The sequence below is a fragment of the Solanum stenotomum genome, chromosome 5, assembly GCF_019186545.1.
Source record: "Solanum stenotomum isolate F172 chromosome 5, ASM1918654v1, whole genome shotgun sequence".
Classification (NCBI taxonomy): domain Eukaryota; kingdom Viridiplantae; phylum Streptophyta; class Magnoliopsida; order Solanales; family Solanaceae; genus Solanum; species Solanum stenotomum.
In genome coordinates, this window is record NC_064286.1 from 23,723,886 (window position 1) to 23,795,974 (window position 72,089).

Here is a 72,089-nt window from a genome sequence, read left to right on the forward strand (position 1 = left end):
TAGGTAATGGAGACCCACTAACCTTCTCTTGGTCAAGCCTAGGGGTGTTGGAAGAATCTTGACCGAAATATTTTTATTTAGACTTAGGTTTACCTTGCCTATCGGAATTAGCATTAGGAAAGTTCCCATCATCGGTTCTAGCCCTTTTCACCTCCCTATTCATTTTCTTGAGTTTTTGCTCCTCAATTTGTTCGGCATGGACCATAAGACTTGAGATATTCATACTTGGGATAAGCATTGCCGAACGACATTCTTTGATTACCAAGTCGGACACTCCCATCACAAATTTATTCATCCTAGCCCTCGAGTCCACCACTATAGTTGGAGAATACTTGGATAGGTGAGTGAACTTAAGAGCATACTCCTTCACACTCATACCTCCTTGACGAAGGTTAATGAATTCTTGCATCTTTCGTTCCCTCAACTCCAAGGGAAAGAACCTATCAAGAAATGCTTCTTTGAACCCTTCCCACTCTATTGGGCCCGCTTCTACCGGCCTATTGTCTTTCCATTGTTCATACGTTAGACACGTAATTTTTGACCGAACTAAAATTTTACACCAGTTTTAGAGCTTAAATATTTTTAAAATGTAAATTAAATATTTTTGACTTTTATCTTATTTTAGTAAGTTTATTTTAAAAGATTTAAAAATAACAAAAAATATATGTTTTCTTTTAATCTAAGTTTTAATAAATAAGCTAGTATTTCTTAATTATATTTTTAGACTAGCTATTTGACTTTTCTTATATCTTATTTATTCAAAATAATCAATTAATATTTTTATTATTATGATTATATATATATATATATTTCTTAACACACCCATTACACGAGAAAGAGTTGCTCGGATGGTTATCACCACTCACTTCCAACCCAAAGGTTACGAGATCAAGTCACCAATGGAGCAAAACGGGGTGGGAGCTCCTAGGGAGGGTAAAAATAATAATAATAAAAAAAAAACACACCCATTTGCCCCACTATCCTCATCCCCATATACCCACTCACCCTCACGCCACTTCAATCCTCTCACCACCCCCATACCCCACACAATCAGACAACACACCCTTACCCCCACTTCCATACACACATACATCCAAATTTCAAAAACAACACATCACATACATCACACGACAGAACAAAAAAGGGAAAAGGAGAAAATCAGCAAAAAAACAAGAGAAAAAAAATACACAGCACAAACACAAAGAAAAATCAGCATTCACACATACATGCACACATCAATCTGGAAGGAAAAAAACAAAAACATTCACTTTTACCATACAACACTCCTATTCTATATTTACAACCAACACATACAACATTCACCAAAAATACAATACATCAAAAAATATCTCACGGACAAGGAAAAGAAATATCACCCCCATTTTATATTTTTCACTCACAAATAGAGGTTGAGTTCGAGGTTTTCTTTTGCGGTTTCAAGTTTGTGGTTCCTAAACCCTTTCTTCTCATGAAATAATTTTTACAAGAGGTAACACTTAGTTTTATTTTATTTAGTATTAGCTTTATGCAATGATTGTGCAAGAATTAATTCCAATATATTGAAGTTGTTCAAATTTCGTATATGTTTAACCCGTTAATATTATTTATGTTGTATACTGAAATATATCTTCACATGCTATATGACATGTGGGTTACATGCTTAAGATTTCATTCCTCGCTCTTTTCCCTTAATTAAATTTTTTATGTTCGTGTTACTAGATTGAATGAATTCTCTGTTTGATCATGTTTAGAAAAGTGTTAAGTTATTTTTATGCTATAATATGTGTGTTGCCTTGATCTTTTAGGTGCTAATAAATATAATAATAAGAAAATTTCAACCGGTTTACTAACTGTTGTATGTATGTCTGCAAAACAAATATTATTATCATTATTATTTTAAATAACATTAGATTGATATATTTTGATTTAAAAATTGTAGTTCGACACAACCAAGAGTCCCCAATGGTCAACAATGATAGGGTGTCTAATCCTAATTCCCAAGGAGGGAATGTAAGTGATTTTTATTTTGAGAGGCCTAGATGTGACAAGTGTGGAAAGAAACATTTGGGTAAGTACCTTGCCGGCACGGATAGGTGCTTTGGGTGTGGAAAGAAGGGTCATAAGATGAGAGATTGCCCAACAATTTCGGCAAAAGGGAGAGAGGCCAAACAAGTTTCTCTCGAGGGCCCGGATCCTAATGCTCAAAGGAAGAATCGTTTCTATGTTCTTCAAGCAAACAAGGAAAAAGGAACTAATCCGGTTGAAGGTACGGTAAGTTATAGATCCTTGTAGTTGTGATGAGGTCCTTATGTTATATTCGTGTAAGCCTTATTTGGGTTTTCTCCTATGTGGGGATGGTATTTTGAATAGTAAGGTTGTTGAGAGTGTTGATATCCTTATCTCTTTCCTTCTATTCTTAATCGAGTTTTAGACCAAGAGTTCCTTGTAGCTTGTTGCATGTTTTGGAGTCTTTTGTGAAAATGAGTTTCCATGGTCTCCTTATGTTATGCATGTTCTATTTCGAATTCTTGTTAGATGAGAAAATGAGTTTTCATAAATGTGTTCCTCATGTTGATATGCATCTACAATGAGTTGCTTAATTATTTCATAAGTTGACTCATTGAACATGCCTAAATGTGCTTTATTGAAAAGTTGCATAATGTGCATTTATGAGAAAATTTCATATTGTGCTTAATGATGTTGTGAGGAGCATGATGTGATTTGGAGAAGGAAGTTCCTCCAATGAAAGAATGTTAATGTTTTGTTGCATAATGAGTTTGTAGATATAGTTCCTACTTTCTTTTTGTGTATTGAGCTTGTCGATATGGAGTTGATATTTCCTCCTATGCTTATGCATTTATATTGATGTTGCATGCATGATTGATGGGATGCTCATGAGTCGTTTTTCACTTTAAATCTTTTAAGTGTCATTCGAGGACAAATGTTCCTAAGTGGGGGATAATGTAACGACTCGAAAAATGATAGGATGAACTAGAGCCTTGACGTTTAGGTTAGTATGAGTTTGAGTTGGTGTTTAGGCTGCTTTAGAACTTAAAATGGGGTGAGGAAGGAGCCTAGGGTGCAAGCTAGAACCTAGACTAGCAAGATAGGGTGGTGGAAACCTTGTTATTTAATGGAGCCTTTTGGCAATGGGATGCTTGATTGCCCAAAGGGTTGGGCGAGTCGCCCTTATGCCCTTTTGATCGCCTAAGGAACTGCCGTCTTAGCCTTAGTTCTGGAACAATGGGAGAGCTAAGTTGAAGCTCGCCAAGCTGGTTGGCGGATCGCCCATTGCTCCCCCTCCATCACCTAGTTTACTGCCCATTTGTCCAAGATGCTGGACCAAAGGGCGAGCTAAATGGTTGCTCGCCAACCTGGTTGGCGTGTACCTCTTTGGCACCTCTCCTTCGCCCAATAACCAGCCCTTTGAGTGAGCTCAGTGAAACAAAGGGCGAGCCAAGGGTGCACTTGGCGGGCCCAAGGTTCTAAAGGGCGAGCTTAGACGGGCAAGGGGCAGATTTTTAAGTTACAACTTGTAGGGTCAACTTCAAATGATGATATCTCTTAGCTCAAAACGAATTAGGTGGGCCATTACCTATCAAATTAAAAGTCTCTAAGTCCTCTTTCCAACACCACCAAGTTTGCCCAATTCCAATATCAGAGTAAAAAGTTAATCTCGAAATAGTGAAGAACTGGAAAAGTGGGTGAGCCAAGGGCCATTAGGCGAGTTGCCTAGTTCCCTTGGCGAGCCAAGGGGTGCAAAGGGCGAGCTTACACAGGTTTAGTACAAACTTTTAAGTTTAAACTTTCTAGGTCCTTAATTCTTTTCCTAAGTTGAGTCCCTATTATTCTATTTCTTTCCTAGCAACTATAAAACCCTTTTAGACTTAAATTCTTTCATTTAAGTCTCTCCAATTAAAATTAAAAAGAAACCCACCTCCTCTCAAATATTTCTCTCTCTACAATCCTCCATTGAAGAAGGTCAAGAACTTGGAGCTAGGATTTTGATTCAAGGTGGTTTCTTCATCAAATCTCTTGGGGAATCTTAGCAAAGGTATGGTGATCCTTCATCTAGGGATAGCTTCTATCCCTAGAGTTAATTCCAAATAGATTTCAAAGATTTCAAGTTCATAAAAAACTTAGGGTTTTACTCAATCTAATGGGTTCTTTCATCAAATATTTTCAAAAGGTTTCTAATGACAAACTATGATTATATTGATATTTAAGATGATTTTTACTCTATGAACCCATGATTTCTCTCAACTTCTAAATTGTGTCATTATGAGGTGGGTTTGTTGTTTATGGAAGCTTATTATTGGAATATATCTAAATTGCTTTGGGTTATTGGATGGTAATCTTGTTTATGCTTAAGTATGATAGATTGATGATGAATTGATGACTTGTGAGAATGGCCTTGAAGGGGCAAGTTATGATTTATTTCTTGAATGGTGAATTAGATGTTGATCCACTTGAATGGTCGTGGTGTTTGCTTACTATGTACATTGTGATCATGGCCTTGAAGGCATAATGTGAGGAATTGAAGTATTATCATGTTGTTGTATATATGAATGTGAAGTGAAGCATGTGTGTGATCTAAATGAGTGAATGATGATCATGATTAGAAGCTAATTTGTGTTAGGATTGAATGTTATCTCTCTATTAACACTTGTAAATGGTGGTGATTATGTGAAAGGCTATTCTCACATACACACACGAATGAACGAACGAACGAACGAACGAACGAATGAACGAACGAACGAACGAACGAACGAATGAGTTTAATGAAAATGTTATGAATGTGGAGGCTATTGAAAGGCTATTTCTCAATTGTATTCTAATGAATGAAAAGACTTGTTGTGAAAGGACTTTCTCAGAATAAGGGGATTCATAGGTGAAAGGCTATTCTCATCTTTATATCTATGAGCTTTCCAATGAATGAATGAATGTTGGGTTCGGGATGGATGCTCATCTGAGAGGCGGGGTATCTAGTAGCAATCCCTTATCCCATAACACACTAATGTAAAGAATGTAATGTACTCAATGGGGAATAATGCCGAGCACTAAGTGGATATGGATTGGGATGAGTGTTCATCTGAGTTGAGGCGGGGCACCTAGTAGCAATCTCTTGAGATGGATACTCATATGAGTAGAGGCGGGGAATCTAGTAGAAATCTTCCTATCCCTTAAACTATGTGCCCACATGGGTCTAGCTAGTGGATTCACTTAAGGCTAAACAAACAATGGTCCTACCTTAGGCAAGTAGGTATCCCTTTATCCAGGGAGTGTGACACCAGGATTCCATGTCAAGCTCACATGGTCTATGTCGGTTAAGGTTTACCCCCACAATAATGTTAATGAACTATGGTTTCTTAAGGATGTACTACTCAGTGTGGGTGGTGGAATGGGACACCATCTATACATTGCACAAGTAGGCATTTGTGAGAGGTCATGGTTTGTTCTTTATAATGTTAATAAATGAATGGGCTCTTGTAATGAAGCTAATGAAGAATGTTGTCTGTTATATGCTTTGATGTAGATGATGCATGCTATACTTGGATTGTATTATGAGTTACTTCCTTGTCTTGACTATTGTAAATGAATGTGCCTTATCTATGGTGACTTCAAAGGAGTACTTAATGTAAGTAGTAGTATGGGATGCTACTTGCACATTGTACAAATATGACGTAGAGTTATTTTAGATGTTGGTCTTAATGCGATAATGTGATGTTTATGGTTCTTATATGCTTTATTGTGAAAAGGTGGAGAAGACAAATGGTAAGTTCACTTTTGGTGATCTTAATGTGGCACCTTGGTGTGAGACGCTATCCATACATTGCACAAGGTGTAGCATGAAGGTTACTTGAGGTGGAGGCTAAAGGTAAAGGTAAAGGTATATATGTATATGTGATATTGTTCAAATGTGAAAGTGTGACTTGTATGTTGGTTGTGCCTTATATTATGCCTCTTATATCAATATTTATGAGGTTTTAACAAAATGGCATACTAGCATGACTTTCCAACAAAAATGTCCTTGTAAGCATGTTTTTGCATAGTCATCATACTTAGTACATTTTTGTGTGCCAACCCATATTCTCTTATTTTTACTTCAAGTGTAGGTTGCGGTAATTTAGTATCTCTTTAGTTGGAGCTCGGACTAGACTTCTTCCAAGACATCTTTTGGTATGTCCTCATAGATCGAGGACAAGGACTTTTAATATTTGTAGTTCCTTTATGTTTTAAGACTATTGTTAAGACTTTGTTTGTAAAAGGGCCGTGACCCTATCTTGTTATGTTTTGTCTTAAGATGGACATGTGAGACTTTAGTATTCCGCTGCTTTATAAATGATTTGTTGATTGTTGGTTTTATTAAGAAAAGTTTAAATTTCGCATTGTTTTGATTATCTAAGTGATGAATTAATGCTATGAGGCTTGTATAAGACCCCTTCGGGGTCGAGTACGCCATGTCACATCCAGGCCCTAGACTCGGGTCATGACAGTAACTTTCCGAAATTAATTAGTTATTAAGTGACGTTGTTTTACCCTAGTTTACACCAACTATATAAAGACTTTAGACCCTTAATTTATTCATTCCAAATAATTATTTCTAAACCCACCAAAACGAACCCAATTCCCTCTAAAAAATCCTCTCCCTAGACATAAGAAGAAGAGGGTCAAGCTAGGTCAAGACTCTATTGTTTCAATATTGCTAGGCTTTGTAATCAAGGTATGATGACTTATTAATTCATGGACTCCTTTCATCCACGAAGACCCCATATTTCCCCCAATTGTGAAGATGAACCCCAATTCTAGTTAGGGTTTCTTCCTATATTATGGGTATTGTTGTATGTTGGTTTAATTGAGTGGATAATGGTTGTTTATGATTGTTTATGATGTAATTACATGTTTTAGTATGATTATACATATATTCTTGATTAACCTAAGATTCTAAGGTGAAATTGATATAGTTTGGTTTTATGTCATGAAAAGGGAAATTGAGGGTTTAGATGTGATCTTCTAAGATTGATGAATTAATTTATAAATTGCTTGAGATTAGAGCATCTAGATATGAATTGCTTAAAAGTAAAGCTTGTTGACATGAATTGATTATATTAGGGCTTATATGATGAATCATGGTTAGTAGTGTTGAGATTGAATTTATATGATGATATATAATTAAAATTTCTTAAGAATGAAGCATGCAGTTAGATTGTCTTGAGAATCAGGCATATATGGTGACAATGGGAAGTATTGCTTGAGATTAAGGCTTGTAGTATGAATGTGATTTCTAGGGCCTTGAGAGTAAAAACTAATATGAATGAACTAGAAATGTTAAGGCCTGGAGAGTGAAGCTATTATGTATGTTGATTTGTATATGGTATCATTTTGGAAGGACTTTACCCATATGTCCTATATTATGAGTATATGAGATTATGCATGTAGTGATTTGATTGCTTGAATTGTGATTATATCCATGTCTAATGTAGTCATTCTAGATGTGTTGGTTTGATATGAGTTTTGACCCTTGAAAGGGAAATATATGATATTATGCATGTTTTATAAAGGTTATGTATATGCTTTAAGATCACTTTGAGGGTAAATTGATTATGACTATCATGTAATTGTGGTGTTAATTGAAAGGATATTCTCATGTACACACCTCTGTATGAATATGATATGATGTGAAAGGTTTTCTCACAATATGATGATTCTAAGATTGAAAGTCTATTCTCACCTATTGAATCTATATGAAGACATGGGCTGTGAAAGTTTATTCTCACGCATGATCTATGAGCTATCTTATGAATTATGTTGGATTGAGTGCCAATACATTCTTCCATGAATACTTAAGTCAAGACTTAATATGTATTCCGTGGGAATTAATGCTTAGCACCAAGTGGATATTGAAAATGAGATGGAAGCTCTTCCATTAGAAATGTTGCGTTTCTAGAATCAATCTCTTGAAATGGAAGCTCTTCCGTTAGAAAGGTTGGATTTCTAGTAGCAATATCTTTATCCCATAAACTACGTTCCCCCATAGGTTACTTAGCTATTGGATCCACCTAAGCTAAGAGTATGGTTCTACCTTAGGCAAGTAGGACAACACTTTTCGGTGTGGGTAACACCGGATTCCATGTAAGCTCACATGATTTATGTTGGTTAAGGCTAATTCCCACAAGGTCAAGTCTAGTATGAACTATTACTCAAGAAGCTTTACTTATCATGAGTGAGATTTATGGGGCCTTATTCATGCATTGCACAAGTATGCTTTGAGGGTGTCTATGGTATGTTCCTCTTTTGTTATGATGATCTATGTAATGAATATGGTTTGGACTATGTATTTGTATGATGTATGCTTAACTTGGATTATTGCCATAAGTTGCTTTCCTTGATATGATTGACTAAAGGTGAATGTTCCCTTGTTTGTGAAAAATAAGCTAAGGATGAGATCAAAAGATGATAAAGATGAATGAGGACCTAAAGTGACTTACTTAGCATGAGTGAGATTATGGGATCTTATCCATGTTTTGCACAAGCTTTCATTGAGGTGGGTTATGGAGTGTTTCTCTTATGTTATGTTGTTCTAAATGCATTGATTATGCCTATTTCTATGATGTTATCTCTTATGCTCACAAGTTATGATTTTTGTCTATCATGTTATAGCCTATGTCTTATAATGATGTCTCTTATACTTATGACTTGTGTTATTGTCACTTATGATTGTGGTATAGGTCTTGTGTTGACTAATGCCTCTTATATGCTTATATTGATGATTTATGCTAGCCATCATATTTAGTACATTATTGTACTAGCACATACTTTTGCCTACATTCTTATCAAATGTAGGGTTCAGCGATATTGACTTCCATCCTCGTGGCAAGGTTCATAGTAGATCAAGAAGATAAGTTTTGGCGAGTCCTCATAGAATCGATGATTTGATCACCCTTATATTTTATGTCTTTCTTTTATGATTAGACCTTTGAATGGGCTATGTCTCTAATTCTTTTCAAGTATTAGATGGTTTGAGACAAGTATAATAGACTTCCGCTTCGTTTTATGAGGCTTCCATTGTATTGAAAAAATGTTTTAAATTTCCGTCCTTTTCTATTATCTCATGTTATGATATGCTAAGTGGCTTACATTGAGTCGTTCGGCGTTCCATGTGCCATGTTACATCTAGGGGTACCCCTGGGTCGTGACAACGAGGCTCAGGACAAAATTTTGAAATGCATTTCCTTTGGGTTTGATTTCAACTAACCTTTACCACATCTATGTTTCTATGATTATGCCTTGGAAGAATTTGGTTAAAGCGAAAGGCAAGCAAGTTATCTCCTCTCATATGGAATCTAACAGTGAATCCTTTCCTCCTCCATCAAAAAGGCATAGGGGGATCTCTATTAATGAGTTGTCTGGGCTTTAAGACAACAAAAAACCAATCCACGCTCGGTGTGAGTGAGAAACCTGAAGGTTGTTGCTAGAAAAATAACACACATCCAGTCCAAGATGTTCCTACCCTCTCAAGCTCATGCACCCACATCTCGTGCTCTTATGATCATTTCTACAAAGGCACTCAACAAGCTCAACGCTGCTGGGGAATGCACAATCCTAGAGGAGAGACAACTCTATACTAATGGTCCCATGAGTGACTATCCAGCTATCTGGGACATGATTCAATTTCACAAGTTTGAGGGATTTATAAAGCCTCAAAATCCCTATGTTTCATCTTGGGTGTGAGAGTTTTATACGACCAATGAACAGACCTTGCCAAAGAAGAGGAAGGACAAAATTTGTAAGCTGCACCTTTGAATGAAGTTAAGGTGCATTGTAAGATGGTACAATTCCATGCAGTTGCAATCAACACTGCCCTAGGCATGATAGAAAATTAGGCTGACATGTTTACAATACAGATGCATTATGATCTCGAGAAGCTCAAAGATTGGTTGACACGACTTATCTCTGATACTTCTCCTCCCTGGAAGGCTGATGATGCAAGAATAAAGAAGAAGGATATACATATTGGGGCTTGATACTGGTTTACTTTTATAAGTAGTGGTATCATGCCTTCACAAAACAAGTCCATCCTTAGGCACCCAAATGTTATTTTAGTTGATACAATCATAGATAGAGAAAAGATTAATTTGGGGTCGATTATTGTTGATGAGGGACAAATATGAGTAAACCTCACTCCCATTTTTGGTCTTGATCACACTACTGTGTGGATATGCATGAGTTCCATTTTGGGGGAAAACTGATTTTAGGAGAACTATAGCCTTTTCCAATGAAATTTAGAGGATCGAGGCTGATTACTTATAGGATAATGGGACTCGGAAGAAGCTGCCACCGCTAGACACTATGCTCGTGGTTGATCTCGTCTCTCTTACGGCTGAGGCCACTCCATACGCTCCTTATGTGAAGCAGTCATGTATACTTAAGACTTCCTTAGTACCATCTACTTCTTCTTCTGTTGCGGCTGCACCTGCCCCAACTCTTATCTTCCACCCCTGTGACCAAGCCCATGATCTATCAAAATGGAAATCTTCCCCGATTTGCAGATATATGGGTTGCGAGGGTTGAGAAAGATGTACCCTTGATGATTGATTCAGAAATTGAGGTTGACTTTTCCCCATTGAGAGTTAGGTTGACTTAGTGTGAGGCTTCTATAGAGTCATATAATGTGAGCTTGGATAAACTTACTGCTAGGCAAGAGGCCGAAGAGATGGATGAGGGTAGTTTGGACATTCGATCTTTGACTATGGATGAGATATTTTTTTTGAGGGTTGATGTAGACCAGTTGAGGTCTATAAACATATCTATGCTTTGGGGTGAGGATCCCTTGCCTGTTGTGCCCGAGTCTGCACCTATTTCAATACCTAGTGGTGAGCTTCCACCGAGTGTGGTTGAGAACCCGAGTGGATATGATGTAGCTTTGAATGGTAGTGTCGAGAGAGATAAAGATATGGCTTATAATGATTTGGCTGAGGAGATAGATGAAGAGGAGCTGAGGAGAGAAGGTTGAGCAGCGAATTGCGTTGACATTGACGGGGTAGTGGGGTCTAGAGGAGACGGTGGTTCATGCTAATTTGGAGAGTTCCCTTGAGAAGACCTTCTAAGTTGGTACAAGTGGTGTCTTTTTATACTCCACCATTCCTCCTATTGATGTGCCCGACACTGATGCCCTGGTTGAGCCCACTTTGCTGCCTCTAGTGATCATTTTGCCAAGCACTGATGCCGACGATGATACCTCTCCTTCTGAGACTCCTGATACGATTACTCTACAAGCATAGCGTGACAGGGGTATTTTTACCTTTCCTCCCGTACTCATTTATTTTATTTCACATTAAGGACACTACTATTCTATTAGGTGGGGTGAGGGCACTTGTGCCAATATTCCCCTTTTGATTGTATTTTGTTACTTTCAGTTTTATTTTTGGGATACTTGTAGTATTTTGTATTGTTTGGTTTTATTATAGTCGTTTGACTGGTTTATTTCTTTTATCTCTCTATTTTCAAATGCCCTATTAGTTATGGAAATTGTTAAAATGTTTGAGTTTTCATTGATCATAATTCAAGGATCGATTGTTGTCACGACCCAGGGGTACCCCCTAGATGTAACATGGCGTATAGAACCCCAAAGGACTCCATATAAGCCACTTGGTTCTCATAACATAAGCAATAGAACAATAAGAGTAAAGACACAATTCAAGTCTAAAAATTTTCATAAAGGAAAGCAGAAGTCTAGACACTTAGTCTCAATATAGCCATCTATTACAATCTTTAAATGAAATAGGGCCTAGCCCACACAACATGTCCGAAAAGGGAAAGTACATGAAAGGAACTACAATGTATGAAAAAGCCGTCTTCAAACTATGAGGACTCACCAAGCTCGGAAGATACTCAAGTCCAATCTCTAGCCACAAGAATGATCACCTAGAGAACTGAACCCTACACATGGGGAAAATGTAGGAAAAGTAGGCGTTAGTACAAAAATGCACTAAGTATGACAGCCATGCATAAAAACATTAAGAACATGCAAAAAGGGACATTTCATTTGAAACCATGAAATTTATCAAGTTTAAACATCATCATAAAGAAAGTGGAAAAGCATAAGTCATAAACATAATCAACATATTCATAATCCTCTTTAAAACCTTGAAAACTCATATAAAAGCATCTTGACTAACCATAGTTCATAATTCATATTCTTGTTGTTGTGGGAATAAGCCTTAACCGACATGAGATCATGTGAGCTATACATGATCCCTCGGTGTTACCCACACCGAAAAGGGGTGTCCTACTTGCCTAAGGTAGAGAGAATCATAATTTTAGCTTAGGTGGATCCACTAGCTAAATAACCTATTGGAGCACATAGTTTATGGGATAAGGAGAATGCTAGTAGAAACCCAGACTCAACCTGTGTAAAAGGTCTACATCTCATGAGACATACTTTGGGAACCCTGACTCAACTAGTGTAAAAGGATCCCATTGTGAAGACGGACTCAACTAGTGTAAAAAGTTCCATCTCATAATCAATATCCACTCAGTGCTAAGCATTAATTCCCACGGAATATGAATTAAGTCTTGACTTAATTCATATTCATGCTTAATTCATAAGATAGCTCTTAGATCATGCATGAGAATAACCTTTCACCGTCTATGTCTACATATAGGTTCAATAGGTGAGAAAGCCTTTCAACCTTAGAACCTTCATATTGTGATAAAACCTTTCACATCATATCATATCATATCATATTCATGCATAAGTGTGTATATGAGAATATCCTTTCATCAACACAACAAATTACATCATAATCATAGACTCTTCACTCTCAAAGTGTTCTTAAAACATATACATAGATTCCTCAACATATATCATTCTCATACTTTACCCTTTCAAGGTTTAATGCTCATATCAAATCAACACATCTAGAATTCAATATATTTGATATGGATATCATCACAATTCAAGTAACCCAGTCACTACATGCATAATTTCATAATATTCTTCTTTCTTTAAAAAAGACCCACTTCACAAATTACAATTGAGTACTATGGGGATTTCATGGGTTCTTGGGGATTCATCATAATAACCATAGGAAGTCATCAATTTCTACTGAATATAACACAATTCAATCGTTAGAATCGATTTTGAAAGGAACCCATGACTTTGGAATCAAACCCTAAATTTTGGGGATTTCTATCTTTGAAATTGGGATTTTGAAGGGAAGCCATGAATAAAAAACTACCATACCTTGATCACAAAGCCCTATGAATTTGGTGTGAAAAAGTGTTGCTTCTTGAACCCTAGCTTCTCTCCTCCTCCTCCTCCTCCTCTTCCTCCTCCTCCTTCTTCTTCTTCTTCTTCTTCTTCTTCTTCTTCTTCTTCTTCTTTGTGTTTTCTAGAGAGAGAATTTTTGGGAGGTGAGCTATTGGGAATTGATTTGGGTTTTGGAAATAATGAGTTGAATAGGTTGGCTTTTGAGTAAAAAAGACATCTATAATGATCCTAAGTTAAGGCAAAATGACCTAACTTAAGATGGACTAAAATCGGAATTACCCAAAACACCGTTCACTTTAAGTGAGCTTCCAGTTCTCACGTAGGGCCCCATGAGACGTGGTCATGACCACGAGCCGTGGTCCCTTTCGTGGACTTGAGGCAGTGGTTAGGCAACAAGTGCCTTTAGCCCACAAGCCCATGGCATCTTCACGAAGGGCTCCACGAGCCATGGTGCTTGCCATGAGCCATGGTCCCTCTCGTAGGCCTTGAGGAAATGGCTTGCCACTTCCTTTCCACCATCTCACAACCAAATCCCCTCCACGAGCCTTCCCACGAGCGTGTCCTTCACCATGAGCCGTGAAGTGGCTCATGAAGAGGGGCAGAGTTTTGGCAGATTTGGAGAGGCTACTGCCTAGCCCACCACGAGCCCTCCCACGAACCATGGTCTTGACCACGATTTGTGGTGGTGGGCGTGGTAGGTGGGGAAGTGCCTACACCAATGTAGGCTGCCTTAGCCCGCTCCCTTGGCCCTTGCCCTTCTTCCTTGACTATAACCCTCACATTTAGCTCTAGTTTAGCCTACTAGTTTACGGGATGTTACAATATCTCCCCCTTGGGATCATACGTCCTCGAATGACAATCTAGACACCTTACGGAAGTAAAGACTCAAGACTAGCAGCCATCATAATAATGCACAATTCAAAGGAGGAAACATCAACTCCAACTTAAACACACTCATTGCATCACAAGGAAGTAGGAACTACAACTAACAACCCATTATGCATGGAACATATAAACATTTCTCATGGTTTAGTACCTTCTCTAAGCTAAAAGCATTCTCAACACAATCTCATGGAACCATTATGTCATTTACTCAAGAAAAGCATATACATATAAAACATGTTAATAAATTAATCTCATGAAGCATATAGACAATTCGTACTCAATGCACAACATCATGAGGAACATCAATCATATAAAACTCATTTTCTTACTAAACATAAATTTCTTAACAACATGCATAACATAGGGGAAATCATTGATAAACTCACATAATAGACATGACTCCCTAAACAAGGAAACTCAAGAGGAACTACTTACCTCAAGCTATAATAGGAGTAGAATGAAAAATATGAGGATATCGGGACTTCATATCGGCCTCAGGCTCCCAAGTAGCACCCTCAACTAAGTGATTTCTCCATAAAACCTTTATGTAATCTATTTCTTTGTTTCTCAATCTCTTGACTTACCTGTCTAGGATCTCTATCGGAACCTCTTCATAGGAAAGACTTTCGTCAACTCCCAACCCTTTTAGGGAAATTATGGATGCCGGATCTCCAATACACTTCTTAAGCATAGAAACATGAAATACCGATGAACCGAAGCTAACTCATTTGGAAAATATAACTCACATGCAACTTTACCAATACGTCTCAAAATTTGGTATGGGCCTCCCTACTGGGGACTAAGTTTCCCCTTCTTGCCAAACCTCGTCACACCCTTCATGGGTGAGATTTTTAGATAGACCCAATCATTAACCTTAAATTTTAGATCCCTTCTTCTCACATTGGCATAAGACTTTTGTCTACTTTGAGCCGTTCTCAACCTCTCTCTAATGAGTCGAACTTTATTAATGGCTTCATAAACTATCTCGGGACCTATCAAAGCAACTTCACCCACCTCAAACGAACCAATGGGAGACCTACATCTCCTACTATACAAGGGTTCAATGGCAGCCATACTGATACTTGAGTGATAGTTGTTATTGTAGGCAAACTTTATTAATGGCAAGTGGTCGTCCCAATTACCCTTGAAGTCTATTACACATGCCCTTAACATATCTTCCGATGATTGGATGGTACGCTCTTCTTTCCCATTGGTTTAGGAATGAAAAGCCGTGCTAAGCTTAACCTTAGTGCCAATACCTTTTTGGAATGACTTCCAAAAGTGAGAAGTAAATTGGGTACCCCGAACAGAAATAATGGATAAAGGAACCCTATGCGACTTCACCATTTCCCTTATGTATAGCTTAGCATAGTATTCCGCCGAAAAAGAAACCTTGACGGGAATAAAGTGAGCCGATTTTGTCATTCGATCTATAATGACCCAAATAGTATCATGTTGTCTCCAGATGAGAGGCAAACGAACAATAGAGTCCATGTTTACATTTTCCCACTTCTAAGTGGGAATATCTATATCTTGGGGTAAGCCTTCCGGCCTTTGATGCTCAATCTTAACTTGTTGACAATTAGGAAACTTGGCCACAAATCCCACAATATATTTCTTCATCCCATTCCACCAATAAACTTCTCGGATATCACGGTACATCTTGGTGGCTCTCGGGTGAATAGAATACCGAGAACTATGGGCTTACTCTAAAATTTGTTCCCTCAAATCCTCAACATTCGGAACACATAACCAACCTTGATACTTAAGCACCCCATATCCACCTTAGGAGGAAGCCTCAACGGACTTCTTAAGTACCGCCTCTTTCAACTCAACTAGTATGGATCAAGACCTTGCTTAGACTTCACATCCATCACAAAGGACGATTCGGAACCATTATGGACCATGACACCACCCTTGGTTGAATTCACTAGTTGAACACACCTAGTCGGGCCAACCTATGCACATCACGAACCAACTCTTTCTTTTCATCCTCTACATGAGCCACACTACCCATGGACAATCTACTAAGAGCATCCACTACCCCATTAAATTTACCGGGGTGATAAAGAACACTTATATCATAATCCTTCAAGAGTTCTATCAACCTTCTTTGGCGAAGATTCAAGTCCCTTTGACTAAACAGATATTGTAGACACTTATGATCGGGGAAAACATCCACATGGAATTTTTAAGGAAAACACAACCGTCGCTAACTCAAGGTCATGGGTAGGATAATTATTCTCATGGACTTTAAGTTGCCTTGAATTGCCTTGAAGCATAGGCAATCACATTAACATTTTGCATAAGCACACATCCCAACCCAACTCTAGAGGCGTCAAAATACACCACAAAACCATTTGTACCTTCTGGTAAGGTCAACACCGAAGCGGAAGTAAGTCTATCGTTCAACTCTTGGAAACTTTTCTCACAAGTTTCCGACCACATGAACTTAGCCTTATTTTCAGTCAAAGCTGTCAAAGGAGAAGCAATGGATGAAAATCCTTCAACAAACCTTCTATAGTAATCGGCCAAACCCAAAAAGCTTCTAACGTCAAAAGGAGTTAGAGGTCTAGGCCAACTCTTGACTGCATATGTCTTCTTAGGATCTACCTCAATCCCCTTGCTTGACACAATATGACCAAGGAAAGCTACGAACTTTAACAAAAATTCACACTTGCTAAACTTTGCAAAAAGTTGTTGGTCCTTAAGAACTTGCAACATAATTCTCAAAAGGTCCACATGTTCATTCTCACTCCTGGAATAGATCAAAATATCACTAATAAACACAATTACGAACATAACAAGGTATTGTCTAAACATCCTATTCATCAATCCATAAATGTCGTTGGAGCATTCGTCAACCCAAACGATATTACCAAAAACTCATAATGACCATATCGGGTTTGAAAAATAGTCTTTGGAATATCATCCCTTCTCACCGTCAATTGGTGATAACCCCAACGAAGATCAATCTTAGAGAAATAACTAGCCCCTTAAAGTTGGTCAAACAAGTCATCAATTCTTGGAAGAGGATACTTGTTCTTAATGGTCACTTTGTTCAATTGACAATAATCAATACATATTCTAAGATACCCATCTTTCTTTCTAACAAACAACACCGGATCACCCCATGGAGAGATACTCGGTCAGATGAAACCCTTATTTAACAAATCATTTAGTCGCTCATTCAACTCTTTTAACTCCGCCGGAACCATTCTATAAGGAGGAATAGAGATATGTTGCGTATCCAGAAGAAGGTCAATACCAAAATCTATTTCCTACTCGGGAGGAATACCGGGCAAAACATCGGGGAAAACTTCTGGGAACTCATTAACAACGGGAACCGACTCAAGTGAAGGGGTTTTAGAATGTACATCCCTCACCCTAACAACATGGTAAAAGCAACCTTTCGAGATCATCTTTCTAGCTTTAAGGTAGGACAAAAATTGACCTCTAGGCATAGAATTTCCCCCTTTCCAATCTAAGATAGGCTCATTCGGAAATTGGAATCTAACCACCCGAGTTCTACAATCAATAGAGGCATAACATGCATGCAACCAATCCATACCAAGAATCACATCAAAATTTAACATGTCAAGCTCTACCAAGTCAACAAGAGTAACTCTATGGGATAAGGAAATGGGACATCTTCTATAAACCCTCTTAGCCACCACTGAATGACCAACAGGAGTAGAGACAGATAAAGGTTCTAATAACAATTTTGGAGGAACATCAAACCTCATTTCCATATAGGGCGTCACAAAAGATAAAGTAGTATCGGGATCCAACAAGGCATTCACATAAATAAGAAAAACTTTTAAGATACCGGCCACTACATTCGGGGAACTTTCTTGTTCACCCTGTGTTTTGAGAGCATAGAAGCGGTTTTTCTTGGGAGCACTAGAGTTTGAACCGCTAGGAGGAGCTTGCTTGCCCTCTCTTCCTTGAACCTTATTCATTGCAGAATCTCTCATCTTGTTACCATTCTTTCCACAACCAAAACAACCATTCGTGCCATCTAGGAACTTACCATCATGCTTTCTTCCACACTTCCTCCTTAAGATTTAGGGTTGGACACCCCATCCTTATTGACCCTTGGAGGAGCGCTAAAGGAACCTTAGTTGGAAAACCTTTGTCTAAACCTTGGTTGACCTTGTCCATCGGACCTAGTATTGGAGAAGTTTCCATCACCGGTCCTAGCTCTTTTCACTGCTCTATTATTTTCCTTGAGTTTCTCTTCCTCTATTTGTTGGGCATGCACCATGAGACGTGAAATATCCATATCTTGAACAAGCATTGCCGTATGACATTCTTTGACTACTATGTTGGACATTCCCATCCCAAATTTAGTCATCTTAGCCCTTGAATCCACCACCATAATTGGAGCATACTTTGATAGTTGGGTGAACTTTAGAGCATATTTCCTCACACTCATACTTCCTTGACGAAGGTTAATGAACTCTTGCATCTTAGCTTCCTTCAACTCAAGGGGGAAAAATCTATCAAGAAACTCCGATTTAAACATCTCCCACTCTACAGTACCCGCTCCTACCAACCTCCCCTCCTTCCATTGGTTATACCACAGTTGATTAACACCTTTTAATTGGTAAAAGGCTAACTCTGCCTTCTCTTCCGGAGTCACCCCATAATAGCAAGTACCTTATAGACCTTGTCTATAAACTCTTGAGGATATTTCTCAATTTTAGAGCCATTAAATTCTGGGGGTTTTATTCTTACAAAATCCCTCACTCTTGAAGCCGTCGAATTCACATTAAGATTCACCAGAGCTACAACCTCTCTATTGGCTTGAGCTATCACGGCCTGAGACAATACTTGAAGAGTCGCCCTAAACATCGCATGAGTAACATTGTCGACCAAAGGATCAACTGGAGCTTGATGAGCTTGAGGAGGATCTCCTTGTTCCATATTATCACCCTCCATCCTTCTAGCATTAGCCCTTATAGTATTCATATCCTAAAGAACATAGGCAAGGATTATGAGAGATATCTTACAGAGTTAAACTCTATGGCACGACTTAGATTAATGAAGAAGTGAAGTTTCCTAATCATGTTGTAGCCTATCATTCATAAATGTGGCGCGCTTCACATGTATGAATAAAACTCTACTAGATGTGGCTTATGAGACATCATCCTAGGATCATTCTAAACCTTGTGCTCTGATTACTAACTTTGTCATGACCTAGGGGTACCCCCTAGATATAACACGACATATAGAACCCTTAGGGACTCCATACAAGCCACTTAGTTCTCATAAGATAAGAAATAGAACAATAAGAGTAAAGACACAATTCAAGTCTAAAAAGTTTCATAAAGGAAAGCAGAAGTCTAGACACTTAGTCTCAATATATCCATTTATTATAATCTTTGAATGAAATAGGGCCTAGCCCATACAACATGTTTGAAAAGGGAAAGTACATGAAAGGAACTACAACATATGAAAAACCCATCCTCAAACCACGAGGACTCACCAAGCTGGGAAGATACTCAAGTCCAAGCTCTAGCCTCAAGAATGATCACCTCAAGAACTGAATCCTACACATAGGGAAAATGTAGGAAAAGTAGGTGTTAGTACAAAAATGCACCAAGTATGATAGCCATGCATAAAAACATTGAAAACATGAAAAAATGGACATTTCATTTGAAAGAATGAAATTTATCAAGTTTAAACATCATCATAAAGAGAGTGGAAAAATATAAGTCATAAATATAGTCAACATAGTCATCATCATCTTTAAAACCTTGAAAATTCATTTAAAAGCTTCTTGATTAACCGTAGTTCATAGTTCATATTCTTGTTGTTGTTGTTGTTGTGGGAATAAGCCTTAACTGACATGCGACAATGTGAGCTATACATGGTCCCACACCGAAAAGAGGTACTTGCCTAAGGTAGAACCATACTTTAAGCTTAGGTTGATCCACTAGCTAAATAACCTATGGGGACACATAGTTTATGGGATAAGTAGATTGCTACTAGAAACCCGGACTCAACTTGCGTAACAGGACTCTATCTCATGAGACATACTTTGGGAAGCTGGACTCAACTAGTGTAAAAGGATCCCATTGGGAAGCTGGACTCAACTAGTGTAAAAGCTTCTATCTCATATTCAATATCTACTCGGTGCTACGTTTTAATTCCCACGGAGTACATATTAAGTCTTGACTTAATTCATATTCATGCTTAATTCATAAGATATCTCTTAGATCATGCTTGAGAATAACCTTTCACCCTCCATGTCTACATATAAGTCCAATAGGTGAGAAAGCCTTTCAACCTTAGAACCTTCATATTGTGAGAAAATATTTCACATCATATCATATTCATTCATAAGTCTGTATATGATAATATCCTTTTAACAACACAACAACTACATCATAATCATAGACACTTCACTCTCAAAGTGTTCTTATAACATATACATAGATTCCATAAAAGCATGCATAATTCTCATAATTTACCCTTCCAAGGTTCAAAGCTCATATCAAATCAACACATCTAAATTTCAAAACATTAGACATGGATATCATCATAATTCAAGTAACTCAATCACTAAATGCATAATTTCGTAGCATTTTTCTTTCAAGAACAAAGACATCACAAATTAAAATTGAGTAATATGGGGATTTCATGGGTTCTTGGGGATTCATCACAAAAACCATAGGAAATCATAAATTTATACTTAATATAACATAATTCGATCATTAGAATTGATTTTGAAAGGAACCCATGACTTTGGAATCAAACCCTAACTTTTGGGATTTCTATCTTTGAAATTGGGATTTTGAAGGGACTCCATGGAAGAAGGCTATCCATGGATGAAAGACTAGCATACCTTGACCACAAAGCCCTATTAATTTGGTGTGAAAAACCTTTATTCTTGAACCCTAGCTTCTCTCCTTCTTCTTCTTCTTCTTCTTCCTCTTTTGCTTCTTCTTTGAGTTTTCTAGAGAGAGAATTTTTTAGAGGAGAGCTTTGGGGAATTAATTTGGTTTTTGGAAATAATGAGATGAATAGGTTGGTTTTTGAGTAAATATGACTTATATAGTGACCCTAAGTTAAGGCAAAATGACCTCACTTAAGTTGTACTAAAACCGGAATGACCCAAAACACCCTTCACTTTAAGTGAGCTGCCAGGTCTTACTCTACAAGAAAATGCATATATAGCTACAAAATACATCGTAGCTAAATATCAAAAAGTCCATGGCTAAACACTTTATCCATAACTTTTGTTTCCGTAGCATGCGTAGCAAGATGTAGCGTGGCTAAAAGTTAGCTACAGACTTTACATGATCTGTGGCTAAGGACTAACACTTATAGCTACAAAAATAATGATGTTGTAGCTGTAATGATATAGAAAATTTGCTACAAAATATATACCTATAGCAAATCATTTAAATTTTTTGCCACGATAAATAAATTATGTAGCATCTTTTATATGGTAACCACAATATATTTTGTTGTGGCAAAACACTTGATTTGTTTGCTACGAATAATCTTACTTTGTGGCTATATTATATTTTAGTCTCGCGGCAATAATATTTGTATTTTAGCTACGAGTTAGAAAACTTATAGCTATGAATTAAAGTATTTGCCACAACTTTTTTTATACATGGCTAAGAATTCAACTTTTTCGACAAAATACACAATTATCTAGCTATTTTTGTTTATTTTTCTATAAAAGTTAAAAGATGAAAATGTATAGCTATAATTTTTTATAATCTATATATAGATTTAGCCACAACTATAAAAATCCATTGCTACAAATGAAGGATATCGCCATAAGAATTATTAATCACAAAAATTTCGACCAAAGGACCAAAATTACAAAATTTAAATTCCAAAATAGATTTCAAGTTTCACATAATTACATATTTCAATTTTAGAACATTTACAATAGATAATTCTTTTATAAGAGCTATTATGATAGTAGTATCTGGCTTAAGGATCTAAGTGGCACCGTCTTCTCCTTTTTCTCATGCCATTATCTCCAAGTTGTTCTAATAATTCTACAAATTTACCTGCAAAATTTCGATAAAGTAAATTAATAGTATCAAAAGGCAAAAATAATTACATTATATATAGAATTTAAGGAGTACATATAATCATATATTTTACCTAAAAACATTATTTTTACTAAAATTTCCTTTAACATCTTCTATGACCAATTTTTGAGGATTTTTGACTTGGCCAATTTGCATATTTTTCTTGTTTGACAACAATGGTAAAACTAAAAGATATTTCTCAAGTATCATATAGTCCAAAATCTGTTAAGAGATATAAAGAAAATAATAAACCATGTAGCAACAACGATTTAGAAATTGGCATCGTTGATATCAAAAGTTACACCCTTTTTCCCTTATAAAATAAATCTACGGAGTTCATTACAGAATTCATCATTAGCTTTCTAATTTTACTTTACTTTTGTAATGCAATACTTCTATATCACTACAATTGTAACCTATAAAAATATTAGACCACAAATTTCAATTTTTGTTTCTTAAGCATAAAATCAAGTACTCAAACTACACCATATAAATTGGACATCAAATGTAATATATAAACATATGTTTGAACTAATTTGCCCATTAGATACAAACCTAACACCCTTCAATCTTCACCCCTAAATATCCTTCACATTCACATCCAAGTTTTACTTTTATTTGATAATCAAAAGCTTCTAACCCATACTACATACTGAATTTTCATTGCAAGTGCTACAAGAAACTTTTGCTAATAGAATATTCATAGTGATATTAAAACTGAAATGTATAATACGCATTATACTCAAAGCGTTTTTAAATATAAGTTAAAGAAACAATAGAAATTCAGTACCTTTGTTTTCTGAATTTGAGATAAAGGAATCTGATGCTCCTCACTTCATGAATGGATTTGGATCTATTTAGAGAATTTAGGGTTTTGGCTTTCCAATTCTTTTTGTCATTTTTATTTTTGCTCTCTAATAGGAAAAGAAGGCTGTAATTAGGCCCCAAAAATAGAGGGAAACGATTTGGAGGGCTATTTTTCATGAATTCTTTTAAATTTGTTTTCCCTCCTCATTATTTCATAAAAAGAAGCTTTGGTTTTAATTTTATTTAGGTAAAACCATAAAACTATTATATTACTATATTCGATATACAATCACATTTACTCATTTTATTTATAACTTATTAAATTATTATATATGACTCCCTCTGTTCACTTTTACTTGTCATAGTTTGACTTGACAATATATTAAGAAAATAATTAGTGATATAGGTATTTTACCAAACTATCCCCTATTAAATGATGTCTTGAAAAATAATTTAGAAAATAATTATTTAATATTGAGGGTAAAATATGAAAAAATAATAATATATTTATTCCCTTTTATGATATGTCAAAGGTGACAAGTAAAAGTTAAAATCTATTTTAGAAATAAGTGATAAGTAAAAGTGAACAGATGGAGTATTATTTAAAACTAATTTGTATTAGATATAAATAATGGTATACATACACTAAATTATTAACTATATTCAATTATTAAATTCTTAGGTCAACTAGTTATAATTATATTTATAAAAATTATTAATTAATTTAAACTAATAGTATATCACAAAGGTATCATAAATATAGATTAAGTTTGAGTAAACTTAAAATTATCAAAATTACTTATAATCGAATATAATAACCTATTTATTTAAATTATAATTGAAACTCACAAGTAAGATTCTTTAAAATTGAATTGAGATGAATGATGATCAACTATAATTAAATTAGAACGATAATTGTATTATTTCAGAATATTATACGCGAGTCAAATCATAATTCTCATAACACTTGACCAGGATGAAACTTAAGTGTGACTTATTGAAGTTTTGCTTAAATTTGATATAATTAATTAATTAAAGTAAATATAATCATATATTTATTTAATTTATATTGAAACTTACAATTAAGCCATTGTAAAATTGAATTGAATCGAATGATATGATTAACAAAACTAATTACAAAGAAAAATTCTCAAAAAAATAGTAATTTTGGAGGCACTTGATCAAGATGGAGCTTTAGCAAGACTTAGTGAAGTACCTTTTCTTAAGTTTGATAAATTAATTAATAAAATTGTTAGATATCATTACCTATTTATTAAAATTATGCCCATAAAATCAAATCGAATTATTAATACCTTTATTTACACTTGATTGATGGATAATGTTCTCATGAAACATGTTTGAGTCAAATAACAATTCTAGAATCACTTGATCAGGATGAAGCTTGAGTAGACTTGTTAAAGTTTTGTTTAAATATTCTATAATTAGTTAATCAAAGTTAATATAATCACTTATTTATTCAAATTAAATCATATATAAAATTAAATTGTATTGAATGATTAACGCAACTAATTATAATAGATCGATAAATGTATTACTTCAATGAAACACATTTGAGACAAATAATAATTATGGAAGCACTTGATCAGGATGAAGTTTAAGGCGAGACTTCGAGAAATTTTGTTTAAATTTGATATGACTAATTAATTAAAATCAATTAAATATAATTAACTATTTATTTGAACTATATTTGAAAATTACAAATAAGACTGTGTAAAATTGAATTGAATGATTAATAACTCCAGTTATATTTAGATGCAAGAAAGGTATATTTTGACGTTGCTAAAGATTATTATTGTTGCAACAATTTTAACCCGTGATAAAAAAATAATTATAAGCTACAAAGTTTTAACACAATGATATATTTGTGGCAATATCATCTCGTCATGACAAATAATTATAGCTATTCAACCAACCATTGTCATGCTTTTTAGTACGCAAAACAAATATTTACTTAACCATAATATTTTGTTTTAATTAAACTTTTATGGATAAAATAATTATCATTGATACCAAAAAAATTCAACATGTGACCCAAAAAAATTAGCTACGAAATTTTATTAAAGCAGTAAATCTATAGCTATATCATTAACTTTAGCCACATTTTTTAACAACTTGAAGCAAAAATATTTATTTAGCTATAATAATTTATTTTAAATAATTTATTGTGGCTAAAAGGTTATTATTGCTATGGTAAATTTCAACTCATGGCAAAAATTAATCATTAGCTACAAAATTTTACTATAGCAAAATACTTGTGGCTATATCAGTTAACTATTGCCACAAATTTTTATACCTTGAAGCAAAAATATTTATTTAGCTACATCATTTTGTTTCAAATAATTTATTGTTGCTAAAAAGTTGCTATTGCTATAATAACTTTTATTGTGTGGTAAAAAATTTTAACCAGCTATAAAATTGAATTGTAGCAATAAAGTTGTAGCTATTCATATAATTATTGCCACAATTATTAGCAATGGTAACAAAAATGAGGATTTAACTTCGCCAAATTAATTTTTGTGGCTAAGAAAATTTAATTTTTAAATAGCTATAAAACTAAANTTATTTAGCTATAATAATTTATTTTAAATAATTTATTGTGGCTAAAAGGTTATTATTGCTATGGTAAATTTCAACTCATGGCAAAAATTAATCATTAGCTACAAAATTTTACTATAGCAAAATACTTGTGGCTATATCAGTTAACTATTGCCACAAATTTTTATACCTTGAAGCAAAAATATTTATTTAGCTACATCATTTTGTTTCAAATAATTTATTGTGGCTAAAAAGTTGCTATTGCTACAATAACTTTAATTGTGTGGTAAATTTTTTTAACCAGCTATAAAATTGAATTGTAGCAATAAAGTTGTAGCTATTCATATAATTATTGCCACAATTATTAGCAATTGTAGCAAAAATGAGGATTTAACTTCGCCAAATTAATATTTGTGGCTAAGACAATTTACTAATTTTTAAATAGCTATAAAACTAAAATTTTTGTAGCTATTACTAAATAATAGCCACGATCTTCGAATTTGTAGCTTAAATTTTGTAGCTAAAAATAGATTGTGTTGTAGTATACGTGGGGCCCCACGAGCTGTGGTCATGACATCGAGCCGTGGTCTCCTTCGTGGACTTGAGGCAATGGCTATGTGTCACAACCCAGGGGTACACCCTAGATGTAACATGACACATAGAACCCCGAAGGACTCCATGTAAGCCACTCAGCATATCATAACATAAGATAAAAGAAAAGTGTGTAAATTTAAAAATATTTTTCATAACAATCGGAGTCTCATAAAACGAAGCGGAAGTCTTTAACACTTTGTCTCAAACCATCTAAAACAACTTTGAATAACACTTGGGACACAACCCATACAATAGTCTAAAACATAAATGAAAGACATAAATAAAAGGTGATCAAATCCTCGATGCTATGAGGACTCACCAAGTCTTCAACTCCTTGCTTCTACTAAGAATCTAGCCACGAGAATGGAACTCAAGATCGCCGGACCCTACATTTTATAAAAATGTAGGCAAGAGTATGCGTTAGTACAAAATGTAATAAATATGATAGCTAGCATAATACCATAAGAGCATAACATAAGGGTTAGTCAACATAAGATATATACCATATTCATAAGAGATACTTTATAAAACCTAAACTATAAGCATAATAGACACCAACATAGTCATAGGCATAATCTCCAACGTAGGCATTGTACAAGAATTTTTCAACCCTTAGCCCTTCATATCATAAGAGAACTACTTCTCAAGTAACCTCAAAGCATACTTGTGCAATGCATGAATAAGACTCCATAATCTCATCCATACTAAATACCACTTTAAGGTTATCATAAACATACTTACCATCTTTTGATCTCACCCTTAGCTTAATTCTCATAGAAAAGGGAACCTTCACCTTTAGTCCAACATATGATGGAAGGCAACGATAGCAACAATCCAATATAAGCATACAACATATAAGAGAAGACTTCATAAGTAGCTTCAAGTAATACTTGTGTAATGCATAGATAATACCCCATAATCCCACCCATACTAAGTACCACGTTAGGCAATCATACATAAATGATTTTTATTCGTCATTTCTAGGCTACCAAGGAATAGCATCATACCAGGCTAGACCAAGCTAATCATCTAGCTAGCATAACTACATTATGCTAAGCCAAGCTTTCATGGAAAGCGTACTATTATGCAAGTTCAAGCTATTCGAGGAAGGATACTATTGCTCCATCCAAGCTACCATGAATTGATTTGGCCTAACCAAGTCATGCTACCATGCAAGTATTCTATGATACTAGTGTAAGCTACCCTTAGGAAGAGTATGATTTCTCAATCCAAGGCTACCATGAGGTCTTATACTCAAGCAACTATGAAATGGTCTTATCTTACCAAGTCAAGCTATTCATCAAGGGACCTTATGTCACAACTTCAAGCTATTCTAGTCTAATATGCTTGATTCATTTTAGGTGAGCAAACCTTTCAACCGAGAATCATTTCTATGTGAGAAAACCTTTCACATCATGTTCATTATGTGTTCATGAGAATAGTCTTTCAATCAACACATCTACATATCATAATCATAGACACTTCACTCTCAAAGTGTCCATAAAGTATTTACATAAGTTTTATAAGAACATTCATAATCTCATACTTTCATAATCTAGGCTATGTGGGTAAAGTCCTTCCACTATAATTCTATCTAGTAGTCTTCCATTATCATATAAGCTTCACTCTTTAAAGCCCTAACATACATAACTCATCATATTGGCTTTACTTTCATAACCCCAGTAATCAATATTAATGACTACAAGCCTTACTCTTAAAGCTTTACTTCTTGCAATCATCGTACCTACCTAGATTATAAGGCATTCTAATTACATGCTTCATTCTTAAGTGATTCTAGTCACATATCATCATAAGGTTCAATCTCAAGCCTTACTAGTCATATTCATCACATATACATTATTCTAATTCAATTCATGTCTATATTCTTTTATTCTTGAACAATTACTATACATGTCATCAATTCTAGAAGATCATGTATGAATCCTCAATTTCCCTTCACAAGGCATAATCCCACATTTCTTCAATTTCATCAATTAGATTAGGGTTAACCATGGAAAACATGTAATTTCATCATAATAACATGATTCACTACTAATTCAATCATAAACAATCAATATCCACTCAATTGGATCCATATTAAACTTAACCCACAATATTGCAAGGAATCTTAACTTGAATTGGGGATTTCATATTCACAATTATGGAATAACTAGGGGACTCCATGGATGGAAGAATCCATGGATGAATAAGCTATCATACCTTGATTATAATGCCTTACAAAGCCTGAAACAATGGAGTCTTGACTTGACCTAGCTTGATTCTCTTCTTCTTCTTCACTTTCTACAGAGAGGATTTTTGAGAGGGAATTGGGTTTCTTTTGGGGGTCTTGAAATAATGATTTGGAATGACTAAATTAAGCCTCTAGTCTTTATATAGCTGGTCTAAGTAATGTTAAAACCACTTAATCCCTAATTAATTCTAGAAAGTTCCATTAAGCAAACACTTAACCATTTAAAACATGCACATTGCCTCACCCACGAGACCACGCCCTCGGGCCGTGGGTGGACCCTCAGGACATGCTAGTCATCCGTTGATGGTGGTCCGCAACATGGTTCTGGGACCCTGACCCACGACTCTTGACCCATGGGGTGTGCCCCCCCTCTCTACGGGGCATGGGTCCCTTTCGTGAGTGGACTGTTTTGGGCAGTCTACTAGGGTCCTCCTCAAGGACCCTTGGTTGGTCCTTGAGGAGTCATATGTTGACGTTCTAACTCGAAACCCTTCATTCTAAGTACGGGAAACTAAATTCATGACTCTAACCCTAACATCAAGCTCTAGTTTTGCCTAGTAGTTTCCGAGGTTTTACAATATCTCCCCCTCGGGAACATTCGTCCTCAAATGATGATTCTAAATGCCTCTTAAAGGAAACGACTCTAGACTAGCAGCCCATCATGAATGCAACACATCTAAATGTACACAACCAAGGAGGAAAACTTCAACTCCAAGATAAACATACTAAATGCAAGATAATGAAGTAGGAACTACATTTAACAACCTAAAATGCATGAGATTCTCATAACTAGTCATGTTCAAGAAGGAACTACCATCTCCTAGCTAAAACAAGCTCGACATATACTCAGGGAGCCTTTATTCAGTTTACTCTAAAAAAACATTCATTCAAGGAGGAACTCTCAACTCCAAGCTAGGACATGTTCATCGATTCATCTCTTTATCTCATGAAGTTCTATAGGCAACTCTACTCAATTCACTACAACATGAGGAAAAATAACGCATATAAGTAATTTCTATCAAGACTTAAGCTTTTTAATGAACATGCATATAAAGAAAACATGGCCACAAACATAAACACACAATGACCTTGCTATCTAGGCACACCATCTCCCCCTTGGGAGTAAGCGTAGGTGGACTTTCTAAGCACCATTACTTTCAATTCCAAGGTCGAATCAAGTTATCACTTAAGCTTTCACATCCATCACTCATGATGATTATAAACTATGGTGAACTATACTACCACCCTTTATTGGATCCTACTAATTTAACATCTCAAGGTATCTTCTAAATACCCTATTCATAAATTCTTTCAATTTACCCAAAACTCAAACAAGGCCAAGTAGGGTTCTGCCTACAATAACATAAAGCAACAATGGAGCTCATTCATACTAAAGACAACCTCAAAGTCTAGCATATCAAATCACAAAAGAAAAGTAAGTCCGCAATCTAATAAAGCATATAACACATACCGGTAGCAACATTGATACGCTCAAATTACACCTCCCTAAAGAAGCATAAGCGATCGTTATCAAGTAAAGAACCCAACTTGTAGGTTGGGGTTGATCCCACGAGGAAACTGCTTTAGACTAAACTTTAACTTACACTTATATTCATTTTGTCAAAGTACTTCCACAAACAAGTAATAAAAAAGGGGGATTTGTGAAACAACTTGTAAGAATTCAGTAAGTAATTAGTAAACAAAAGTCAGTTTTTGTTGTTATCAAGATGAGAAAGTTAACTAGGGTATACGTGTTCACCACAAGTTCATAACTCAGTAATCCTAGTAATAGCAGTCCTTTCCTAGTGTATTACATGCAAAGTGATAAGTTAGGTATCTCTAAATCATTGGTCCGGCATCTAGAGAATTTCACCCCACACCTTGGTCCGGCTACGTGTGTATGAATTACTAACACTTACCTTTACCTCATATTAGACATCGTAATCGATGTTTGGCTTAGTTACTACTTCGCACCAATCGACACTAGCCTATTAGATAGTATCACACTAAATCTATGTTGATAATTCTTTTCTTATTGATTACCTCCTTGGTCCAGCAAGTAGCAACAAGGCGAGTTCTAACAAGTGCACTCGTTAAAATGACTTTTGAACGAAAGAATTATCAATGCATGCAAAACACTATTCAAGAATTGCTTATTTACCATTCATACTTCGTTAATCGCTCATGGATCCCACCACCCTAGGTGTGGAGTTTAGTTACCCATAATCATACGAACACAATTCATTGTTTTAGATGAAATAATTATGAACTTACGTAGTTGAGAAAAATAAACCCAAAATTTCAACTCGAATTTCAAACCGAATCTTCAAATTTAACCTTTGGAAATCAAGAATTGCTCTGGTAGTAAAAATTAATTCCCTAGTCACCAAGTAAAACAAAAGTAATAATCTCCAACCCCTAAAAACGAGGTTTACATGCCCTATTTATAGAAAACAAGTCCTAAATTAAAAGGGAAACAAATTAAGGAAAGTGTGTTCAGGCACTCGTCTTTATTCCACGAGACTGACTCACGGACCATCAATGGATATACGGTCCGTGAGTCCCTTCCATCAGCCAGGACTTAGAAAATATTTCAGCCTCCAAAAATCAGCTTCTCTGAAGCAAACGATGGACTTGCAGTATGAACCGTAGATCGATCTACGGTCCGTCAATCCCCTTTCATAACTCCACACTTGGAGTCTTTAAAAATCTGGTACTGGAACCCTAACAGTATCAATCTACGGATCAATAGTGCGGTCCGTCGATTGAACCGTCAGTGGCCACCGTGGTTCCACACTCTGTCAGATTTCCCTGATTTGCCTTCCATGCCTTGCCTGCTGATCTACGACCATCGCCTACAGAGCGTCATTGGACCTACGGTCCGTAGATCACCTCCATAGGTGCCCTTTCTGCAGTTATTTCAGCTATCCCTTTACTTCCGCGCTGAACGTCTTTCCTGCAAAATATGATAAAAGCACATAAAAACCAATCCAAAAAGGCCCTAGATGCACACAACTATATTAGAAATATCGTAAACTCATGGTATATCAACACCCTCAACTTAAATTTGTTGTTTGTCCTCAAGCGACACACTAAGACTCTAAACGACACTTGTGTAGAAGCAAGCATTTCAAACACAGTCAATCACATGGTTTTCTACCCCACTCTCTTTGTGGGTACAAAATTTGTTCTCTTAGACTTGATAAGCTAATTCATGCGGATCAAACCATGACAACGATTGACCAACCAACACACAACATACACTGTTTCACTATCACCAAGGCACCAACTCTCCGACAATGTACTAAGTGCCCTTACTTCAAACGAAATCCCTTTTCTTTCGCAGAATGACTTATGAATTTTAGTACAAGGATTCATTCAACACTCACACTCAGAAATAACTTCAACTACAGTTAGTGCTCAGTACCATAGGCTTTCCCTTATTTTCACTGCTTAGACTCTCTAAACTAGACTCTAGGATCACTATAGGACTTTCTTGGCTTGTAACGTAGGCTCAGGGTCATGTGTGGTACATTTGGGTACTTCTCAGTGACTTTCTGCCCTCCTTGACATTACACTAGGCTTTCAACCTCATTTTTTTTTGCCATCCTACCATTTTACCTTTCTTTCCCTTGATTTTCTTCAACCACGGATGTGACTTTAGACTTTGTTGCTTTTTTTAATCTTATTTTATTTTTCTTTTAGCTTTCAACAAGTCACATCCTTTCCTCTCTTTTTCAACATTAAATTCTTTTCATACTCATTTTTCTTTCGGTTTTCTCTTTCATAGCCACCCTCAACTTATGGATTTTCCATTGATTGAGGTGCACAATACCCGATGTCGGGTCAGGGCCAAGATTGAAGTTACTTTTTACATTGGCCACCCTCAACTTAGGCTTTTGGCCTAGGTCGAGGTGCACATGTCCAAGGAGGGACCGGGGCCAACATAGTCGATTATAGGAATGCGAGTTCGGGGTTTAGAAAGAAATGGTATTATTTTAAGCTCAAAGTATTTGGATCAAAGGGAGCATTTGTTTCATTTGGTTGGATCCTTATTTTAGGCAATTTGCGGACTTATCAAAACAATGACCTATAATCACTTCCTAACCTCTAGATTGAATTGTCTTAGCAGGACTAACCAGGCAAGTTCTAGTTTTTCTGCACAAAAACTGTTTGAACATTCAACTATTCTCACACACTCTTGGCACATAGTTTCATTATCAGATTATTAGATTACCCAGTTCAAGTTGCAGCTTAAGTCATGCCATCAAGTTGATTCATTACCATGTCATACACAGAGCCAATACATTCAACTAATCGTAGCCTACAGTTTCTAGAACACATTACAAAATCTGACGAGTATCATTCTTAAGCCATCATGTTTCTTTCTATTTCATGCTTCTACACATACGATCCTAACACATGCCGGTTCAACATAAATTAAATAGTCTCTTGTGGAAAAAGAACACAGGCAAGAAAACACCATGAGAGGATCTATGAGTTGGGTTACTCAGACTTCATCCTATCACTCACAATCCATTTACCCCACCCAAAAAAAAAGAAGATGTGATTGTCTCCAATGCATACAAAAGCAGAAAAAAGAAGTGGATTGGGTGAAGCAAACCTGTGGCGCATAGCGCCGGTGAATCATCAACAAGTGGGTGGGTTCGGTTTCTCGGAGCCCACTGGAACAATAGTTGGGTCACCCTCAGTAGTGCCCACATCATCCATCAAAGCACCCTCAGTAGTGCTCTCTATCACTCTCATCGCACCCGCAGTGGTGCTCACAACATCCCTCACAACAGGCGGGACCTCTACAACTGGGGCAAAACTCGATGCCCCTACAAAACTCTCACGCACCCTCCGCTGACGCAACTCTTCATCTAAAATCGAAACCTTCCTAGCCTCCTTCTCATGCCTACACTATCTCTTTGAGCATTTTCCTCCTCAGTGCGACTAGAACGGTGCCTCTTACCTTTGGTATGTGTAGGCGCAGACTCCTCCTCGGCGGTCCCACTGAATAAAGCATCCAGCACCGTATCATCAGCCAGTGCAGTAGGTGAAGCCTGAGGCTTAACTATACGGGTGGCAAGAATGGCATCAACGTCGGCCCGGAGACTGTATAATTCAGCCTGAAAAAAGGATAGATCTATGGTCGGGGCTAGTCGCTTAAGGACTCGCAATTCAAAAGCATCAAGACGCTTATTAACGGCTTGGACCTTCCGGTCCATCATTCCCTCTATCCTTCGCTCCATTCTGGTCTCGGACTCGGCTATAGATTTTGCATCCAAGGCTGGATGTGATGAAGCAATGTGGCCATCTGAGCCTCTAATTTATATACTCTAGCCAACAGGACAACAGTAGCTCCTAACTGTGGTGTGGACCAGGATGAACTAGGAGCCATGCTAGCGGCCTGGGAAATGGAGGCCGGGACAGTATCAGAGTGATCTGGTACAATGGGGTCACCGCCATGTGCCTGCCCACCGTGTCTACAAGATCTGTGCCCAAGGAAGGTACCTCAACCTGGGGCTCTTTGGGAGGTGCCGCCACATTTTCCCCATCTTGGATGAGGCCTATATCCAAAGCTTCAATAGGGTGGATCAACCTATCACAATGCCAGATCGGCACTCCAGAGTCCCTACACAAGTGGAAAATCAAACATAGAAAGGGGTAAGTAGTGGAGGTCTTGAATGCCCTGTCGTGAATCTCTGTCAGCAGCATGTGGGAAAAGTCAATCTCCACTCCGGCTACAAATGCTGCAACCATGACCGCTCTATCCCAAGTGAGTTGGTTATCAGCTTTTGTAGGCGACACCCCGTTACGCACCAACAACAGAAGAACTTGGCCGCAAAATTTAATGTGGCCTTTCGGATACCCAACCGTGGTGTGGCGACCCACTCCGCATGCTCGCCATCAGCAGAAATGTACTTAGCCAACCATAGTATAACAACCTCTCGCTGCTCAGCATTCCTCTGGAACGCACCGCTCCACATGATGTCCCATCTGTAATCAAACTCCGCTGTTTTTAGTGGCCGAGTGTGACCTGTGGTAGTCCCATAGAGAAAGCGGCTGATGGTAGCCTGTGATATGTCTACCGGACAAACTCGGACCATAGTGGACGTGAGAGGATCTTTGGCTAAGGGCCTAGATTTCTTAGAGATCAACCCACGAAGAGTGGCAGCATAAGAGGCGTAGAACTCCCGCACAATCTCCTCACTATAAGTCCTTGGGTCTCGAGTTATCCAGTCACACTTGTGAAGGTTGAAAAGCCGATGAATGTCAGGGACAGTGTGCAAGCTCACTGTGAGGACTCTGCGCTCCTTTGTAACAATTCGGGCAATCTTCTCTTTATCATTAATCATCTTGGCATCCTGATAGATTTGCCATTGGCCCTCAACACACCATCTGTTTGGCTCACCAGCCACTGGAGTAGGGTTCTTATTTCTTGGTATGGGTACTGACTCTGAGCTAGTGGCCTCATCAGATAAGACTGCTTGTTCATTCTGGCTAGACCCTGTGACTGAGTTAGCATTAGACCAGGAGCATAGGTAGACTCGGAGCCAGACGCAGACCCAGTAGCTAAACTAGAAACAACCCCAATTGGTGACCCGATCAGTGTGTGCTCCTCATCAGACTGGGAGACAGTGACTACGTCGGGAATCACCTTCCAGGGGATGCCTCTTGTGGCTCGGGGTGCAATGGGAGAAGTCTTTGTGTTGGGAGGAACGTATGCTGGATCTCTTTCCGTGTCTGTGTCCTCATCGATTAACCTAAAGTTAGGAGCAACAGATTTTGACTTGCCCTGTTTTGAGTAGGTGACTAGCTTCTTGGGTGGCATCGTACCTATGGAAGCGATATTAGTGCCAGAACTAAATCTAAACAACTAAAAAAAACTTTAGAACTATAAACGAACAGTAACAAAGTTGCAAGAAAATTTCAGACATAGGCTACAATAGTCATCCACGGAGGGGACCTATGGTCCATAGACTGATCTATTGTCCGTGGAACCCTTTCGTGGATCAGAGGACCAACAATATTGGTCGCAGATGGAAACCACGGATGTACAGAACGGTCTGTGGATTGATCTACAGACCGTAGTCCACATCCGTGGTTACACACTTGGTGAAATTTTCAAGAGCATCCACCCACAAACCCAATCTACGGTCCATAGATGGGGTATCGTGGATGGGATCTGTGCCAGGTTTTAGCAATTCTTAATTTTCAAGTCCACAACTTAGACCATTTTCAAAAATATCCTAGTCTAATCATGCATTTCAACATTGAATCATGCTAGTTTGTCATTCTCAGGATTCCAATTAATCATTTTAACAATTATTTAAGACAAACTTTGGAACCTTAAGTCGAAACTTACATGTAGACTTATAAGCACATACAACAAGGCAACACAATCAGTATCTATAGTTCCAAGGGTATTGTTACTGCCAATTTTATCATGCAATTTCATCTAATGGTTACCCAAGGTCAAGACCCGACTCCCGACTTTCTATATTCTATCTATGAACCGACATTCAAAGTTAGGGAAAAGTTTATTACCTTACAAGCAACGTGGAGTGGGGTGATTTCGTGACGACACTAAGTTTTGCAAGATCAAAGAATCGCCTCTTCGTTACTAACCCAACACCAGACCCTTTTTGTGAAATATGGAATGAGTTGTATTCGGAATGGAAAGGAATTGTGGGAATAATGAGGAAATGGAAGGGATGATTTTAAGGAGGAGTTATGGCGTGATTTAGGGGAGTTGAGGGTGTTTGGAGAGTGAATGGAGGGAAGTGGAAATGATTTGAAATTAGGGGAGTTTTAAATAAGGGGGTCCGGGTAAGGTCAGACAGATTTAAGGTTTTGGACCCACGAGACCCCGTCTACGGTTCGTGGGTCGATCTACGGTCTGTAGGTTTGGACCGTAGATCACTCTTACACTTGGAAAAATTTAGGAGCTTACCTGGGATCTACGGACACCATCCACGGTCCGTGGATAGAACGACGGACCGTCGATGGGGTCCATAGACCTCTACACCAGACCATTTTCTGCAGATTTTTCATAGCGTACCTGCATACGTAGCAACAATTAGGCTATTCTTTTTACATTTTCTGGATAATTTTTAGACACGGACCCTTTGCTAATTCTAGCCAACACTAAAAAAAACTAAAACACCTATCTAAATTGATAAAGAGCCGCAATAAAACAAAGAAAACTACTAAATGGGAAACAGAAACCTATCGTTGGCTAGACTGTACATCTTGGGTTGCCTCCCAAGCAGCGCTTGATTTAGCGTCGCTGCACGACACAAGTGAAATGACCCAAAAGGTTCTTAAAAATGTGCTTCGAAAATTACCGGAAACTTGTTTAGCTATATAAAAAAAATCCGTTTCATTTTTTGAATATCCGACTTCATATTCTTGTTTAGGGGGTCAAATTGAGTGGGAAATCGGTCTAACCCAAATTTTAGAGCAACCGTCTCAAAATCCGAAATTTCCAAGTGAAGCCTTTTTCGAGGGTCTACTTTGGAGGGTCATATCTCTTAGCAAACAAATAATTGGGTGGCCCATAACATATCCATGGAAAGCCCTTTGAGTTAGCTACCTAGCACACTTGGTTTCACCTCATTCGGAGTTCGAACGAAGAAGTTATGCCCATTTTCGTAAAATATGTTCGGCAGGAAATGCAATTTCCAGTGAGCGTTTTTATTGTTCACCCGCCTCATTTTTTTTCTAAGTGTTGGACCATTTTTCCAAAGGGCATATGTTATTTCCTATATACCATTAGTTCAATTCCCATCTCTAAAACATTTCCCAAAACACCTCTCCCATATTTAGACACATTTTCTCTCAAGTTCTCTCAAGAACCCCATTCCAAAACCTTCCTCAAGATTGAAGAGACTCTTGCTCTAAGTTTCAAGCTTCCATTGAAGACACTCTCAAGACCTTCATAAGAACTCAAGGTATGTGGTGTTGAACTCATGGGTCCTTCCACCCATAGTGCCTAGACTCTATTCTACTCATTAATTCATGGTTTAAGTTAAGATTCATAAATTAGTCTTGTTCTTTGTAATAATTTCCTGCACATTGAATTTTAAAAATGAAAAGTGATTGTTTTGAGCATGTTGTGACTCTAGAACTTGAATCTAAATTTGGAATGGATGTGGAGATTTTCATGTGGTATTGTGGGTGTTAAAAGGTGTTGTTGTAGGTTGTTCACTGGTTTGGCTGCATAATTACTACCCTATTTTCCATGCTCTTTGATTCCATTACATGCCTTCAAGGTGTTTGACAAAATGTCCAACTATGGAGAATTGATGAATCGATGCTTTAAAGCTTGAGTTATGAGATGTATGGCAATCCAGAGATGTGTTGATGACAAACTAAGCTTGTGTATATGTTCATTCCATACGTGAGATTGCATTAGAGCCTAATGGGAATTTCCTATATAAAGTGTTGCATGACCATGCCCGGTCCGGGGGAAAAGAACCGGACAACCATGTGAGAGGTTTATATCTCACCACCTAGGATGCTTGGGGTGTGACCAACATCAACCATGTGAGAGGTTTATATCTCACCACCTAGGATGCTTGGGGTGTGACCAACATCAACCATGTGAGGGGTTTATACCTTGCCACCAGGGTGTCCGGGTGTGAACGGCATCCCCCATCCTAAGTTGGGGTTATAGATTGGTTGGATCATGCATACACATATGATATCTACTATTAGTATAGATTTACTTAAACATGTTTTGACTTCACTTTGATCATGCATCCTCATATTGTTATTCATAATGCCTATGAAACTATTTCTTGTATTTCGATTGTGTCCTTGTCTATTGTTGTGTTGCACCCCGCATACTTAGTACATTCCAAGTACTAACGCATATTTTGCCTACATGATGTCACCATGTAGGGACCGGAGCTACTCTTGATCCTTCTCTCCATTCACGTGGCTAGTACGGTGCTTATCCGAGTTTGTTGGTGAGTCCTCAATGATTCGAGGGCTATGTTATGTTTCCTACTCCTATGTTTTGAGACTTTAGCTTGCAATTGTATTTTGACTATGAGGGGAGCCGGTAGTATGTCATGGCCCCCGTCCTATCTATGTATGTAGAGGTGTGCGTTGGACAAGTATTTTGTAAATGAGCTTGACTCTTGTTCTATGATGTCATTTTGAAATGGTTTGCCCTTAGTCCCTATTTCCCGTTAATTAATGTTGATTGTACTTCCGCGACCGATGAAGTGTGATGACAAGTTTGAGAGGCTTGTTTGGGGTTCCTTCGGGTTCCTCATTCGCCATGTCACGTCTAGGCCCTAGGCTTGGGTCGTGACAAGCTTGGTATCAGAGCACTAGGTTGTTAAATCCTCGGAGTCCAACACACCGCGTTGAGTAGAGTCCTAATCATGGTTGTGAAGCGCGCCACGACTATGAATGGGAGGCTACAAAACGTTTTAGGAAAGGTTTCCCTTCTTCATGTTCTATGTCGTGCTTAGAGTGCGATAAGGTGATTCCTCCCTAACGCTTGTTCTTTGGATTGCTAGATCATCATGCCAAACATGAGGGGAAGACGGGCCCGATCACCGGAAGAGCCACCCACCAATGGTGAGCTCCGTGATGCACTCACCATGCTTGCACAAGTGGTAGCTAACCAAGTGCAACAAGGAGCCCAAGCTCCTCGAACTACCACCCCGGGGGAAAGGGTGAGAGATTTCATGAGGATGAACCCTCCGGTCTTCCATGGTTCAAAGGTGGATGAGGACCCGCAAGAGTTCATCGATGAGGTATGCAAAATCTTGACCATTATGGATGTTGGTGCTTGTGAGAAGGCGGAATTGGCGGCCTACCAACTCAAGGGGGTTGCTCAAATTTGGTTTGATCAATGGAAGGGTGAGAAAGGTAATGGCTATGTGGTGTTGTGGGAGGAGTTTAAACTTGCTTTCCTTAATAGGTTCTTCCCTCTTGAGCTTAGGGAGGCAAAGTTGGTGGAGTTCATGAACTTGAAGCAAGGAGCTATGAGTGTGAGGGAGTATGCCCTCAAATTTGTCCAACTCTCCAAGTATGCACCTCACTTGGTGGCCGACTCTAGGTCGAGGATGAACAAATTTGTGATGGGTGTATCCGACTTGGTTAGTGAGGAGTGTCGGTCCGCTATGCTCATTGGAGATATGGATTTGTCTCGGTTGATGACTTATGCCGAGCAAATGGAGGAGGAGAAATTGAGGAAGAGAAGGGGGCACGAGGCCAAGAGGGCCCGATTGGAGAATAGGTTCCCTAAGGGTGCTAGATTTCATCAAGGCCGAGGAAACCCTCATGTCAACCGGGGATTTGCTATCAATGTTCCTAGACCTCAAGGGGGAGGTGAAGTGGGTTCTATGGATGTATGCCCTAAGTGTGGGAGGAAGCATGGTGGTCCTTGCATGAAGGGTTCGGGTGCTTGCTTTGAATGTGGAGAAGTGGGTCATAAGAGGTTTGAATGTCCCAAGATCCGCAACAAGGTCCGAAGTGCTAACACTACTCCTTTGGGTAGAGGTGCTTCTCAAAGTGGTGCCCCAAGGGACAATCGATTTTATGCTTTGCATGGTAGACAAGGTGTTAATGAGACTCCGGATGTGGTGACCGGTATGTTGCAAATCTTTGATCTTGATGTTTATACTTTGATTGATCCGGGTGCCACCCTTTCCTTTGTTACCCCCTTAGTTGCTAGAAAATTTCATGTCGAGTCGGAATTGTTGCATGAGTCATATGAAGTATCCACTCCCATTGGTGTCTCTATTGTTGCTAGAAAAGTGTATAGAAATTGTCCGGTTTGCATATTAAATAAGTTGTTGCCTTGTGATCTTGTTGAGTTGAACATGGTGGATTTTGATGTTATTCTTGGGATGGATTGGTTGCATGCATATTATGCTTCTATTGATTGTAGGACTCGTAAAGTCAAGTTCCGATTTCCTAATGAACCCGTCCTTGAGTGGGAGAGCCGGGATGTTGTGGTGAAGGGGAAATTCATTTCTTGCATTAAAGCCCATAGGTTGATTTCCAAAGGGTGCTTGTACCATATTGTGAGAGTCAATGATGTGGAGTCTAAAGTCCCTCCTATTGAGTCTATTCCGGTTGTTAATGAGTTTCTAGATGTCTTCCCAGAAGACCTTCCCGGTGTCCCTCCCGAAAGGGAGATAGATCTTGGTATAGACCTCCTTCCCGATACTCAACCTATTTCTATCCCCCCTTACCGTATGGCCCCGGCGGAGTTGAAAGAGTTGAAAGAGCAATTAAAAGATTTGTTAGAGAAGGGGTTTATTAGACCTAGTCATTCTCCCTGGGGTGCTCCGGTTTTGTTTGTGAAGAAGAAAGATGGGTCTCTTAGAATGTGTATTGATTATCGACAACTTAATAGGGTCACCGTCAAGAATAGGTATCCTCTTCCAAGGATTGACGATTTATTTGACCAATTGCATGGGGCTAGTCACTTCTCTAAGATTGATCTTCGGTCAGGGTATCATCAAGTGAAGGTGAGGGAGTGTGATATTCTCAAGACGGCCTTTCGTACTAGGTATGGGCACTATGAGTTTGTGGTGATGTCTTTCGGGTTGACTAATGCTCCGGCTCTCTTTATGGATTTGATGAATAGGGTTTTCAAACCCTACCTTGATTCTTTTGTGGTGGTGTTTATAGATGACATCTTGATCTATTCTCGGGGTGAGGAAGAGCACAAGGGTCACTTGAGGGTTGTACTCCAAAGATTGAGGGAAGAGAAGTTGTACGCTAAATATGAAAAGTGTGAGTTTTGGTTGAAGGAAGTTGCTTTCCTAGGCCATGTGGTGTCGGGGGATGGTATTAAGGTGGATCCTAAGAAGACCGATGTTATTAGGAATTGGCCTAGACCTTTGACCCCGTCGGATATAAGGAGTTTCTTGGGTTTAGCGGGTTATTATAGGAGATTTGTGGAAGGGTTTTCTTCTCTTGCTTCTCCTATGACTAAGTTGACTCAAAAGAAGGCTAAATTTGTGTGGTCGGATGAGTGTGAGGAAAGCTTCCAAACTTTGAAAGAAAGGCTTGTGTCCGCTCCTATTTTGTCACTTCCGGATGGGTTAGAAGGTTTTGTTGTTTATTGTGATGCTTCCCGTATTGGTTTGGGTTGTGTGTTGATGCAAAGTGGTAAGGTTATAGCCTATGCTTCTAGGCAACTTAAGGTTCATGAAAAAAATTACCCAACCCATGATCTTGAATTGGCCGCCGTGGTTTTTGCTTTAAAGATTTGGCGTCATTATTTGTATGGGGTGCATGTTGATATCTTCACCGACCATAAGAATCTCCAATATGTGTTCACGCAAAAAGATCTTAACTTGAGACAAAGGAGGTGGTTAGAATTCCTTAAGGATTATGATATGAGTGTTCACTATCATCCGGGGAAAGCTAATGTGGTGGCGGATGCATTGAGTAGAGTGTCCATGGGTAGCTTGGCTCATGTGGAGGAAGGTAGTAAAGAGTTGGCTAAGGAGGTCCATCGGTTGGCCAAATTGGGAGTTAGGTTAGAAGGGGTGGATAGTGGAGGAGTAGTTGTTGTTGATGGTTCAAGGTCTTCCTTGGTTGATGAGGTGATAGTCAAGCAAGATCTTGATCCTTCTTTGGTAGAATTAAAGGCTTCGGTGAGTAGTGGTAAGGTGGAGGTTTTCTCCCAAGGGGGAGATGGTGCCCTTAGGTACCAAGGTAGATTATGTGTTCCTTGTGTGGATGGTGTGAGGGAAAGAATCCTTGATGAGGCTCATAATTCTTTTTATTCTATTCATCCGGGGTCAACAAAGATGTATAGAGACTTGAGGGATGTGTATTGGTGGGGCGGTATGAAGAAGGACATTGCAAAATTTGTTTCGGGTTGCCATAGTTGTCAACAAGTCAAGGCCGAACATCAAAGGCCGGGTGGCCTAACTCAAGACATTGAGATACCTACTTGGAAGTGGGAAGAAATCAACATGGATTTTGTAGTGGGCTTACCCAAGGCTAGAAGAGGCTTTGATTCGGTTTGGGTGGTGGTTGATCGGATGACAAAGTCGGCTCATTTCCTACCGGTTAAAACTACTTACGGGGCTGAAGAGTATGCCAAGTTGTACATTCATGAATTGGTAAGGTTGCATGGGATTCCTTTGTCTATCATCTCGGATCGTGGTGCCCAATTCACTTCTCACTTTTGGAAGTCATTCCAAAGGGGTCTTGGTACAAAGGTAAAGCTTAGCACGGCCTTCCACCCTCAAACGGATGGCCAAGCCGAAAGAACAATTCAAACCTTGGAGGATATGCTTAGAGCTTGTGTATTGGAGTTGAAAGGTAGTTGGGATGATCATCTTCCTTTGATTGAATTTGCATACAACAATAGTTATCATTCTAGTATCGGTATGGCTCCTTTTGAGGCACTTTATGGTAGACGGTGTAGGTCACCGGTTGGGTGGTTTGAAGTTGGAGAGGTGGCCTTGTTGGGTCCGGATCTGGTCATGGATGCTCTTGAGAAGGTAAGGATGATTAGGGAGAGGTTGAAAACAGCCCAAAGTCGTCAAAAGTCTTATGCCGATGTGAGGAGACGGGATCTTGAATTCAAAGTGGGTGATTGGGTTTATTTGAAAGTTTCTCCAATGAAAGGTGTGGTTCGTTTTGGTAAGAAGGGGAAATTAAGTCCTAGGTATGTCGGTCCTTATGAGATAATAAGAAGGGTTGGTAAAGTAGCCTATGAGTTGGGGTTGCCCAAGGAGATGGAATTAGTTCATCCGGTATTCCATGTATCGATGTTGAGGAAATGTGTTGGTGATCCTAACGCTATTGTACCTCTTGAGGTTGTGGGTGTTGTAGAAGATAATTTGACGTATGAAGAAGTCCCGGTTCAGATCTTAGATAGACAAGTTAAAAGGTTGAGGAACAAAGAAGTGGCGTCCGTTAAGGTGCTTTGGAGAAATCAACAAGTGGAGAGTGCTACTTGGGAGGCCGAAGCGGACATGCAAAGACGTTATCCTTATCTATTCAACTCCACTCAAGCCTAAGGTATTAAATCAAGTCCTTTGTACTCCATTGAGTCTTACATTTCAGCCCCTGAATCATTAATGTGCATATATGTTTAAATTGATGAGTTATGGATGCTTTACACTAAGTTTTGAAATCTTGAAGTGATGTTTAAATAAAATTTTTGCATTCATGTTGGGGCTGATATGTTCTTACTAAGTCTTGCCTTGTACGTCTCTTCCACATTCGGGGACGAATGTTCCCAAGGGGGAGATATTGAAATGACCCAAAAGGTTCTTAAAAATGTGCTTCGGAAGTTACCGGAAACTTGTTTAGCTATATCAAAAAAAATCCGTTTCGTTTTTCGAAAATCCGACTTCATATTCTTGTTTAGGGGGTCAAATTGAGTGGGAAATGGGTCTAACCCAAATTTTAGAGCAACCGTATCAAAATCCGAAATTTCCAAGTGAAGCCTTTTTCGAGGGTCTACTTTGGAGGGTCATATCTCCTAGCACACAAATAATTGGGTGGCCCATAACATATCCATGGAAAGCCCTTTGAGTTAGCTACCTAACGCACTTCGTTTCACCTCATTCGGAGTTCGGACGAAGAAGTTATGCCCATTTTCGTAAAATCTGTCCGGCAGGAAATGCAATTTCCAGTGAGCGTTTTTACTGTTCACCCGCCTCATTTTTTTTTCTAAGTGTTGGACCATTTTTCCAAAGGGCATATGTTATTTCCTATATACCATTAGTTCAATTCCCATCTCTAAAACATTTCCCAAAACACCTCTCCCATACTTAGACACATTTTCTCTCAAGTTCTCTCAAGAACCCTAATCCAAAACCTTCCTCAAGATTGAAGAGACTCTTGCTCCAAGTTCCAAGCTTCCATTGAAGACACTCTCAAGACCTTCATAAGAACTCAAGGTATGTGGTGTTGAACTCATGGGTCCTTCCACCCATAGTGCCTAGACTCTATTCTACTCACTAATTCATGGTTTAAGTTAAGATTCATAAATTAGTCTTGTTCTTTGTAATAATTTCCTGCACATTGAATTTTAAACATGAAAAGTGATTGTTTTGAGCATGTTGTGACTCTAGAACTTGAATCTAAATTTGGAATGGATGTGGAGATTTTCATGTGGTATTGTGGGTGTTAAAAGGTGTTGTTGTAGGTTGTTCACTGGTTTGGCTGCATAATTACTACCCTATTTTCCATGCTCTTTGATTCCATTACATGCCTTCAAGGTGTTTGACAAAATGTCCAACTATGGAGAATTGATGAATCGATGCTTTAAAGCTTGAGTTATGAGATGTATGGCAATCCAGAGATGTGTTGATGACAAACTAAGCTTGTGTATATGTTCATTCCATACGTGAGATTGCATTAGAGCCTAATGGGAATTTCCTATATAAAGTGTTGCATGACCATGCCCGGTCCGGGGGAAAAGAACCGGACAACCATGTGAGAGGTTTATATCTCACCACCTAGGATGCTTGGGGTGTGACCAACATCAACCATGTGAGAGGTTTATATCTCACCACCTAGGATGCTTGGGGTGTGACCAACATCAACCATGTGAGGGGTTTATACCTTGCCACCAGGGTGTCCGGGTGTGAACGGCATCCCCCATCCTAAGTTGGGGTTATAGATTGGTTGGATCATGCATACACATATGATATCTACTATTAGTATAGATTTACTTAAACATGTTTTGACTTCACTTTGATCATGCATCCTCATATTGTTATTCATAATGCCTATGAAACTATTTCTTGTATTTCGATTGTGTCCTTGTCTATTGTTGTGTTGCACCCCGCATACTTAGTACATTCCAAGTACTAACGCATATTTTGCCTACATGATGTCACCATGTAGGGACCGGAGCTACTCTTGATCCTTCTCTCCATTCACGTGGCTAGTACGGTGCTTATCCGAGTTTGTTGGTGAGTCCTCAATGATTCGAGGGCTATGTTATGTTTCCTACTCCTATGTTTTGAGACTTTAGCTTGCAATTGTATTTTGACTATGAGGGGAGCCGGTAGTATGTCATGGCCCCCGTCCTATCTATGTATGTAGAGGTGTGCGTTGGACAAGTATTTTGTAAATGAGCTTGACTCTTGTTCTATGATGTCATTTTGAAATGGTTTGCCCTTAGTCCCTATTTCCCGTTAATTAATGTTGATTGTACTTCCGCGACCGATGAAGTGTGATGACAAGTTTGAGAGGCTTGTTTGGGGTTCCTTCGGGTTCCTCATTCGCCATGTCACGTCTAGGCCCTAGGCTTGGGTCGTGACAGCAAGTTTCTTGATTACTCAGACTTCATCAAGATTGTAGGCCTCAATCACTTCTTGCACACTTTCACCATTTCTCAAATAAATCTTGATCCTTTGCCCGTTTACCATGAACCTTGTTCCTTTACTATTCTCAAGCTCAACAGCTCCATGGGGGAGCACTTTTGTGAGCAAACATGGCCCAATCCATTTGGACTTGAGTTTGCCAAGAGACAAACGCAACCTCGAGTTGAATAGAAGCACAAGATCACCAACCACAAATTCTCGCTTTTCAATTCTTTGATCATGAAACTGTTTCATCTTCTCTTTGTACAAGGCTGAACTTTCATAAGCATTTAGGCGAAACTCGTCAAGCATATTCAACTCATTCATTCTTTGATTCGATGTGGCGCCCCAATCCAAATTGAGCTTCTTCATTGCCTACATCGCCTTATGCTCTAGCTCTACCGGTAAATGACAAGACATCCCATATAGAAGTTGGTAAGGAGACATACCTATGGGGTCTTGTATGCAGTGCGATAGGCCCATAGATCATCATCAAGCTTCCTTGACCAATCCGCTCTATTAGCATTCACAGTCTTTGCTAAGATCTGTTTAATTTCTCTGTTGAACACTTCAACTTGCCTACTAGTCTGCGGATGGTAAGGAGTGGCTACATTATGGCGGACACCATATTTCTCAAGTAGTCCCTTGAACAACTTATTGCAAAAGTGAGAACCTCCGTTGCTGATAATCGCCCTCGGTGTACCGAATCGGGAGAAGATGTTCTTTTTCAAGAATGCGGTGACACTTTTACCTTCATTGTTGGGGAGCGCAACTGCTTCCACCCACTTCGATACATAATCAACCGCAACAAGAATATACTTCATCCCGTATGAGCTCACAAATGGACCCATAAAATCAATGCCCCATACATCAAACAACTCTATCACCAATATCGGATTCAATAGGGAGCTCTTGCCTCTTTGAAATCCCTCCTTCTCTTTGGCAACGATCACAAGACTTGGCGAAATCATGAGCATCTTGGTGGATGGTAGGCCAGTAGTACCCACACTGCAAAATCTTATGCGCAGTCCGAATACCACTATGATGCCCACCAACAGGCTATGAATGGCATGCTTCAAGTACTCTCAACATCTCAACCTCGGGCACACATCGACAAATAATCCCATCAGCACAACTACGATACAAGTAAGGTTCATCCCAAAATAATTTCTTCACATCATGCATAAACTTTCTCCTCTGGTGAAAAGACAAGTCTGGGGGCACCAAATCGCTTGCCAAATAATTAGCAAAGTCTGCGAACCATGGAATCAAATCATGAGAAGCAACCAATACCTGTTTATCTGGAAAAGCATTATTAATTTCAGCTCTATCTCCAAGTTTTAGCATAGCCTCTTCCTCTAATCTGGACAAGTGTCGGCAACTTGATTTTTGGTCCCCTTTCAATCTTTTACCACAAAATCAAACTCTTGCAGCAATAATACCCATCTATTCAATCTTTGGTTTACATCCTTTTTCGCCATCAAATACCTCAATGCAGAATGGTCAGTATGCACTATGACCTTAGTACCAAGCAAGTAGGATCGAAATTCCTCGAATGCAAAAACCACTGCAAGAAGTTCTTGTTCGGTCACAGTATAATTCTTCTGGGCCACATTTAGAGCTTTGCTAGCATAGTAAATAGGGTGAAGAATTTTCTCTTTCCTCTATCCTAGTACCACACCAAGCGCCACTCCAATTGTATCACACATTACCTCAAACAGTTGTCCCCAATCAAGTGAAATAATGATAGGTGTAGTGACCAACTTCACCTTCAACTCTCCAAATGCTCTCAGACAAGCCTCATCAAAGTCAAACTTATACTCCTTTTTGAGCAGCTTGCACAATGGGTGTGCAATTTTTGAAAAGTCTTTTATGAATCTCCTATAGAACCCATCATGCCCAAGAAAACTTCTAACACCTTTTACAAAAATAGGTGGAGGAAGCTTTTCTATTACCTCAACTTTAGCTCTATCAACCTCAATACTTTTCTTTGAAATTCGATGACCCAACACGATACCTTGTTTAACCATGAAATGACACTTCTCCCAATTCAGCACCAAGTTACGGTCTTCACACCTCCTTAGCACCTCGGCCAAATGATCTAGACAATGATCAAAAGAATCACCTACAACTGAAAAATCATCCATGAACACTTCAATATTGTCCTCCACTATATCAGAAAATATCGACATCATACAGCGCTGGAAAGTTGTTGGAGCATTGCACAACCTAAATGGCATCCGTTTGAAAGCAAAATTCCCATAAGGGCAAGTGAAGGTGGTTTTCTCTTGGTCTTCTGGAGCTATAGAAATTTGATTGTAGCCCGAATACCCATCGAGAAAAAAATACCAACCCTTTCCTGCAAGTCTATCCAACATCTAGTCCATGAATGGCATAGGAAAGTGGTCCTTTTCTGTCCACGCATTCAACTTCCGGTAATCCATACAAACTTTCCATCCAGTCACAGGCCTCATTGGAACAAGCTCATTTCTTTCATTTGGCACCACAGTAATGCCACCCTTTTTAGACACACACTACACAGGACACACCCAACTACTATCTGCAATGGGATAAATAACTCCCGCATCCAGCCACTTCACGATCTCCTTTTTAATGACCTCTTGCATAGGTGGATTTAATCTTCTCTGGTGCTCGATACTGGGCTTATGATCTGGCATGAGTTAGATTTTGTGAGAGCAAATACCGGGAGGAATCCCAATAATATCCGTAATAGTCCACCCAATAGTTCGCTTGAACCTCCTTAACACAGTCACCAAGAACTCTACTTGTCTCGCATTCAAATTTGTCGCAATGATGATCGGCAACGTATTCTCTCTACCCAAGTATACATACCTCAAATGCGGTGGTAGAGCCTTAAGCTCCACTTTCGGTGCCTCCACAATAGATGGTCTTGCAGGTGGGGACTTGCAATTTTTCATGTCTAACTCATACTTCTTTGGTTTGGACCAATATTCACACATATCGAGTACGACTACCAACTCCTCATACTCTTCAATACCATCACTATCGAAATTCATCATAAATGCTGCTAGTGCCTCAACACCTAATCGCTTTTCAATTTGCACTTCTGTCCCACTCTCCACTCTGTAAGTTATAGCAATACTGTTTGGAATTCACCACCCTGCTTCATGGACCTACAAATATTGAAAGTTGCTTCTTCATTATTCAGTCTGAACTTCATCTGTCCCTTTTCCATATCAACCAACGCACGCCTTGTGGCAAGAAATGAACTCCCAAGGATGATGGGAACCTCAAAATCAACCTCACAGTCAAGAATCACAAAATCTACCAAAAAAAGGAAAGATTCCACTTTTACTAGCACATCATAGAGTACACCAATGGGCCTTTTCACAGTCCGATCGGCCATCAGTAACCGCATTGTAGTGGGCTTTGGGTCCCCTAGACCCAACTTCTTGTAAATAGATAATGGCATGAGGTTGATGCTAGCACCAAGATCACACAATGCCTTAGCAAAGTGTAACAGTCCGATAGTACATGGAATCGTGAAGGCACCAGGATCCTCATTTTTTTGCACAAGAGACCTTGTGGCAATAGAGCTACAATGTTGCAATCTATCATCCTCTTCGAAACTCACATACCTCTTCTTTGTTACCATATCTTTCATAAACTTTGCATACCCAGGCATTTGTTCCAAAGCTTCTATCAACGGAACGTTGATGGAAAGCTGCTTCAACATAGTAATAAACCTGCGATATTTACCATCTTCAGTCTTCTTCACTAATCTCTGTGAAAAAGGTAGTGGAGGTCTAGGTATGGGAACCACTTTCTGAGATATCTCCACTTCTTTCTATATCGCATTCTTAGACTTTTCTCTAACCTCTATCATATCATCTTCTTTTCTAATCTCAACTTCCACCATAGCTGGCATAGGTGGATTAATGGTTTGATTACCCCCTCGAGTAGTAACTGTCATGCAATGGCCATCATTCTTTGGATTCTGGATGGTGTTGCTAGGAAGAGTACCAGGTTAACGTCGGTTCACTGTAGTAGACAACTGGGTCATCTGCTGCTCTAGATGCTTTATTGACACTGCATGAGCATCAACCTTTTGACCAATACCAGAAAAGTAGTTTCTCATCTCCTTCACATTCTCATCAGCTGCATCAAACCTTTTCATCATCTTCTGCATCATATCTTCAATACGCGCCATACTTTCTCCAGCTTCCCTAGTACCAAATTTCTGATTTTGAGGGAGAACATAAGGTCCAACTCGATCATTTCTGTTGCCTTAGCTGTTTCGGTTGTAGTTGTTGTCGCGATTGAAGTTCCTATCCCGGACATATTGACTCTCTCGGTTGTAATTTCCATAGTTTCGACCTTCGTTCCTTTGACCTTAGCGCCAATTTTCCATGTTGGATCCTTGGGCATTTGGTCGGAAACCCAACATCTGATCATTCACAGCATAAGCATTCTCTTCATAGTAACACTCTTCCACTGGTGGTGGAGTTCTAGTCAAGTAGTTCACAACATTTACTTTTTCTTCACCTCCGCTCACATGCTTCAATACCAAACCCAACTCGGTCCTCATCTGACCCATCTCTTCACGAATCTCATCCGCAAACTGGTTTTAGTAGCATGAACGAAAAATGTGTTTCTCCCAGTATTCGACTTCCTAGTTCTCCATGCTTTATTGTTGCAAGATTTCTTCTCCAGCCTTTGTGCAATTTGTGTGTATGTGCACTCACCATATGAACCTTCAGCAATAGTATCTAGCACTGCTTTATTGTTATCATCCTGACCTCGATAGAAATATTCCTTCAGCGACTCATCATCAATACGGTGATCCGGAACACTTCTTATGAACGAAGTGAATCTGTCCCATGAGCTACTTACAGACTCTCCAGGTAATGCCACAAAATTATTGACCCTATATTTGTGATTTAGCTTCTTAGACACTAGATAATACCTTTCTAAGAACACATCCCTCAATTAGTTCCATGTATAGATTGAGTTATAAGGCAGCTCAGTGAACCATATAGCAGCATCGCCTGTCAGTGATAGAGGGAACACTATCAATCCGATGACATCCATATCCAAGTCTGGCCGACCTACACAACTCTTGCAGACTACCCTTATCTTGGCTATGTGAGCATGTGGGTCCTCCGATGGCAACCCTAAGAACAAGCCCCTCGTTGTAAGCATCTGCATCAAGCTACTGGTTACCACAAATGTGTGCCCCGGAGGCAGAGGAGGTAAGACTAGAGGTCCATCAGAGTCAGCAATATTTGCATTGCCCCTGTAGTTGGCATGAAGTTGTGGGTTTGGTGGACCGTGCACCCTCACTGCATTTCCCAATTGATTTTCAGTTAGACCCCGGTTTTCCCCACCAGCTACTCTCAGCTGTTGTAATTCAACTGTATCATCAAGATTTACTCCGATAGGATTAACTGGAATTCCTTGATTGTTCATTCTTCTCAAAGTTTTGTTCAACTCTGGATCGTAAGGAGTAAGTGGTTCACCTTGGCTCCGTGTCCTTGGCATACACTAGAGTCAGAACCTGAGAGAGACAAGAACAAAAAGAAAAAGTAAAATTAGGAAATATTTGACTAAAGTTCAATAATGTGTGAAAATTAATCTAAAAGCCAAATTTCCTCGGCAGTGGCGCCAAAATTTGATACGCTCAAATTACACCTCCTTAAAGAAGCATAAGCGATCGTTATCACGTAAAGAACCCAACTTGTAGGTTGGAGTCAATCCCACAAGGAAACTGGTTTAGACTTCACTTTAACTTACATTTATATTCGTTTAGTCAAAGTACTTCCAGAAACAAGTAATAAAAAAGGGGGATTTGTGAAACAACTTGTAAGAATTCAGTAAGTAATCAGTAAACAAAAGTCAATTTTTGTTGTTATCAAGATGAGAAAATTAACTAGGGTATACGTGTTCACCATAAACTCATAACTCAGTAATCCTAGTAATAGCAATTCTTTCCTAGTGTATTACATGCAATGTGATAAGTTAGGTATCTCTAAATTCTTGGTCCGGCATCTAGAGAATTTCACCCCGCACCTTGGTCCGGCTACGTGTGTATGAATTACTAACCCTTAACTTTACCTCATATTAGACATCGTAATCGATGTTTGGCTTAGTTACTACTTCGCACCAATTGACACTAGCCTATTATATAGTATCACACTAAATCTATGTTGATAATTCTTTTCTTGTTGATTACCTCCTTGGTCCGGCAAGTAGCAACAAGGTGAGTTCTAGCGCGTGCATTCGTTAAAAAGACTTTTGAACGAAAGAATTATCAATGCATGCAAAACACTATTTAAGAATTGCCTATTTACCATTCATACTTCGTTAATCGCTCATGGATCCCACAACCCTAGTTGTGGAGTTTAGTTACCCATAATCATATGAACACAATTCATTTTTTTAGATAAAAGAATTATGAACTTACGTAGTTGAGAAAAATAAACCCAGAATTTCAACTAGAATTTAAACCGAATTTTCAAAATTAACCTTTGGAAATCAAGAATTGCTCCAGTAGTAAAAATTAATTCCCTAGTCACCAAGTAAAACAAAAGTAATAATTTCCAACCCCTAAAAACGAGGTTTACGTGCCCTATTTATAGAAAACAAGTCCTAAATTAAAAGGGAAACAAATTAAGGAAAGTGTGTTCAAGCATGCGTCTTCATTCCACGAGACTGACTCACGAACCGTCAATGGATCTACGGTCCGTGAGTCCCTTCCATCAGCCAGGACTTAGAAAATATTTCAGCCTCCGAAAATTAGCTTCTCTGAAGCAAACAACGGACTTGCAGGACGCACCGTAGATCAATCCCCTTCCGTAAATCCACACTTGGAATCTTTAAAAATCAAGTACTGGAACCCTCGCAATATCAATCTACGGATCAACAGTATGGTCCATAGATCAATCTACGGACCGTCAATGGCCACCGTAGTTCCACACTCTGTCAGATTTCCCTGATTTGCCTTGCCTGCTGATCTACAGCCATCACCTACTAAGCGTCACTGGACCTACGGTCCGTAGATCACCTCCATAGGTGCCCTTTCTGCAGTATTTCAGCTATCCCTTTACTTTCGCACCTGAACGTCTTTCCTACAAAATATGATAAAAACACATAAAAACCAATCCAAAAAGGCCCTAGACACACACAACTTGTAAGTGAAATGTATTAGAAATACCGTAAACTCACGGTATATCAAACATTAGGAGGTCACTCTTGTTCATCTCTAGCTTGAAGAGCATATAACCTATTCCTCTTTGAAGCATCACCATCTGAACCACTAGGAGAAACTTACTTACCCTCTCTTTTCGTAGCCTTTTCCTTTGGGCAATCTCTCATTTTGTGGCCACTTTCACCACAACTAAAGCAACCCTGTTTACCGACCATACACCTACCCTCATGTCTCTTTCCACATCTAGCACAAGTAGGCCATGGGGACTCATTACTAATTCCTTGTGGCTTAGGGTTAGACACCCTCTCTTCCTTATACTTAGAAGCATTAGAAGCACCTTGTCCGGAAAACCTTTGTCGATTCTTAGAGTGATCATGTCCATCGGACCCATCATGAAAGGACTTATCATCTTCCACTCTAGCCTCTTTTTCTCCCTAGATTTCTCTTCCTTGAGTTTTGATTTCTCAATTTGTGGGGTGTACACCATAAGATGTGAGATATCCATATCATGAAGGAGAATTGACGTACGACATTCTTTTCCTACCATGTTGGACACACCCTTCTAAAACCTACTCATCATATCCCTCGAATTTTCCACCATAGATGGAGAATACTTGGATAGTTGGGTAAATTTCAAGTCATACTCCTTAACACTCATGCTACCTTGCTTAAAGTTAACGAACTATTGCATTTTAGCCTCTCTCAACTCTAGGGTAAAGAACCTATCAAGAAATGCCAATTTGAACACTTCCCACTCTATTGGACCCGATCCTACATGTCTAGTCTCCTATCATTGATTGTACCATACTTAAGCAACCCTTTTCAATTGGTAATAGGCTAGCTCCGCTTTCTCTACCGAAGTCACCCCCATAATAGCAAGCATTTTATATACCTCATCTATAAACTCCTTAAGATCCTCCTCCATTTTGGAGCCATAAAACTTTGGAGGGTTCATCCTAATAAAATCCCTCACTCTCAAAGCCATGGAATTCACATTAGGATTCACCGGAAGAACCACTTCCTTACTGACTTGAGCCGTCACGGCTTGAGCTAAAACTTCAAAAGCTGCTCTAAACTCCGCATGAGTAACATTCTCAACTAAAGGATCAATTGGAGCTTGAGGAGGGGCTTGGAGAGGAACTTATTGCTCCCCATTGTCTTCCTCATTCCTCCTAGCTATTAATAAAGGGATCATATGTCACAACTTCAAGCTATTATACTCTAACATGCTTGATTCATTTTAGCTGAGCAAACCTTTCAACTTAGAATCATTCTATGTGAGAAAACCTTTCACATCATGTTCATTATGTGTTCATGAGATTAGCCTTTCAATCAACACATCTACACATCATAATCATAGACACTTCACTCTCAAAGTGTCCATAAAGCATTTACATAGGTTCTATAAGAACATGCATAATCTCATATTTTAATAATCCAGGCCATGTGGGTAATGTCCTTCCACAATAACTCTATCTAGTAGTCTACCATTACCATATAAGCTTCACTCTTTAAAGCCCTAACATACATAACTCATAATATTGGCTTTACTTTCAAAACCCTAGTAATCAATATTCATGACTAAAAGCCTTACTCTCAAAGCTTTACTTCTTACAATCATAACACTCACCTAGATTACAAGGCATTCTAATCACATGCTTCATTCTTAAGTGATTCTAGTCATGTATCATCATAAAGGTTCAATCTCAATCCATACTAGTCATGTTCATCACATATACATTATTCTAATTCAATTCATGTCTACATGCTTTTATTCTTGAACAATAACTATACATGTCATAAATTCTAGAACATCATCTATGAATCCTCAATTTCCTTTCACATGGCATAAACCCACATTACATCAATTTCATCAATTAGACTAGGGTTAACCATGGAAAAAATGTAATTTCATAATAATAACATGATTCACTACTAATTCAATCATAAAAAATCAATATCCACTCAATTGGATCCATATTCAACTTAACTTACAATGTTGGAAGGAACCCTAACTTGAATTTGGGATTTCATCTTCACAATTGTGGAATAACTAGGGGACTCCATGGATGAATAAGCTATCATGCCTTGATTATAAATCCTTACAAAGCTTGAAACAATGGATTCTGGACTTGACCTAGCTTGATTTTCTTCTTCTTGTTCTTCACTTTCTAGAGGGAGGATTTTTTAGAAGGAATTGGGTTTCTTTGGGGGTCTTGAAATAATAATTTGGAATGAAGAAATTAAGGGCCTAAAGTCTTTATATAGTTGGTCTAAGTAAGGTTAAAATGACACCACTTAATCCCTAATTAATTCTGGAAAGTTCAACTAAGCCAACACTTAACCATTTAAAACATACACACTCCCTCACCCACGAAACCACACCCACAGGCCGTGGGTGGACCCACAGGGCGTGCTGGTTATCCATGTGTCACGACCCAAGCCTAGGGCCTAGACGTGACATGGCGAATGAGGAACCCGAAGGAACCCCAAACAAGCCTCTCAAACTTGTCATTACACTTCATCGGTCGCGGAAGTACAATTAACATTAATTAACGGGAAATAGGGACTAAGGGCAAACCATTTCAAAATGACATCATAGAACAAGAGTCAAACTCATTTACAAAATACTTGTCCAACACACACCTCTACATACATAGATAGGACGGGGGCCATGACATACTACCGGCTCCCCTCATAGTCAAAATACAATTGCAAGCTAAAGTCTCAAAACATAGGAGTAGGAAACATAACATAGCCCTCGAATCATTGAGGACTCACCAACAAACTCGGATAAGCACCGTACTAGCCACGTGAATGGAGAGAAGGATCAAGAGTAGCTCCGGTCCCTACATGGTGACATCATGTAGGCAAAATATGCGTTAGTACTTGGAATGTACTAAGTATGCGGGGTGCAACACAACAATAGACAAGGACACAATCGAAATACAAGAAATAGTTTCATAGGCATTATGAATAACAATATGAGGATGCATGATCAAAGTGAAGTCAAAACATGTTTAAGTAAATCTATACTAATAGTAGATATCATATGTGTATGCATGATCCAACCAATCTATAACCCCAACTTAGGATGGGGGATGCCGTTCACACCCGGACACCCTGGTGGCAAGGTATAAACCCCTCACATGGTTGATGTTGGTCACACCCCAAGCATCCTAGGTGGTGAGATATAAACCTCTCACATGGTTGATGTTGGTCACACCCCAAGCATCCTAGGTGGTGAGATATAAACCTCTCACATGGTTGATGTTGGTCACACCCCAAGCATCCTAGGTGGTGAGATATAAACCTCTCACATGGTTGTTGTTGGTCACACCCCAAGCATCCTAGGTGGTGAGATATAAACCTCTCACATGGTTGTCCGGTTCTTTTCCCCCGGACCGGGCATGGTCATGCAACACTTTATATAGGAAATTCCCATTAGGCTCTAATGCAATCTCACGTATGGAATGAACATATACACAAGCTTAGTTTGTCATCAACACATCTCTGGATTGCCATACATCTCATAACTCAAGCTTTAAAGCATCGATTCATCAATTCTCCATAGTTGGACATTTTGTCAAACACCTTGAAGGCATGTAATGGAATCAAAGAGCATGGAAAATAGGGTAGTAATTATGCAGCCAAACCAGTGAACAACCTACAACAACACCTTTTAACACCCACAATACCACATGAAAATCTCCACATCCATTCCAAATTTAGATTCAAGTTCTAGAGTCACAACATGCTCAAAACAATCACTTTTCATGTTTAAAATTCAATGTGCAGGAAATTATTACAAAGAACAAGACTAATTTATGAATCTTAACTTAAACCATGAATTAGTGAGTAGAATAGAGTCTAGGCACTATGGGTGGAAGGACCCATGAGTTCAACACCACATACCTTGAGTTCTTATGAAGGTCTTGAGAGTGTCTTCAATGGAAGCTTGGAACTTGGAGCAAGAGTCTCTTCAATCTTGAGGAAGGTTTTGGATTAGGGTTCTTGAGAGAACTTGAGAGAAAATGTGTCTAAGTATGGGAGAGGTGTTTTGGGAAATGTTTTAGAGATGGGAATTGAACTAATGGTATATAGGAAATAACATATGCCCTTTGGAAAAATGGTCCAACACTTAGAAAAAAAAATGAGGCGGGTGAACAGTAAAAACGCTCACTGGAAATTGCATTTCCTGCCGGACAGATTTTACGAAAATGGGCATAACTTCTTCGTCCGAACTCCGAATGAGGTGAAACGAAGTGCGTTAGGTAGCTAACTCAAAGGGCTTTCCATGGATATGTTATGGGCCACCCAATTATTTGTGTGCTAGGAGATATGACCCTCCAAAGTAGACCCTCGAAAAAGGCTTCACTTGGAAATTTCGGATTTTGATACGGTTGCTCTAAAATTTGGGTTAGACCCATTTCCCACTCAATTTGACCCCCTAAACAAGAATATGAAGTCGGATTTTCGAAAAACGAAACGGATCTTTTTATATACAGCTAAACAAGTTTCCGGTAACTTCCGAAGCACATTTTTAAGAACCTTTTGGGTCATTTCACCATGGATGGTGATCTGCAACATGGTTTCTGGGACCTTGACCCATGACCCCTGACCTACAGGGTTTGGGTCACTGTCGTGGATGGATTGTACTGGGCAGTCTACTAGGGTCCTCCTCAAGGACTCTTGGTTGGTCCTTGGGGAGTTGTACCTTGAGGTTCTAATATGAACCCTTCATTCTAAGTACGGGAAGCTAAATTCATGACTCTAACCCTAACGTCAAGCTCTAGTTTAGCTTACTAGTTTATGGTGTGTTACACTAGGCAATAAGTGCCTTTAGCCCACAAGCCCAAGGCATCTTCACGAGCCGTGGTTCTTTCTGCGAGCCGTAGTCCCTCCCATGGGCCTTGAGATGTTAGCTTACCACTTCCTTCCACTCTCACATAACCAAGTCCCCTCCACGAGCCTTCCCATGAGCCATGAAGTGGCTTGTAAAGAGGGGCTGATTTTTGGCAGATATAGGGAGGCTATTGCCTAGTCCACCACAAGCCCTCTCATGAGCCGTTGTGGTGGGCATGGTAGTTTGTAGGTGGGGCAGTGCCTACACCAATAGAGGTTGCCTTAGCCCGCTCCCTTAGCCCTTGTTCTTCTTCCTTGACTCTAACCCTCACGTTTAGCTCTAGTTTAGCCTACTAGTTTCTAGCGTGTTACAATTGTGTTCAATGTAGATGTCTTGAATAGTAATCATCATGAGTGTTGTGTTAGTGTTTGTATTGAAAGAATAAATCAATGTGGTTGCACTTTTGAATGTTCTTTTTTATTCTTGTGTTGACTAGATGTGTTTTGATGTGAACCTTCCAATGACCATTACATGAAAGCTTTTGATTTTATTAGGTTGTGTTAAATAATTATGTTTGAAGTTCCATGTGTGGTAAGGGTGTACTTGGAAGCATGCTTGTAAAATCCTAGAATTTGCCTTGTTAGTGAAATTGTCTAGATTTGGTGAATGTAAGAAATGTTCTTGGGTAGAAATTTTGAGAGGAAATCCAAATGTCATATCCTTTTTGCGACTACCTTGTGAGGGTGTTCAACCATTTTGGCACCATTTGAGCCTAATCTATTTGCTGACAACCGTATTGAAACCTCTTGAGCAAAATTACCCTTAACTTCTAACCCAAAATCCTTTTCGAAGCATTGATTTGTTTGAATAGCCATCTTAAAAGGAAGGAAAGCCAAGTTAAAGACAAAAAAAGACTCAACTTTGAAGTATGTTACCAAAAGAACAAACCTCTCTATTAAACAAAAGAGATTGTAATGAACAACCTTTTGAAAATTGAAATGAAAAAGTTAGTTTAGTGAAATAAAAATTGGTTTCCAATACAATGATTGACAAGTCAAAGTTTGAGTTCTCAAATGAAAAGAACTTGAGAAGAGTTGAACATGATCGCAACAATTCTTTGAAAAGGTGGAGTCTTTAGGACAAATTGACCATACCTTAACCCTCAACTCCATTACAAGCCTAAAGGCCCTTGCGATCTTGCACTAACTAGGCTATGTGATGATTGGATGATCTGAGTAAAACCTATGGGATGTAGTTTGCATGTATTTCTCTTTAGGGAGAGTGAGAGTTGTATTGATTCCTAAATTCTTTATTAATTTGGTTGTGAGAGCATGTAATTGTTTTTCATGTGAAGACACTTGAATGCATTTGTTGAAACTTGCTTTTGCATTAGTAAAGAAGCTATAGTGAGCTTGAGCTTGGTTTGATACCAGCTAGTCAACCTTTAAAGTTATTTGATCATAAATGAGTGTCACATATTATTGAGAGTACTCTTGTAATGGAACTTTCATGCTAGCTCTCATTGAGATCTATTATAGACACCATTCTTGAACTCATTGTGTTCTTTATTTACTTGACGACAAACAATAGTTTAAGTTAGGGGTGTTGATAAGTGGTAAACTTACACTCATTTGAGACCTATATAGTTCAAAAATTAGTGTCCTCAATGCCTAATTATGTCATATTCTAATGATATTTTGTTGATTTGTATCTTTGAAGGCTAAGGGACAAGACAATGATGAATGTTTGGAAGAATGGTCGTGTAAACTCCACATTGTTGATCGCTTAACAAGAAGGGCGGATCGACCAACTGAAGCATAGCTCGAATTGACAGAGTTCAACACTTGAATTAATTGAGACCGGTTGATGAACTCAAAGAGGAATGATGACTCGCCAAACTTGCTGACAATCGTTGATGGCGATAGGACTTGTAGAAAAAATTAAAGGCTAAAAAGTCAAACAAAGATGGCACTCGGTGATTCACAAAATGTGAAGGAAGACTAGAACGAGCTTGTTGAATGAAGTTCAATCACCTGAAGCATAAAGCAAGAGAAAGGCGAGCTAATGAATAAATGCCGATCCACCAAATCTGCTTGGTGAATCCGACCAACGTCCCTAAAATGGTCCCACAATGAATTTTTGCCCAAATTTTAAGAAACTAAAAATAGCCCAAATAAGAGAGAAAATAGGATACTGAAATCTTTTCTAGGATGTTCGTAACACTTTTCTCTAGAGTTTTTAGACTGAGAAATACTTTACCTCGTGAAGAACATTTTTAGTTTTGGGGCTTTCAACTTTGCTCTTAATTTGTACAATGTGTAGTTGAATTCAAAGTGGGTGTTTCTTATAATTTCTTACTTTCATGTCACTTATGGCTTCTTTCATGAAAGGTATAATTTATTTACACTTTGTGATGGGTGGCTAAAACCCCAAAGTCTAGGGTTGCAATTCTACGGTTGGGTGTTGATTTAATGTAGCGGGTATGTGTTATGTTTTGTTGTGTTGTTGTTCATCTACGGATTTGTGTTAATTAGTATGGTTTAACTTTTGTGATAGGGTTGCACACTTAATCCTACTTCTGATCATCGATTGATGCTCAAAAGAGATTTATTACAGGGGGTAATTAATTCGATACATACAATTTATTGTTTGATGTCTGTAATTTGCTTGAAAAAAAAGATTATGGGTCAGATCTAATTGACCTATTTATACATCGAAAGAGAGATAATGTTAGGTGTTGGGTTGTTTAGTTATGCACATAGGTGAAACCGAAAGGAGATTCTATGGACTGATGTTATGAGATCGAAATAAGATTAGTATCATTGAAGATGACCAAGTCTATCCATGAGTGTTCAACACTATAGAGCAAGACCACTACCCCTATGTGATATCAATTTTTAATCCCCGCATCTCTAGATTACTTGTTACTTATTAGAATTTCTAAAATATTAGTTTAATTGTGAATCTTGATATCAAAATTCTTATTGTAAATTTTATGTAACCATCCACTTTAATTATTTTAGTTAATTAGAGGCATGCGAGACTAAGTGATAATAAATATTACACAATAAGTAAAGAGATGAGCAAGGAGATAGAAATTTGAACAATTAGATAGAATAAACATTTTATTTTTTTATTAAACTACCCCAAATTATAACAAATAGAGGGAGAAAAGGAAAGGGAGACTCTAAAGGACTTAGGACCAGCACTCGACTTTCTTATTATTTTTTTTTGATAGGCTTCCGTGTAGGGACTGACAAAACCAAAGTTTGTCGTTTAAAGCCTGAGTCGATGTCATCATATCCATAGGGCCTAAACTACCCCTACCCTACCACCGCATGCTTTCGTCTCTACAAGGTGCCTATCGCCCCCGCTCAAGGTCCAAGAAGCATTGGACTGCTATTAGTGTGGATTTGGACAAAGATAAACTCCTAATAGGCCCACCTAAACACCAAGTCAAACAAATAGGACAACACTTAGCACGTAAGTCTCATATCGGCCACTAATTTTTATTAGACATGCTAGCAAACATAGAGTGAAAAGGTCGCATGTAAAGTGTGTGCATAAACAAGCAAACATTCAATATAACATTTAATTAATTTCAAAAAGGCATAAAATATTACAAGTGATGAGGAGATTATTAGACTGACTCAGTAAATAATTAACTTAAAAAAAATGGGGGCACTTTACAATAATGCAAATGGGCAAAAATATTTTTAAAAAAAGTAACAGATCATTAATGATTAAATTTATTTTATTTACAGCAGCTTAGTAGTTGCAGAGTATAATCAATAGCCGATTTTAATTGGGAAGACAAGTAACAAATGCAGAAGATATGTATTTTATTTTAGTTTTATTTTTAATAGTAACACATGGTATTATTAGTGCAAAAGAGACTAATTTAAGTGGCAGAAAACAGATAATTGTAGAAAAATCTTTGAGCAGGAGATTAACTATTGATTTTAAAACAGTGTTTTACTACGCAGATTTTTTTTTTAAGAGGCGGGGAGATATTTAAGTGTTTAAAAATGCAAAAATACTCATACATGCAATTTATTATATTCAGAATTATGCACATAAATAATATTTAATATGACAAATTGATTAATTCCAATAGGCAGGGTTTCTAGTTAATTAGCACGTTGGAGAATATTTAATTATTTAACAAGTTGAAAAATATTTATTGATTAGTCAATATTATTTTATTTATTGAATCCTAATGGGCATGATTTTTAAGATATTAAAAAAAGATTATTAACATGCAGAATTATTAAAAGACTGTTTAGCTAAACTATTTAATTAACATGCTGAAATTTTATCAAAACCTATAGCATGGTATCTATTTTTTTAAAACAGATTATTAAACCTTAAATAAAGTACGGAAAGACTAATAGAATCCTACAAGCATGGATCCAAGTTGTTTCTAAGGCGAGACAAATTATTAAGCAAATCAGTTATCTATTTTATCATTTTTATACATTTTATACAAGAGTTGTGATTCACCAAACACGACAACATATATCAACATGTAAATGTTACACTTAAATTATTATTGTTATATGCTAAGAGGCAGATTACATAAGTTTATTAATATATTTTAGTACATAATTAATTAACACTAAATATAAGTGGCCAACATAGGACAAGTTAACAATTTAAACAACATTAAAAGTAATAAAACATCGGCAAGATCAATTTTATTTTATTTTATTAGATTAGAGTGAGGAATGAAATCAAGTCACATTTTCACAGACGTGCTTTCTAATAATAAGTAGGTTGCGATAATATAACAAGTAGCATGTAAGTCCCCTCCCCCCCCCCTCTTAGACGATCCCCAAGTTATTCATAAATAGGAGAGTTAGAGTTATACAACAATATTACAAAAACCGAATAAAATTAAAAATACAAAACTGGAGCAAGATAAGAGAAAGCTTCGGTCCGGCACCCTTCCCATGGCAAACTCTTCAACACTTGAACTTTAAAAATCAAAATCCTGCTAAAGCAAAAGAGACACACAACCAGATATATGTAAAGGAAAATATGCGTAATAACATATTGTTCGCATACATGTAGACCCAACCATTTAAACAAAGCCATTTAAACAAATCACACAAAATATATCACACAGAAGAAAGAAGTGAAGAAAGATAACCCGGATGCCTCCATTTGATTTATTCATACACAATATTCAAAATAACATATACAAAGATGAAGATAAACTGATGAGATAGAACTAACCGATTATGCAGAATATAATTATCAGCAATGTAGACGAACTTAATTCACATAGATCCATACACAGTAAAACAAAGTGGACAAGTACTCCTTAGAATTCACCGGAAATTATTTTTAGAGAGAGCAGAGAGTATTTTTTTTACTATTGTTCAAGTGTCCGTGTCTAGAATATGAAGGGAGTATAATGATAAAAAAAACTTATCGAATAAAGGAAAAAGGGTCTCCTTTTATAGTGAGCATGAGAGCTATCAAATAAAGGAAGAGAATAAATTAAACCAAGCAAATTTTGGAGATTTTAATTTCCTTAAACTAAGAGCTAAATTAACTAAATAATTCCTTACTGATTCAATATATTATTTTTACCAAAAATAAAAATCAAGTAACAATCTTTTTTACACATAAATAAGGAGCAAATTATTTAAGGAAGGTCGATATCATGGCTCAAATCAAGTTCCGAAACTGTTTCTCATATTATTATTATTATTTTATTTTATTACCATATACCAACAAATAACAATTTAACAGATTCTAAATACAGCAAAGACTAAATTAAGGGGGCAAATCATAACTCATGAAATCCCATTTTAAAATTCTTTAAGCTGGACCGAAATAGCCAAGGGAATAATCAATCAAGGGCATCAATTATCACTCTAAATTATCAACTTAAATCAAGAACCAATTATCCCAACAATATAAAAATCCCAAAATACACTAATAACAATAGAGAATCAAGTAACATAGACATTCCCAAGTCAAAATGGATAATATTTTAACAACACACAAAATCAAAAATTTTACCGAGCATGAATAAGATCAGAAAATAACAGATAGCAATTAAATTTGAGACCGAAATAGTTTTTGCATATACAGAGCATGTATGAAAATAAAAACAAAGTTGCCAAAAGATGAGGTAATAATTTTAAAAGAAATGTACCCGGACAGATCTGTTAAAGATCCGTCTTTTAATCCGCTTGAAACTCTCAAAAAGCTCCGCCGAAACTTGTTGTTCTCTTGTTCGGAGCTGCTGTCCAGAAGCGAGAGAGAGAAGAGGAGGCAGGCGACTGAGTGCCGTTGCTGGCCTCACCGTACACTGCTGCTGGTGGCTGCCTGCCGGTGCTCGAGCTGCTGGTTGCGTTGGTGGCTGCCGGAGTGGGGCGCTGCTGCTGGTTCTTACGCCGGCCAGATCTATTCGCTGGTGGCCTCACGTGGCTGCTGGTCAGTATGAGGAGAAAAGGGAGGAAGGGCAGCAGTGCTGCTACTGCTGGCGGAGAAATCAAAGAAGAGAGAGGGAGGGCGGTTGATATTTTGAGAGAGGGAGAAAGAATGAAAATGTTTTTTTTAGGGTTTTGGTCTTTTTTAGAGTAGTATAGGAAAGTAAAGAGGGATTTAATCTCGTCCATTGATTTATGTTGAGATGTGAGGTTGAGATTTAAAGGATGAGATCGACGGTCAGGATTAAAGATTTCATGATTTGGATTAGATTAAAATGGCTAGAATTGGCTATAATCGAAATGAAGGGCTAGAATTGACATTAAAGGGTGGCTATAATTGAAATAAGATTGGAATTGAATAGGCTAATATTGCAAAGGAATTAGAATAAAAGTGGTTACAATTTAAATGATTTAGATGAAATTTAAAAGAAATGTTATCCAATTTAAATACTACAAAATATTTTAATTAAAATTACTTAAATTTTAAAACATTTGAAATATTTTGAGTTTTACTAATAATTTAAAATATTTTAATAGTATTTACGATAATTTTTATAAAGCATGCATACTAAATATATAATTTTTTAGATAAAAATCGATTAAAATTTTAAACTCGACATAATTTTAAAAATACGTTTTTAATCGAATAGCATTTCAAAAGTTGCTAAAGGTCGGTCAAAATTGGGTGTCAACAGCTGCCCCTTGGTTGCTTGAAAATGAAGGATGAATTGTCGGGCAACCAACGTTGACTTAGTAGTCGATTTTGTCCGACCGACGAGAGATGTCAGTGGGATCAATTGAAATGACATAGAGTTTAAAAAGGGTACGACCGAGACTTTGGTATTAAGTCGCCTACATATATCTGGTTATACAAGAATCAGGTCGTGTGTAGTTCTAGATTTAGGAGTAAACGAGACTCCTAAAAATTGAAAGACCGATACGATATACGAACGGGAACAATATCAGCTTGAATGGATAAGATTAGAGTAGCGAGAAGAGCATGACGAAGCGATTTCCAATTTACCAGTGCAGAATCCGATGAGAAGCGGTAATATGAGTAGCCAAGGGTTGAATGAAAAACGGTAATATAAGTAGCAAAGAAATTGATAGGGCATTTGTTGCGATAGACATAAGCACGATAATTGTAGCCGAGAGGGAGATTGATCTCTCCTGCAAAATGTTAGTCTCTGTAAATCTGTAGCTTGTAATATTGTTAGAGCAGCTATATCGAATAAATGATAAAGGTAAACATGATGCAATTTCCCATATCGACAATGATGTTTGCCATAAGACTATGAAGATGATATCTTAGGCTATGATGTCTAGGGCCATGATACGCAAAAATTATATCCTCAGGTCATGAAAATGTTGTCTGCGGGCCATGAAAGATGATGCCTTTAGACTATGACACCTTTGGATCATGATAAGCAGAAAGTAAATCCTTAGGCCATGATATGATGTCTGCAGGCCATGAAAATGATGCCTTTAGACCATGACGCCTTAGGAATCTGAGTAATGAGTAAAGAAAGCGTATCTGTAATTCGGGCATTTGTTGATACTTGTAGCTTGTTTGGAGTTTATTCAGACATATGCAATTCTCGAGCACAATGCAATCTCGGGCACATGCAATATCGGGCACAATGCAACCTCGGTCTCAATGTAATCTCGGGCACAATGCAATCTTGAGCACATGTAGATGATGTAATTCTCGGGCACATGCAGATGATGTAATTCTCGGGCACATGCAGATCTCGGGCACAATGCAGTATCGGGCACAATGCAATTCTCGGGCACATGCAATATCGGGCACAATGCAATCTCCGAGCACATGCAATCTCGGGCTCAATGCAATCTCGGGCACATGCAGATGATGTAATTCTCGGGCACAAACAGATTTCGGGCACAATGCAATCTCTGGCATAATGCAATCTCGGGCACATGCAATATCGGGCACAATGCAATTCTCGGGTACATCCAATGATGTAATTCTCGAGCACATGCAATATCGGGCATAATGCAATATTCGGGAATATGCAATATCGGGCACAATGCAATCTTCGAGCACATGCAGATGATGCAATTCTCGGGCACAAGCAATATCGGGCATAATACAATCTTCGGGCATGTGCAATATCGGGCAGAATGCAATTCTCGAGCACAATGCAATCTCGGGCACATGCAATGATGTAATTCTCGGGCACATGCAATGATGATTGGAGGCATAGACCTTCGTCTTATTGAAAGGATTAAGTGTCATTTGTTGACGAATTCAGAATATTGTAGCTTTGACCCTTCGTCCTATTGTAAGGAGTGAGTGGAGTTGCATGTTGGTTTGTCAGGCTTGATGTGAAGTAGCTTGATTCTTTCGTCTGATTGGAAAGATGTACCAATAATTAGCTATCTGTCGGGCTTAAAATAACTTGGTCTTTCGTCCTATCAGAAGGATAATATGCCATTTGATTGGCGATTTAGGCTCAGTATAGAGTAATTTGGTCCTTCATCATGTCGGAAGGACAATATGCCATTTGACTGGTGATTTAGGCTCAATATAGAGTAATTTGGTCCTTCATCACGTCGGAAGGACAATATGCCATTTGACTGGCGATTGTCGGGTTCAAAATAACTTGATCATTCATACTGTTGGAAGGATAGTATGTCGTTTGACTGGTGATTGAGATCAGTATAGATGAGTTTGGTCATTCGCCATTGATTAGCGATTTGTCGGATATATCGGTACATTGATCCTTCAAGTAGTGTTGAAGTTGCTTCTTGTATATGTACATGTCTTTTCTGCATTCAAAGAAAAATAGTTAGTTAAGGGGAAGTTGATCCGTATCCCTGACTCGACATAGCCTGCTCCTTTGACGTCTGCTAGAATGTTTTTTGAGGTCCTCTCAAAATTTTCTGCCCCAATATAGAACCTCTGCTATTCTGATTTTTGATGTAGATTGTAGCTTGATTGTTGTGAATTTTTTAGAGGATCTCAAAAATTTTGCCCAGTCTTGATTTGCAAGAAAATATGTTTTTTGAAGGAATTTTTGAAAGGGTTTCAAAAATTCTGCCCCAGTATCAAAATTTAACAAGGAGAATGCTCTTTAAAGGAATTTTTGAGACCCTCTCAAAAATTCTGCCCTAGTTACACAGTCCAAGGGGGAAAATGAGATTTTTATTATGATAAGACCGAACTCCAAAGGAGCGCCTACGTATCCCCTCTTAAACGGGAATCAGGTCTGACGTAGTTCCAAACACAAAGAGGTAGATTCTGACCAAACTTTATTGCCCATATGCTAACATGGGTACCTTCCTTGTTAGAACTCGACTGAACATGAATGTAGAGAAATTAAGCTTAGATGGCATAAGCCTTTATTGGAAAGTGCTTCAAATGACCTTCAACATGTTTTCTGTTGGGATTTCTTTGGTGCAAAGTCCTCCAAGCATATGATCTTGATATTAATCAATTGTTGAATCTTGTCTTTCAAATCACGACATTCTTCTATGGTATGTCTTTTCATCCCTGAGTGGTAAGCGCAAACCTTAGAAGTTTCAATCCACCTTCCACGTGTATTCATCCTTATTTCACTGACAGGAGCGATGTGACCAGCAAGCCTCAACTTTTCATAGAATTGATCTATAGGCTCAGTCCAAGGAGTGTAAATTTTGACGGGCATTTTCTTAATATCGAATAGATTTTTGCGAATATGTTTTTGAGTGAGGGTTTTGACATTGTGAACAGGATAAGTAAGCTTTTGATATAATATAGGAGGCCTTTGGGGTGGAGGCATTTGATATGGAGGCATTTGAAGTGGCGCACAATACCAAGGGACTTGGTGTGGAGGTGTTTGATATTGAAGAGCTTGTAAGGGAGGACTCGATAGGCTCGTAGTAAGATATGGAGGTCTGGAACCATAAGCATGATATTGAGGAGGATATGGGTAATTTGGAAAGTGGGTGTTCTCTGGAGGCATTTGAATAGAGCTTGGTTGACTTTGAGAAGTGGGGTAAGTTGGTGGAGGATGGGAAATAGGGTGAGTGAGTGGAGGGTTATCCTGGAGAGTGGCTTGACTTGTGACAGGCGACTTATCTATGTTTGTCTCCAGAGTGGGATCGACAGAGAGTAACATCTTGGCCCACTCGCGCATATCCGACACCTCTTCTTCTAACTTCTTTATTTTCTGTTTCAGGCTTGACACCAACTCATCCGAAGGATGCTTCTTTTCAATAGTCTCACTCATAACCTTCTCATTAGTCGCTTTCTTCTTCCCTTTGCGGTTCTCATTTGGAAGAGAAGGAAGAGCGTCATTTGATCGCGTATGGTAAACCATGGTCTACAGATCAACCGTTGGGGAATGGTAAAAATAACAGTAAAAACAAAAAGAAAACCCAAGTTAGAGCGTTGCATTAATTGAGATAACAAACACATTATTTTAAGATAAACGCCCTAAATGCAAAGAGCCTCGTTGAGCCAGAGATAGGCCTAAGAAGACAAAAAAGTCATGCACAATAATTAATTCAAGCCTTATTTGCCAATTGGAGTTTAGAGAAATAAAAATAATCCTTATTTATTATAAAATTCGAACAATACATCATAATTGAAAAACGAAAAACTGAAATAAACTAAGGGAAAGGGGTAACAAATGGGAAAGTCATCCTAAATTCTGAAAATCTTGAAGATATTGGTTCCAAGAGCTTGGCGATAGTTGACTTCTTGTACAGGGAGTGACTTCATTTTTTATCTTCAACACGTTGCGTGCCCATATGTTTTCTCTCTCATCAGTGAGCCCATAGTATCCTTCCTCACTCACATCTCTGTCTTTGACCTCATTTGGGATCCATATGTAATACTCACGTGTGCATAAGGCCTGTCGTGCACCCATAGGAATGGTTAACACTCGCTCCCATCTTCGAAGTATGATGTGGACTTGGGGTTTATCTAATCCAAATTCATACTTAAACTGCTCCATATCAGACCGGAGTGGAATTACCTGAGTTCGCCCAAATTGGCAGAGTACTCGAAGAGGAGTGTATGGTTGAACACTTTTCAAGCCAATGAGCTCAATGAAGTATCGGTCATCGCCTCTTACTATTGCATGAGGGGTGGACAACCAATGGAGCTTCCATTAGATGCGGTAGCTCTTGAGCTTTGTCAAGAATATCTGCCAGTCTATGAATCCTACAGGGGCAGTGAAAGCTACCATTCTTCTTGGATGATTATCAATCTTGTTGCCATAACCTAGAAAGATGTCTACAATGTCAAACTGCATGTAGAAGTGTTCAATAGCCCATAATTGCAACAACATGTTGCATCCTTCGAAAAATATTCGAACATCGACGCATGCTGACAGACTTCTCATTATTTCCGCCAAGATCATGGGTACTAGGGTCTTCCTAGGTTCGCCCTCTCTTAGGGCTAAATCTCGAACCACATAACTCAAGCGTGTGTCAATCATTCCCCTTATCTTAGGAAAAACCAGGGATCCTAATAGGGCAATGGCAAAGGCATTTAGGCGATATGTTTCCCATTCTTCGACAGAGCACTTAAACTCATCAATAAAAGAGTAGTAGCTATCCACTCGGCCAAAGCGTGAATACAGAAAGTCAAAATGAATCCACCCAAGGTCTAAAGAAGGTAAGGTCAGATTTGACTTCATTCCGAGACTTTGTAAGAACTCCCTTGATGATGGCTTATATGGTACTATAATTTCACACTCGTGGTATGGCATATCAATGAAACCACTTATCTCCTCAATCGTTGGTGCCAAGTCAAAATCCACAAATTTGAAGACCATCCTCACAGGGTCCCAAAACTCCAGCAAGGCCCTAATCAAGTGAGGGTTTGGTATGAAAAAGATGAGGTAAGTAAGACCGCCCAACAACTGTCGAATCTCTCTTTCACGGTCTTTTTTGATATCCGTCCACCACCTCCTTAGCTTGTAGTTTACATCTATGACCATTTGCGGGTTTAGGGAGTTGAAAATGTCCATGACTCTGCAAACAAAACAACAAACGATTTCTAAACTCCATTTTGGCAAATTTGGCTTAATTTAATTATTATGTCCACATTGACACATAATTATGCAATTTGTCTAAAGGGTGTTGGGGCCCTTTAGACGATAAGGTGGCTACTAATCATGCGGATTGACACCAAGGGTCAAACCACCTACGGCTTATGCATCATGTATGACCTAATCAAGATTTCTAAGAATTGCCTTGACACGGACTTGAAAGGGGTTCTATGCGAGAAGGCTCGTGGTTTCACGGTAGTAAAACTATCCGTTCCGTCCACGCATATGCCGAGTCTCTATAATTGGGTATTTGAAGTGAATTGGAGTAGTTGTGAGATGTGCAAAGGCACAACATCACGGTAACAAAAATAAAAAAAGGAAGAGGGTCCCAATTAGGGGAAGTATGAGTGGAATGCCAGTCTATCAAAAGCGGTAACAATTAGCATGTAAGTGGAAAGCAGTAACATATAGACAGTTTAAGGAAAGCAGTAAATAAATAAATACATGCGTAAATAAAAAGGAGTAAACATATAGACAAATTAAAGGATCAAGCAAATAAGGAAATGGATATGGGATTAGCCATGAAAATACTCAAATAAGGAAAAAGGGAGAGGGTGAAACATGGAAATAAATAAATAAGGGAGTGGGAAAGGGGTGAAACATGAAAAGCAGACAATGAATAAAAAAACAAGTAAACAAGAAAAACTAATAACAACTTAACATGCTAATAACCAAATGGACAATGAAATAACCAAGTAAACCCCACATAAGCATAAAACACGTAATGGTTAGAACCTAATATCCCCAGCAGAGTCATCATTCTGTCGCGCCCCGTTTTATCTCAAAACGGGTTCTGGTGCACGACCTAACAACACTTTTGGGCTTTTGGGTATTGAAGAGTCGCCACCTAACGAATTAAGGCGCGTTAGGGCACCTATCTAACCTAACTAAGTCTAACTAAGGTCAACGAATCAGATATCAGGGTAAGGGTTCAAATTACCTCGAGGGAAAGGTGTTAGGCATCACTCGAGGTCCACAAATGTGGGTCCCGGCCGTGTCTCAAGCAATTTATGTGGGGGTTACAAGTAGCAATTATGGTCACTTCATTTATTATTTATTTAATTAGCATGATTACTAAGTGATAATTAATATTAAACAATTAAAGTCATTTTAATTATTTATTTAATTAATTAAGCATGTGACAACTAGGTGATAACATGATATTAAACATTTAAAGGCACTTTAATTATTTTAGTTAATTAGAGGCATGCGAGACTAAGTGATAATAAATATTACACAATAAGTAAAGAGATGAGCAAGGAGATAGAAATTTGAACAATTAGATAGAATAAACATTTTATTTTTTTATTAAACTACCCCAAATTATAACAAATAGAGGGAGAAAAGGAAAGGGAGACTCTAAAGGACTTAGGATCAGCACTCGACTTTCTTATTATTTTTTTATAGGCTTCCGTGTAGGGACTGACAAAACCTAAGTTTGTCGTTTTAGGCCTAAGTCAATGTCATCATATCCATAGGGCCTAAACTACCCCTACCCTACCACCGCATGCTTTCATCTCTACAAGGTGCCTATCGCCCCCGCTTAAGGTCCAAGAGGCATTGGACTGCTATTAGGGTGGATTTGGACAAAGATAAACTCCTAATAGGCCCACCTAAACACCAAGTCAAACAAATAGGACAACACTTAGCACGTAAGTCTCATATCGGCCACTAATTTTTATTAGACATGCTAGCAAACATAGATAGAGTGAAAAGGTCGCATGTAAAGTGTGTGCATAAACAAGCAAACATTCAATATAACATTTAATTAATTTCAAAAAGGCATAAAATAT